General features: G+C 32.6%; 7 protein-coding genes and 1 long non-coding RNA gene across 13 annotated transcripts in view; 7 read left to right on the forward strand and 1 right to left on the reverse strand.

Moving 5' to 3' along the window:
• The first annotated feature begins 1,947 nt into the window (after window positions 1-1,947).
• Window positions 1,948-9,805, forward strand: LOC111318357 (peptidyl-prolyl cis-trans isomerase CYP23-like). Of its 2 annotated transcripts, none has more exons than XM_022921161.2 (8): window positions 1,948-2,125; window positions 2,438-2,551; window positions 2,656-2,804; window positions 2,912-2,984; window positions 3,092-3,181; window positions 3,458-3,497; window positions 9,259-9,341; window positions 9,421-9,673. In XM_022921161.2, the coding sequence occupies exons 1-8, from the start codon at window positions 2,027-2,029 to the stop codon at window positions 9,436-9,438; spliced, it is 666 nt and encodes a 221-aa protein (XP_022776896.2). In that variant the 5' UTR covers window positions 1,948-2,026; the 3' UTR covers window positions 9,439-9,673. The 2 variants fall into 2 exon arrangements, with proteins under 2 accessions (XP_022776896.2, XP_022776895.2); XM_022921160.2 differs by having other exon boundaries at window positions 1,949-2,125; window positions 9,432-9,805.
• An 8,804-nt stretch (window positions 9,806-18,609) lies between these two features.
• On the forward strand, window positions 18,610-19,943 carry LOC111317625 (transcription factor PRE6-like). The gene is made up of 2 exons (XM_022920060.2): window positions 18,610-19,193; window positions 19,523-19,943. The coding sequence occupies exons 1-2, from the start codon at window positions 19,053-19,055 to the stop codon at window positions 19,673-19,675; spliced, it is 294 nt and encodes a 97-aa protein (XP_022775795.2). The 5' UTR covers window positions 18,610-19,052; the 3' UTR covers window positions 19,676-19,943.
• Window positions 19,944-22,700: 2,757 nt separating this feature from the next.
• LOC111318359 (RNA-binding (RRM/RBD/RNP motifs) family protein) lies at window positions 22,701-25,572 on the forward strand. Of its 2 annotated transcripts, none has more exons than XM_022921166.2 (5): window positions 22,701-22,858; window positions 23,058-23,177; window positions 23,366-23,441; window positions 24,665-24,775; window positions 24,894-25,572. In XM_022921166.2, the coding sequence occupies exons 2-5, from the start codon at window positions 23,062-23,064 to the stop codon at window positions 25,323-25,325; spliced, it is 735 nt and encodes a 244-aa protein (XP_022776901.1). In that variant the 5' UTR covers window positions 22,701-22,858; window positions 23,058-23,061; the 3' UTR covers window positions 25,326-25,572. The 2 variants fall into 2 exon arrangements, with proteins under 2 accessions (XP_022776901.1, XP_022776902.1); XM_022921167.2 differs by having other exon boundaries at window positions 22,787-22,811.
• A 1,332-nt stretch (window positions 25,573-26,904) lies between these two features.
• LOC111318358 (sucrose transport protein SUC3-like) lies at window positions 26,905-33,279 on the forward strand. Its single transcript, XM_022921164.2, has 16 exons — window positions 26,905-27,627; window positions 28,356-28,421; window positions 28,980-29,078; window positions 29,188-29,252; window positions 29,345-29,429; window positions 29,516-29,549; window positions 29,708-29,807; window positions 29,929-30,004; window positions 30,488-30,853; window positions 31,082-31,225; window positions 31,390-31,623; window positions 31,717-31,780; window positions 31,858-31,901; window positions 32,205-32,479; window positions 32,722-32,754; window positions 33,001-33,279. Exons 1-14 carry the CDS (start codon window positions 27,331-27,333, stop codon window positions 32,370-32,372), a joined length of 1,842 nt encoding a protein of 613 aa, XP_022776899.2. The 5' UTR covers window positions 26,905-27,330; the 3' UTR covers window positions 32,373-32,479; window positions 32,722-32,754; window positions 33,001-33,279.
• A 5,406-nt stretch (window positions 33,280-38,685) lies between these two features.
• On the forward strand, window positions 38,686-41,345 carry LOC111317626 (homeobox-leucine zipper protein ATHB-13-like). The gene is made up of 3 exons (XM_022920061.2): window positions 38,686-39,418; window positions 39,526-39,902; window positions 40,455-41,345. Exons 1-3 carry the CDS (start codon window positions 39,289-39,291, stop codon window positions 40,815-40,817), a joined length of 870 nt encoding a protein of 289 aa, XP_022775796.1. The 5' UTR covers window positions 38,686-39,288; the 3' UTR covers window positions 40,818-41,345.
• Window positions 41,346-43,815: 2,470 nt separating this feature from the next.
• On the forward strand, window positions 43,816-44,668 carry LOC111317628 (uncharacterized). Its single transcript, XM_022920062.2, has one exon. It carries the CDS (start codon window positions 43,906-43,908, stop codon window positions 44,515-44,517), a length of 612 nt encoding a protein of 203 aa, XP_022775797.2. The 5' UTR covers window positions 43,816-43,905; the 3' UTR covers window positions 44,518-44,668.
• A 20,031-nt stretch (window positions 44,669-64,699) lies between these two features.
• The window catches only part of LOC111318360 (transcription factor MYB124-like), a 6,556-nt gene continuing 1,104 nt past the window's right edge, over window positions 64,700-70,151 (forward strand). Inside the window, exons 1-12 of one of the 4 annotated variants that reach the window (XM_022921168.2) lie at window positions 64,700-65,424; window positions 65,517-65,563; window positions 65,664-65,720; window positions 65,870-65,942; window positions 66,286-66,341; window positions 66,457-66,636; window positions 66,725-66,909; window positions 67,110-67,258; window positions 67,496-67,638; window positions 67,725-67,933; window positions 68,046-68,191; window positions 69,646-70,151. The exon at window positions 69,646-70,151 is cut by the window's right edge and continues 297 nt beyond it. In XM_022921168.2, coding sequence (XP_022776903.2) covers window positions 65,332-65,424; window positions 65,517-65,563; window positions 65,664-65,720; window positions 65,870-65,942; window positions 66,286-66,341; window positions 66,457-66,636; window positions 66,725-66,909; window positions 67,110-67,258; window positions 67,496-67,638; window positions 67,725-67,933; window positions 68,046-68,191; window positions 69,646-69,756 — 1,449 coding nt within the window. In that variant the 5' untranslated portion in view covers window positions 64,700-65,331 and the 3' untranslated portion in view covers window positions 69,757-70,151. The remainder of the gene's footprint in view (window positions 65,425-65,516; window positions 65,564-65,663; window positions 65,721-65,869; window positions 65,943-66,285; window positions 66,342-66,456; window positions 66,637-66,724; window positions 66,910-67,109; window positions 67,259-67,495; window positions 67,639-67,724; window positions 67,934-68,045; window positions 68,192-69,645) is intronic. The other 3 variants (XM_022921169.2, XM_089756623.1, XM_089756621.1) reach the window with 3 other exon arrangements.
• On the reverse strand, window positions 66,520-68,906 carry LOC149520215 (uncharacterized). The gene is made up of 3 exons (XR_016334824.1): window positions 68,423-68,906; window positions 68,058-68,324; window positions 66,520-66,979 (listed from the first exon to the last, which is right to left on the reverse strand). It is a non-coding gene; the product is annotated as an uncharacterized LOC149520215 (long non-coding RNA).

A 70,151-nucleotide genomic window follows, 5' to 3' on the forward strand; every position in this document is an offset into this window, starting at 1 on the left:
GGTCCAGGTCCATTATATATGAAATTAAAACATTAATTTATATTATTATTACCTTTTGTCTGGGGACCAAGAATTTCCCATTGGAGAATCAGGTTCTCTAAGGAAAAAAAAGAAAAAAAAAAACCGCAAAAACTCCTCAGATGATTGACATCGAATTGGGGCATGCATGCATACATGTTTTCATTTACAGGGTTTTATCAGTTGCAATGAAAATGGAATAAATGCTGCCTTTGCCTGTCATAAATGGATTTATCCCCCAAAGCAATTGCACCCATCACTTTGTTGTCAATCTTTCTCCTCTAATCTTCTTTTAGAAGCAATGTTTGGTCATGGGATGTTTGTTCTAGCTGTTCTTTTGGTAGAATCTGTGATGATTATTGCTGCAATTGTACGATCTTTCTTATTAGTTTGGAATAGTACCTACGTTTACATGAGATGAGATGATGCCGGTGTGTTTCAATCTTTCATAACCTTACCAAATAATTTAATTAGCAAATGGAAACTCGAGATTACCTATATACAGCAACTGATGACATAACCAACTTTTATAACTAGTCGAGGAACTCTTGGTTTCTATAACTCAATCATGGGTGATTGGCCAGTGGTTGGTGTGTGTGTGTCCCATATCTTAAAGTGCTAATTGTTAAAGGGTCATCCCTAATCTAAGCCATGCACTTAGTTTATATATTGAAAAACCAATTTATTATATATAAACATATCTCTTTGCCAACTTTCTTAATTAAATTGTGAAATTTAAAGCTAGTTTTACTAGAAAAAAAAGTTAGGTTAGAAGTTTGAATTTTATACAAAAAATTATGAAATTTAAAAAAAAAATTCTCCATTGGAGAGATAATAATCATTAGGTGAAATCTAAGTTATATTGATGTGAATTTTGTTATTAGTCAATGAAGATGATTGGAATTAATGATCAATATGGTCCCAAAATTGTACTCAAATCAATAAGCCAATTAATAAGCATTATTATACCTTATAAATGTTGATGTTAGGATAATAATTACTTATCATAAATTTCGCTTTTTTTTTTCAAAAAAAATGTCGCAACCTAAAAATAAAATAATTATATGAACTAAATAAATTACGAGTTTCACACAAAAACATGCTTTTAAAAATTTTCTTTATTTTTATATATACAAATATGAAATTCACCGTAAAAAAAAAAATGTATTTTCATTTCAGTTGAAAATGCTAAATGTTGGTTTATACTTTACACACTTGATTGACAAATGAATTTGAACATAAATTCCACAAATTTTAAGGTGAATCATTTATGCCCAACAAAGTTTTAATGGTGTTGAAAATAAATATGGTCTTAAAATTTTGGCAACAGCCACAACATTATTGAATTGTTTGTTTCACAATAATATATATTTCAAAAGTAAAAACCCATGTTAATTAGGAGGGCCAGTGGGCCACTTTCACTCATTGACTATAAGATTGGATTTGCCCTATAAAGGCCAGTGATCAAAGGCTCAACCATGGGCCAATTGGTGAAACCAAAGTGGGGCCCGTTGCCTACAATTTTATAAAAGCACATATATCTATATTTTAATTAATTTATTTTTATTTTAAAAAGTGTATTCATAACTTTAACATTAAGAAAAATGAATTGTATGATATAATAATAAGTACTGCTTATAAAGGCAAATTAAAAATAATTAAAATATTTTTTCAAAAAAAAAATTTACATTTAATATATTATTTTCACTAAATTCAATAAAAGACAAACACACTAATTACAATTTTTTTTTCCTTAGACTTCACTTTAATCACTGCCATTAACAATCCATAAAAATTTCACATAATAAATTAATAATGATGGAATTGGGCCTTATTGGGCCCTTGTTGGATCTTTATACCAAAAGCATATTGGGCTATCCATCAGCCTGAAACTCAACCCAATATAATGAAAACAAATGGTACTTTTTCCATTGAAGTAGGAAGGTTTGGAGTTGAGAAACATAGTTTTAGATCAGGTGCCAAAAAAAAAAAAAATCCAAGGGAACAGATGAAGATCTTTTGTTCGGTTTGTTTAGCATTTGTAATTACTAATGTTGGTGCCTTGTCTGAAGAGCCCCAGCTAAGCTCTGCTCGTGTTGTTTTCCAGGTTCTTTCTATTTCTCTTTTGACTTCAATTTCAGTTATCTTTTTTTTCTTTTCAATTCACTGCTAATTCTCCTATTTAATTTCAATAATAGCTGAATGCTTGTCTTTTTTGGGTTCTGGGACTTGGGTAATTTTTTTTTAATTTTCCATTTCTTGACTTGTTTTACTATATGTTAGATGTTACATGTTGTGAATTATGGAATAAATTGCTTTTTTTTTTTTTTTTTTGTGGGTAATGGTAGTAGCTAAAAGGTTTTGAATTCTATGAGTTTGTTTAATTTTTTTTTATAAAGCATTTTTTGTTGTAATGCAGACAAATTATGGAGACATTGAATTTGGATTCTTTCCAAGTATTGCACCCAAAACTGTTGATCACATTTTCAAGCTTGTGCGTCTTGGTTGCTATAACACGAATCACTTCTTCAGGGTACGTGTAGGAACGGAGAAAAGAATGTATTCTGGTTGCTAAATTAGTTGATGAATGTGATTTTGGGATGTGGGTAAGAACTATTTTTCTGAACTTTGTTGCAGGTTGATAGGGGCTTTGTTGCCCAAGTGGCAGATGTTGCAGGTGGAAGATCAGCTCCCATGAATGAGGAGCAAAGAAAGGAAGCTGAAAAGACAATTGTTGGTGAATTTAGTGATGTAAAACATGTGAGAGGCATTCTTTCTATGGGGAGGTAAAAACACCTTATTATTTTGTGAGTATGTTTAATTTAATTTTGCACAAAGTTCCTTTTTTTTTTTTTTATGTATATATATGGCACCATGTTTTGCTTTGGTGTAGATATTCTGATCCAGACAGTGCGCAATCCTCATTTTCAATACTTCTTGGAGATGCCCCTCATCTTGATGGGCAGGTATTCTTGTCACACTTGCTGAGCATCGTTGCAAATGATTATAATGATTATTTCAGAATCTTTTATGGCAAGATAGTGTACATAATTGATTCTGTTTATCTTTTCAGTATGCGATATTTGGTAAAGTCACTAAAGGTGACGAGACTTTGAGAAAGCTTGAGGAACTTCCTACACGTCGTGAGGGGATCTTTGTAATGGTATAAATCTGATACTATTTCTGTTTTTCTCTGTGATGCAAAGAAAATTTAGGATGCGTTTTTGCTTTAAGAATTGTTATCGTGGTGGATGCACTGTAATAACCTTTGACATCATGATTTATGTCCTCGCTTAACTGTTGACACTTCTCAAGGTGGTTCAGTTTCCCTGATGTAGGTATTCAGAATACAAGGGTTATTCAATTGGTGACTGGTTTTAATCTATGTAACTTCTTTCTACACTATGAATACTAATTAATGTTTATTTACTTATTCCAGCCTGTGGAGCGCATCACAATTCTGTCATCCTACTATTATGGTGAGAATTAAGCAGCCTCTTATGGCATTTTGTTTTAGGAGTGCATTTCCTATACTGAAGTCGAGGATGCATTCATATTTTTAGTCAGTGCTTCAACATTTCTTATATCTAATTCTATACTGTCACCTGAACTATTCCAGAGACAAAAAGTTCGATCACTATATTGCCTTAAAAAATATGAGTACTTGAGCCTTCCAGGATATTGTCAAGCAGGAGATACGGTATTTTTATTGGGGAGTTTTTCAAAGATGTGAAATTAGTAATTGTGCCATACAGCATTGACAAAATATTCGGTAAAAAGGACACATAATGACTGCATGTAGTGACTTTCTGTGTTTCCTTGATGTCACGTGCACTTAGTATACAACAAAATCACTGAGCTCAGTCTGGTTTTCCCCCAGTATACATTTGGATGATGTATGAAACCTATCATTTACACTATCCAGTTGTCGCACCAGGAAAGGAACCAAATATTATCAGTTTATAAAAACATATTGTATCATAAGATAAACCATTACGGATCTTCAAACAACACCATTTGTGCATCCGTTGATCCTTTTATCATCTAAATAAAAATCAATCACATCATACTTCTGGAAAACCCATATTTGCTTGCTAGTTTCTGAGATTGGTTCTTGTGGAAATCTAATCTTTATTATTACTTGATTAGTTGACTTTATCTATTTTAGTTAAGTCTTTTTAGAATAAGAAGTGATTTGGGTAATTACGCCAAATCCATTATGTATTTTCCTATTATGTGTAAAGAGTAAATTACTCATTTGATTAGTTGTTTTAATGCATGAAAATCTTGAGTTTTAAACTTACAGAAGACTTTAAGTGTGTTATTAAATTTCTTCCAAATATGTGTGAATTTTAGGATTTGGATTCGAGAAAGATGATTGGCAAAGCTAAGATGTGTGCAGGACTCTATATCCTAAAAACTAATGATTCTGAAAGACAATATCAAAAGATCTCTTGTGTGGCTTCATCCTTTAGTAATAATAAAGATGGTACTATCATGTTGTGGCACTATCGGTTAAGTCATACAAATTTTTTGCACCTCAAAAGATTGTTCCTTCATTATTCAATTAAAATTCTAACAACTTTCAGTGTGAAGTCTGCCAATTATTCAGGCATACTTGTATCACATATCCTAATCAGCCTTACAAACTATCCCATTCTTTTTCAATGATGCACAATAACATTTGGGGTCCTTCCAGAATAAATAACATTATTGACTTCAGATGGTTTGTCACATTTATTGATGATTACACCAGGGTTACTTGGGTATTCTTTATGAAGGAAAAATCAGAAGTGGGCTAGCTATTTCAAAACTTCAACAATATAATCCAAACTCAATTCAAAACCAAAATCTAAGTGTTGAGAACCGACAATGAGAAAGAATACTACAATTCAATTCTTGGATCATATCTAATGAAGCAAAGTATAATTCATCAAAGCTCATGTGTCGACACTTTTCAATAGAATGTCGTTGTTGAAAGAAAGAGTTGACATTTGTTGGAAGTTGCAAGGTCCCTCATGATGGTTATCCATGTACCTAAGCATTTTTGAGGTGAGGTTGTTCTTACTGCTACAAATCTTATAAACAGAATGCCTTCTCGAGTCCTGAAATTTCAAAGCCCTTGCCAATCCCTTCTCAGTTCTTATTCCCTCCTTCAAATTATCTTGTCTATTCCCATTAAAGTGTTTGGATGCACTGCATTTGTTCTTACCAGCCAATAAAACCAAAGCAAATTAGATCTCAAATCCATCAAATGTATATTTCTTGGATATTCTGTAAATAAAAAAGGATACAAGTGTTACTCGCTAGTAAAAAAAAAATTCTACCATTTCATGAATGTTACTTTTTTTTAAAATTAACTTTACTTTCCCAAAACTGTCATTCATGGGGAGAATCCAATCATACGGGAATATTTGCTTTGGGAATATCCTATTACTGAACCACCAAACACTTCTCAAACTCCCTTTCATGTTCAAAACATCCAACCAGATCCTCCAACTCCCTTTTAAGTCCAAAACATCCAACCAGATCCTCAAAGCTCGAAATGCACACAAGGGAAAACAAACAAAGAATTGATTGACTATTCAAGAAGAGAAAAAAACTCAAAAGGATATAGGAGAATGTACACCTTCAAAGCAAATCCAAGAATTTGAACCTATTCCAGAGATACTTGAAACCAACACAGGTAATACTCTTATTGAATCTGATTCAATTGAATCTTTTGGTGATCTTGATCAGTTGATTGCTTTGATGAAAGGTGTGAGATCATGTACTCAACACCCAATTTGTAATGTGGTTTCTTATGAAGGTTTATCACTTAGTAATTAGGCTTTTGTTACCACACTAAACAATATGTAGAGTTTCGATAATATTCATGAAGCATTCATGTAACCAAAATGGAAGATGGCTGCTTTGGAAGAAATCAAGGCCTTAGAAAAGAGCAAAACATGGGAGATTTTAGAATTACCCAAAGGGAAAATCTAGTTGGGTGCAAATGGATTTTTATTGTCAAGCACAATGCAGGTGGAAGTATTAACAGATTGAAAACTCGCCTTGTTGCAAAAGGATTTACTCAATCTTATATTGTTGATTATGAGGAGACATTTGCTTCGGTTGCTAAACTTAATTGTTATTATCATTGGTAGCAAATTTAGATTGACCACTCTACCAACTAGATGTCAAAAATGCATTTCTTAATGGTGACCTAGAAGAAGAAGTTTACATGAAAATCCCTCAAGGATTCAAAAACCAGGACAATTCTAGCAAGGTATGTAAGCTTCAAAAGTCTTTATATGGTTTCAAACAATCCCCATGTGCATGGTTTGATAGACTAACAAAAGTGGTAAAGAAGTATGGTTTTTCACAATGCTAAATTGATCACATCATGTTTTTCAAACATTCACTTGAAGGAAAAATAGCCATTCTTATAGTCTATGTGGATGACATTATTTTTACTAGAGACTATGTGGAAGAAATGAGCAACCTCAAGAACCTCCTAGCTAAAGAATTTGAAATCAAAGATTTGGGACGCCTCAAATATTTTTTTGGCATGGAGGTAGCTTGCTTAAGGAATGGCATCTTTATTTCACAGCGTAAGTATGTCCTAGACTTACTAAGAAACTGGAATGCTTGGATGCAAACCTGTTGACACCCCTATGGACACAGTGAATGAGGTAGGAATGGAAGAAGGAAGTCCAGCAACAGATAAGGGCAGATATTAAAGACTTGTTGGGAAACTCATCTACCTCTCTCATATAAGACCTGATATCGGTTTTTAAGTTAGCATGGTAAGCAGATTCATGAACAACCCAATCGAAGAACACTTGAGGGCTGTGTATTGAATCTTACAGTACCTAAAGAAGAGTCCTATCAAAAGGTTATTTTTTAAGAAGACATCACGCCGAAATGTTGAAATTTACACTGATGCTGATTGGGCTGGATTCGTTATTGACCAAAGATCAACTTCTGGTTATTGTACTTATGTGTGGAGAAATTTGGTTACTTGGTGAAGTAAGAAGCAATTTGTGGTGGCTAGAAGTAGCGCGGAAGCTCTGTTTAGAGCTATGTCTCATGGCATATGTGAGGAAATTTGGCTGAAAAGATTGTTAGGGGAGTTAAAGGTCTTTGTAGAAGAATCCATGAAGATATTTTGCGACAACAAAGCTACCATAAGTATAGCAAAGAATCCTGTTGATCATGATAGGACTAAACATGTAGAGATTGATCATCACTTCATTAAAAAGAAGATAGAGGAAGGAATTGTTAAATTAGTTTATACTCCCACATGCCTCCAAATTGCAGACATAATCACTAAGGCTCTCTCTCGGAACAACTTCGAGAATTTGAAGTCTAAGTTGGGCATGATTGACATCTACCACTAAGCTTGAGGGGGAGTGTGGAAATCTAATCTTAATTATTACTTGATTGGTTGACTTTATCTATTTTAGTTAAGTCTTTTTAGAATAAGAAGTGATTTGGGTAATTATATCAAATTCATTAGATATTTTCCTATTATGTGTAGAGAGTAAATTACTCATTTGATTAGCTATTTTAATGCATGAAAATCTTGGGTTTTAAGACTAAGAATATTCAGTTTTTAGCCTATATATTTTCATACAATTCTAGAATTATAATAAAAAAAAAAAAAGAGAATAAAATAATTTTATTCTAGAGATTTCTTCAGTTTTGAAGAAATGGAGGAAGTATAGCAATATGATAATTGCAAGAAATAGAACATGTTCTTGCTTTATTAGAACAACATTTTAAAATGCTAAGGAACAAAATTTTGGGTGATCTGTGATGAGTAAAGAGATAAATTCTGATGACATCAACATGGTTCTGGGGAAGGATGAGGCTGGAGAGAAATTTGAAAAAGGTCTAATAGTGTAGTGGAGTTTTATGTTAGAAGTTGAAGCAATCTAGAACTTCCTTGGACAAGGGCTAGGGCTCTGACTGATATAATTGGATGGTCTAAAGAATGGTTTTACCCCTCATCTATATAGAATTAAACACAAACACACGCACACACACACATGCATAATACTTTTCCTTTTCATCTTCTTACAAAAACTTTTGCTCCATTCAAAAATTTGGAGATACATATGATGCATTTTAATATTACATTTCGTATCTTGTTTTCAAAGTAGTAGTCCCTGGGATCCAAGAAGCTATGCCTAGGTGAATCATTATCATTATATAGTAACTATGTTTACCTAGCTACAGCTAGAAAAATCATGACACAGGAAATTGCTTAACCTAGTTGATTCAATGCATGTGCATCTAACATGTGAAACATTCATTTTCAAACTTCTAACATGCGAAATGTTCATTTTCAAACTTGACTAAGTGATTTCTAAAGGTAAACTTTAATACCTGGATCAAACCAATCAACTTGCAGGTTGTAAACACATTTGATATACTTGCTTGGCATGCATTCTCATCTTTGTCCTTTTATTTGTTCCTCAACTGAACAATTTAGTATATATAACTCCAAGGTTCTGATGACATGTAGTGTTAGTATATGGTTTAGTATGAGTATATAGGAATGACAACCCAATCGCTATTTGTTGGGATGTAATGTTCTTACCCTATCCTTTTGGGTACCTTACAGCTCATTTATGACTTCAGCTAAATGCTAGGGCCATGAATGATTTTTTCTCATTTGTTTATATGTGTCATATTATGCATGTGTGTGGCTTTTTTTTTTGGAAGGGGGCAAGGTTGTACAAAGAGCGGCACTGCATTTGCACATAGATATGTCACACCTTCTTGAACGCAAAATTTTATGAGTCTTACCCAATAATATAGGGTTGCAATTCCTGATCAGAAATTTTATAAAAGGGGTAGCTCAATGCATGAGGCTTCGGCATTGTTGGATCTGGGGTTTCCAGATGTACTCAGCCTTACTTTTGGAGGATGTTTTGCAACTTGAGCCTGTGACTTCTAGGTCTCAATGCAGTAACCTTACTTTTGTACCAAAAGCTCACTCTCCTTGTCAAAAATTGTGGCCTGTGTAATAATTTCTGAAGGTTAATAGCATCATGCATGTCTGCTTGCTGAGCTGGAAGTTAAAATTATTATTATTTATAACTAATCAAGAACTGTACCACATGCCAATGGAGAATGTTGCTAACAATTTAATATAGCCTACTATTTTGACATGAAAATGGGAATATACCAGTAATTTTGAAATTATGTATTACTCATTGTAAATCTTGCTGTCATTCTGATTGATTTTAGATACTGAGTTGGAGAGCTGCGAGAAAGAGAGGGGTATCTTGAAGCGAAGGCTTGCTGCATCTGCTGTTGAAATTGAAAGACAGGTGACTAGAAGTCCTGATTAACCTGTAATTATAATTGGTACCTTTTTGTTTTTCTCATGGTTAGCTTGGACTAATCCAGTGCCATTGCAGCGAATGAAATGCTTCCCTTAAATTTCTAAGCAACAGCTGCATCAGTTAAGGAGGTCCATTTTTCTCATAGGTTGTTATGTTGTATAAAGTCGGAGACAGCATTGCAGATGCGAATTCTGGTAGAAAAATGGTGACAAACAAGTGTTCTATACTTTGTACCTAGCCTGTTCCAAAAGAAGCATGATAAACGAACAAAAGAAAGTGTATCTTGACTATAATAATTTCTGTTCTTTTGCTTATAATTTCTTCTTGTTCTGAGGAAATGGCTTTGTGGTAGTGGTGGTTGTTGACCAAGTGAATTCTGTCACCTTCTGGTACTAATAATGTTTGACTCACAAACTGAATTTAGTGGCAGTAACCTTATTGATACTTGATGATGGTGGCCAAAAAAAAAAAAAAAAAAATCAATTTGATGGGTATTCATAAAAATATATATAAAAATTCTGTGTCTTGTGTTATTGCATATAACATTGAAACGTTTCAATCTTTTGCAAAAACCATGTAGGACCAGCCACTTGCATGCAGAAATCTCTCTTACCATTCCAGACAAGGTGCTGACATAAATTAATGCAGAACTACCAATTGATGTGGGTTGACGATTCATGTTTAGACAGAAGCATAATCTCTTGTATAAACAGCAAGGTTTATCACCACAGTTGTTTACATAGAGTTTTACTGTCACCCCAACACGTAATTACTGAACAATTAGAGGCAAAGAAGATCAAAAGAAGATTGAACGAGGAAGAAACAAAACAGATGAAATTTTTTAGTGATGCAAATATAACATGCCAAGATCAACATTGACTTTTGAAATGTGGATGGGCCGGCAACAATATGGGGATTCATATAATAATCACATGTATGATTGACTCAGCTATAATTTTCAGACAGTGACTCGCCATCAGTCCATCTATTAACCGTTTCTGTTGTCTTTCTGCACTTTCATTTGTGCCACATTTCTATCAGCACAACTGTCTCAAAAACATTCAATTGTCCTTTTTTTTAAGCTTTAAATTAATTCACTAAAAAACATTACATGTGCTGCCTCCTGCTGTTTTTGAAAAACCAAACTTAACTTTTCACTTCATTGACAAATTTGGATTCCCTTGTCCTCATTAGAACATGCATCCTTTCCCATTATTAATTCATTCTTCATAAGGTTTCTAGGATCATTGTTATCAGCTGATAAACTTTGCTAAAGCAAAATTGCTGTAAAACCCGAAAGAAATGGCGTTTCTTATAAAACCAAGGTTACTGACTTATCATGAAACAGGTTTCAGTTTGTTGTCTTGTCATAGAAAAACAACTGAGGGGCAAGAGGCATAAGAAACCAGTTTTGCCGTCAACAGCAGTTTGGTCTGTTCATACTTGATAAAATATTGAACTTTTAATTTCAGTTAGTAAAATTCAATTTCCAGACAGTCTCAAACACTAAAAAGAACAAAAAAAAAAAACCAATGTGTCGACATTTGGGTTGCTGCAGTCTTAGGATGCATCACTTTAATGCTTCAAGATGGATGTCTCAAACAAGGCAGAGGGAAACATCCCACATGGTTGAATTGCAAAAACAATGGCACAAGGTTTGATTCGGAAGATCAATTTTGGACCACATCTATAGTTTCTTCTCTTATTGCATGGCAAATTGGGTTCCTTCTACTTGGCAAGGGTCAATTTCAAGGGATTGACTATTATCAGACAACAAAGCTAACAGCCACATGAATATGGAGCACAAACATTCACATTTTAATGTCTGGTTATCCTTTTCGATCGGTCCAAATACATCATGGGCAATTGTAATAATGTTGCTGATCAAAGTTTCAAAGTCATGGAAAAGTAAATAAATAAACAAAATAAAAGAAAAACAATGGAACTAGATAAGAAAAGAGCCAAAGCATAAACAGAAGCATCGGATACCATATTTCTCTAATTAATTTCATGGTTCTTGAGCAACATTGTACTCAATTAATCATTGTTTCGGACTGTTACTGTATTAAAATTTGGATAACTCAATTAATCATGGCAACGTTAAGTTTTTTGGATAAAGAGAAAAGAGGAGTCTAAGAAAATTAGGAAAAGAGAATTTATAAGGGTTGGGATCGATCCCTAGCCTAATTACGAGAACCCAACTCTCTTAATCACTTAGGCTAACTAGAAAATAAACCAATAAAACAAAAAAAGATTAGGAAAATATATAGAGAATAAAGGAACGGAGGCAGCTGCTTGTCCGGGGTTTGAACTACATCAATTGGTCAGCCTTTTAGGCAGCAAATGGCCAGTCTCGTGGCTTGCCATGCTATTTATTGACAACATTGGCCAACCTAAATTTGTCACGAATGACTGCCTCTCAAGCCATTAGTATTACTCATTCAGGTCATATATCCATGAATGAAATCTCAAATTTTACTTTGTAATAATTCTGAACTGAATTACTTAAATGTTGCTTTGTTCTAGCTAGGCTAGATATAAGTTCAGTGAGAGAAGCTGGCCAGAAATACTAAATATTGGTGATGAGATACGAGATTTGCTTTAATAATAATAATAATAATATGATTTTTGCAAGATTGTTGGAGTACGAAATTGTGAGAAACCTCATTCATCAGTTTTTGCTTAACTTGTTGTTCAATCAATTATTAATAATAATTTGATTTTATTTAATTAATTAATGCAATCACTTTTAAAATGTGACATTTCATAAATCTAAAATTCAAAACTTAACACTTAAGTTTCTTATTATCGTGTTGCAATTTCTTTTGTTTAAAGGAAAAAAAAAAAACTTGACTTCATCAACTTCACTATTTGTTGTTGTTATCAAAGGCAAGCACATGATCTATATGTAATATATGAGTTTTAATATGGATACTTGAAAGAAAAAAAGTGTATCCCTATAAAAAGAACGGGGTTCGGTTTCGCTTGTATTGAAGAATTTGGTATATGAAGCAAAGAAAATGTGAAGGGAAAATCTTTTTTTTTTTTTTTTCCTGAAACTGCTCTTAATTTCTTGATACCAAACATAGTTAGTTGGTGGGAAGTAGGAAGTGATAGGCCAAGACCTGTAATTCAATGGTAGATAGTATTAATTGTGTATATAATTATATATGTTTGCAACCAAATTCTATGTTCTCACAGGAAACCTGACAAGCAATTGGCTAGATATCCTATCATTTTTATCAAATCATTGATCAATAAGTCTCTTTCTTTAGATCAAAATCATGTTCCAGAAAATTACAAGAATAAGATAAAACTTCTTCTACTTGTCTTTTTTTAAAGGAACTAGTTGCATGCCTCTTGTAGCTATGGAAGAGGGTTTGGCTCAAATAATTTGGCCATGAGAAAATTAATTATCTTATATATAACTATAATGTTTAAAATTTCTTTCTGCAGCTGTTTTGTTTTACCAATCATATTTAAGATTTATATTATATATATAAAATTCAAATATATTTAACTGTAGTAATATTGGTCATCCAAGGTTCAAAAGATTACGCACAACATATTGGAACATAAATATAACGTGTAGTTGAAATCGGTTCCTATCAGCTTAAGCTTCAAGGATAATTGATAACCTAATTTAACATAGTATTTGAGCCTTCAAGTTTGAATCCTGGCAACCCAAGTCTCCCTTTTAATATTGTTTTTCACCTAGTATCCTGTTATTCATCAGACTGTCCCTTGCTTCTTTAATTTTTCTAGAATTTGCCCTTTTTTTTTTATATATTTAAGTTCATGAACAAACTCATTAATTATTTTTTCGGTTTGAAAAGGTGCGTTGGATTCATCACGGGTAAAATAAATAGTTGCATTCCTACAAAATGTTTGACATTAATTAACTCGAATAAGTATACAGAAAACCTTATATTAATTTGACATTTTCACATTTAAAGATCTCATAATAAGCTATCATGGAAGATGGGATCGTACAGTTTACAGCTCTCTTCTTCTAAATCCCTGACATGCTTTCGTGTACAATTATGGAATCTAAGCCAACTCTTGATCTTGATGAGGAATCACGTTCAATTTGCAAGTAGATCAAATTAAATATTGCCCCGTAAACCCTGATGATCAATTATTAACACTCAAAGATCTTTGAGGAATCTAATAAATTAACAATATAATTCATTGTTAACTGGCAGATTGTTTTTGTTGTAAAATACATTCCCAGCCACACCCAAATCACCTAAAATTAATGTTGATATATATATAAAACACATATAGGACACATGATATTGTCAGCAGAAATTGAAAAATTAAGATAGCTGAAGCTGAGGTCATGTGACACAAAAGATTTGTGGGTTATTGCTTTAATACAATTTTTTTAATAGTACTTGCAGAAAAAAAAAATGGACTTAAAATTAACATGAAATACATTCAACCATTTTAAAACATATGAAAACAGATCTAGCCAAACTTTTTGTCCAGTGATCATTTATTTGTTTTGATAATAAAAAACTTTCATTAACTTTAATAATTTACTATTTCCATTTTAATTAATTTATTTCTTTGCATTAAACTCTTATCTATTAGATATCATTACTCAAAAGAAAAAAAATGTTTAGTACATTATTGGACCTAAAAAATGAAATCCATCCAGCCACTTTCAATTAGTAATAATTTTTTTTACTATAATTTTTTTAATTTATCTAATTTAATTGCATCCCTAATTCTACCAACTCTATTGCCATTTCATATTGTGTCTATAAGTTGCAAGAATGAATTAAGATAAAGACAACTTAAACTTATCCTTCCACTTTTTGGCCTAATTATTAAGAATTTTTAAGGAAGGCATGTGGGTATGGGTTCTAACCTCGTCAATCTCCTTTCTTTTTATAAGGACTTTGCTCTCCTATAAAACAAAAAAAAAAAAAAGACAATTTAGAAACTTGACTTAACCTATCTGTTTAAGAATATTGAAAACTAATTAAGGCTGAATCTTTTCTCCTATCGTTAAGATTTCCATAAATGTTGATGTTGATTTTGTTCTTTAACGTTATTGACAGCATATTTAATTTGGATCGATAACTAATGAGTTGAAAAGTATAAACAATAATGTTTAAGGGGCCGGTGATCGATCTCTTTCACTAATTAATTAAATCAAAATTGGAAATTATTAGTACGATTGAATTCAACAAGCTACAGTGATCCTGAGTACTATTTGAGCTGCAAGATTTGGTTTGGAAAGCTGGGTTTCCTTCCTCGATGGTTGCCTTGTTGTATGCCGATTATGATGCAGAAAAAGACCCAAAATTTGTGCTCAATGTGTTTCAGGTTTTGAGAGTTTGTAACATTTTTCAATGGATGCACATGGAGAACTACAACTACTCCCCACCAAAAAAAAAAAAAAAAAACGGCTAACAAAGGGAAGAAGAGGCAATGATTGATTAAAAAAAGCAGTAGTCGATCGGTGATCTTTTTGATATTTACTTGCATAAAACAGTTTGCAAATCTGTATTTGTGTCGTGTAACGTAGCTAGCTTTTCCTAATTGAGACTTTCAAATGTGTTGTAACATGCATGAAGTTTTAGAGGTCACATGATACATGGGAGGTGAAATATCATCATTTCCCAAAACTTTAGATATATATATATATACGTTCCAATCATTGACCCAAGCAACAAAATTTTGACGACGTTGATTGAGGAAATTGCCATAAATAGCATTGATTAAAGATTTTACCAAAGTTTTTTTTAGTATAAACAAAATTGTAATTTAAAAATTTAAAAATTAAATTTATTAAATATCATATCTTAAAAATGATTACATAAATCATCATTTGAATTAAATTTTAAATTCTTTTAAGTTTTTAATTATGACGTAAATGGCACGGTGTTTACTTTTGTTAACTCTTGAGCTTAAGTTGCTAATTGCTATAATTTATAATTAAATCATTTGAAAATTTAGATCCAATTAAGTTGTTTTGTGATAGGTAGGATCATGTTTCATGGTTCACGGCTCATCACTAGGTGCAACGACTCTGTCCACTAACTCTAAAAGCTTTTACCTGCAGGAATCTAGCCGGAAAAAGTTATAGTAGACATTCAACTTGTTTTAGGTTCGAACCATTTGAATTTAATCTAATTGAGTAAGCTTATTTATATTTATATTATATTATATTTATTTATTTATTTATTATTATTATTTATTAATATATATTTTTACCTATTTATCTATTAACATATTTTATTATTTATCTATTAATATATATATTTTTTGATTTTATCTTTTTCTTTATCAATTTTTGGCTGAGAGATCAGAAAAAATTGAAATGAATTCTGCCGTGAATATGAGACTAGAGGAGTTTGGATTGGATTTAAAGACTTGAATCCAAATCTCAGATGAAGTTAGGATTGATCAGAAACTCTTCTAATCAATTCTTATAAATATATCCATAAATCACACAGAAAGGAGAAACAGAAAGAAAGGAAAAACAAAAAAAGGTGTTAGAAAGGTTACGAGCAATCTTAGGAATTTTAGAAAAATTTTGAGAGTTTTTAGCAATTTTTTTTCTAGGTAATTTTTGAAAATTTCAGATTCCAGTAGAATTTTTCGACTAACTTTAAATTTTTCAATGATTTTTTTGGCACCGGTTGAATTTTTTGGCCAGTTACCTAATTTTCGGTGTACCATTTTCAAAAAATCGATCAACTTTTCGACGAACTTTTGACGAACAGCCCAGATTTCAACGATATTTTTCAAAATTCGACGATATTCAACCGATATTCTTGTGATTCTTTTAGAGAGAAGGAGGAGAAAAAGGGAGAAAAGAGAGAGAGAGGAAAGGAAACAATTTGCGAAAAAACAGAGGTGAGAATTTTTTATACCCAGCTAAAACGACGTTGTTTTGGTATTAATAAAACCCAGAGGATCAGCACGTTTCTATTAGGGCGACCCGACCAGCAATGCAACCCGCTTTCGACCCAAGTTCAGTCATCAAGCCGAGCCGAATTGCTTGAGCCGCACCAAGTCGAGTTGTTTTTTGTCTCTCAAGCCGAGTCAATTTTTTCAGTCGAGCCGAGCCGCCTTAAGATTTTTTTTCTATTTTATTATTATTATTGTTATTATTATTTTCTAAATTAAAATTATTTGGTATTCTTTATTTTATTTTTATTTTTATTTTTATACATTTTTTTTTATTTTCCTTAAAATTAAAGTTTCAAAAAAAATATTTTTAAGGGAAAGTTGAAAGTATCAATTTTCTTGAAAATAAAAAAGGGTTTTAAAAAATATTTTTAGGAAAAATTGAAAGGATCAATTTTTCTTGAAAATAAAAAAGTTAAAAAAAATATTTTTAGGGAAAAGTTGAAAGTGTCAATTTTTCTTGGAAGTAAAATTTCTAAAATAAATTTTTCAAAAAGTATTTTGACGAAAAGTTAAAAGTATTAATTTTTCTTAAAATTAAAATTAAAAAAAATATTTTGAGGAAAAGTAGGAAGTATCAATTTTTCTTAAAAATAAAAATTATCAAGAAAAACATTTCAAGAAAAAGTTGAAAGTATCAATTTTTTTTGTACAAAAGCAATGAATTTTTTTTTATAAAAAGAAAAGATTTATATCAAGAGTTGAATCATTATTCTTTTTTATTTTATTATTTTTTTCTTTCTTTTCTTGAATTTTTTTAATATTAAATAATCTGACGATGGAGTTTCTACAAATAAAACAATAGTTTTCTTACATACTCTTGAGGTAAGAGAATTTTTTAAATTTTTTACCAAAAGTATTGGAGTTAATTAAGAATAATTTTTAATAATTAATTATTTAGTAAAATTTTTAAAGCTTATCGGATAACACAAAATCAAACTGGTACCATCTTTCGATGAACGTTGTGAGGGTAATATAACCTTCCTCACACATAACTGAACTCCTGAACCCTATTTTGGTTAGTAGACCCGAACTTATTCTTTTAGGGACCCTTAAGCTTAAGTGTTTCTTGAAATGATAGATTTCTTAAGTGGTTAATCGCACATAAATAAAAAAGATTGGTGACGATTTCTTAAAGTCAATGTCTAACGATAAATCTCCGGATCTAGACGTTATGATAGGTACAACAAATGATATATCACATGTGGACAGGAAACACCCTCTTCTTTTACTACTAAAATATACTATCTAGATGTACTATTATATATATTTACTCAAATTTCTATATTGAATAAAAGTACATATTATATATGATGCCCTAAATAAGTAAAAACTAGGAAATTAATTTGCCGGGAAATTTGATATGCCCAAAAAAGTGTGTTCTAAGGATTGCTTTCACCATTTCAAATGCTTACTTCATTTCAAGAAAATTTTTAAACATATAAAAAATAAATACGAGAGGAAAGAAAATGTTGTTAAGGAATCAGGTTGGGTGCAGAACACAGAGTTACGAGACGACAAGTGCCATATCGTGAGCATGATTATGGAAGAGAAGATTATGAACGGAGGATACTAAAATCTACTGGTCAACAATGTCTCCCTTTCTCCTCTTTCTCTCTCTGTGTCTCTCTCTAGGTATGGTTGGCCAAAGTGAAAAAAAAAATAAAAAAAGAGGAGTTTTGGCTTGTTGGGCGTTTTTGTTTTTGAAATAATAAAATTAAAAAAATGTTGAGAACTTTTTTTTGTAAGAAAAAATTCAGAGATAGATAGATTATTCAATTTTTCAAGTTAAGACAAGATGTACCGTACCTAGCAGTCTAAGATTGGAGTAGATAGGTTATTCAGTTCTTTAAGTAAGGACAAGATGTATCGTACCTAACAGTCTAAGATAAGGATAGATAGGTTATTCAATCTCTCAAGTTAGGGCAAGATGTACTATATCTAACAGTCTAAGATAGGGGTAGATAGGTTGTTCAATCTCTCAGGTTAAAGTAAGAGGTACCGTATCTAACAGTCTAAAATAAGTAGCTGCAAGTTGTACATTCGAGATGATTCCAATAAATGACCACCGACTGGACTCGAATCCAAGATCTCTTAATCGAGGAAGACGAACTTAACCAATTGAACCAATAACTTATTGGTAAATGTTGAGAACATTGAACTATATACGGTGATATTTCAAGGTATTTGGCCAAAAAACATTTTATGGGTGTATAATTCAAATGACAGGTAGTAATAAGATAACGTGGGATTGCGTGCTAAAAACTGACAGAAGGGAGGCCCGCCATCGTGATTATCGAGCACATTTGCCCTTAATCCACTTGCCTATTTACCCCAGTTTGGGGACACTCGGAGAAGGACAGTATGGCGTATCGCTCTTCTGCTTGTTCTTCTTGATTCCTCTCCCCTTTTCTTCTTGTACATGCACGCGGCGCATATCATACACATTAAAAAACGACTTAGGAGGAGAAGCCTATTTAATAAGCAGCATAGCCCACTGATTTCTTCCATGCAATTGTCTCTTGTAATTCACTGCCAAAGCATTTCACTTCTCTAAAGCTTTCTTGCTCTTCTCTTTGTTTTTCTCACCTTATAATCCCATTTTTCTTAGGTTTTCTTGTCTGACAAAACCACATCCCATTTGTCTTTCATTAAGAGTTTCATCATCACTTTGTTTTCCTTCTCTCTCTCTCTCCCTCTATCCTTAAACTTTCATTTTGTTTCCTGACACAAATATATATACTAGTAGTTAGTAGATTTTTCAACACAATGTCAAGCAGAAGATCACGTTCCAGGCAATCAGGTGTTTCCAGGATCACTGATGATCAGATCACCGATGATCAGATCACCGATCTTGTTTCCAAGTTGCAACAGCTTATCCCTGAGCTTCGTGGAAGGCGCTCCGACAAGGTACCAAACAGTGGTCTTTTTACATTTCTCTCCTTCTCCAAAGTCCCAAACTCTCTCTTTCCTTTGTGTGGCCTTCGTTCACTTTTGTAGATAAAGTCATATTCACATTCTCATTTATTTTCATGTGGTGCATCTCACAACAAGTTGAGGTGTGGGACTCAATCTGTTCCCTTTCAGCATGCATCATGTTTAGCTATCACACTCAAATGTATCAACAATTAAAAACACAACTTTAATTTGATGTTTCTTTAAACTTAAATAAAACCCCATAATTATTCTTAAAAACTCATGTTGTTTTATTAATCTTTTTCCCTCTAATTTCTCTTCAGGTGTCGGCTTCCAAGATCTTACAGGAGACTTGCAACTGTATTAGAAGCTTACACAGAGAAGTGGACGACCTAAGCGACCGGTTATCAGAGCTATTAGCTTCGACAGACACCGATAGCGAGCAAGCAGCCATTATCAGGAGTTTACTTATGTAATAATCCAGCCTTTGTCATTCTCTCACGTTTTCCATATATATCTAGGGTTTGGTGATCTCATCACAAGTTGTATGGTAGTAATGCAGAACAAGGGTTAAACAAGGGGCAGTTAACCATGTTATACAATCCTTGTCATCAAGAGACTGGTATATTGACCAAGTCTATCATAATATATTTATAAAATAAAAAAAGACTTCTAGTGTTTTAAAAAAATATTTTGATTTCATGAGTCTACGATTACTAATGAAAATCACTGCCTTCTTGTCTACATTCCTATATTTTAATATTATCTCTGTTTATTGATGGTGACGGTTCTCAAGAATATAAAACGAATATGGCAAAATTTCAAAGTATAGAGGAAGGCGAGCCATGGCTATATTTTTATATATATAAATGTGTATATTTCTGTTAATGACATTGGTTGAGATTAAGAAAAGAGAGATTCACGTTTTAGGAGTGGACCCATAAAGGTCAACCTCAAAAGCTGATGACAATGGCTGACACGTGATTTACTCATTGCAGAAAATTCTCTTCAGAGTGTCACATTTGATTTGTTTTTTTTTTTCCCGAATGGGTTTGAACCGTGAATTCGTGATTCTCGTTTTTGAACGTATTAACTTAGAGAAATTAAAGTCATAAAAAAAAAAGAAATGGTTTTAAGTCTGTTGCGACGACTTTCATTAGATTTGCCTTCGGCCGTCATTTTGTGCTCATTGCCGACTAGCAGATGATCAACGCAGCCGTCGAGATTACGTAATATGGCGTGTTTCAGGCATAAGCGTGCACTAGCTAGGCTTTGATAATCGTCATTAATCCTGCATGCAATTAGGAGAGTAGAAAAACTAGTAAAAGCAAAGAGATGAAAAGAAAGAAAATTCTTTACTTTTATGATTCTATCGTCCTATTGTGGATGGAAGATGTGTTGCATTATTGTGGAGGGCAAGCAAATTAAACCCCGTTTTTTTTTTCTTAAACTATATTATCTAGAGAAATTGGAGCTTTCTTCTTCTTTTTTCTTTTGCATGAAGGCAAAAACAAATAGACGTACGTGATAAAGATATAAATCTACTATAGTAAAGTCCCATTGAGGAAAGAAGCAGAAAAAATATATAAATTTTAATTGTAAAATCTTTTTGTAGCTAATATAACCTAGATGCGTTAAAAGAACATGGTAAGATTTGAGACAACCGACATTATAGCTGTACGATTCGACAGAATTAATTTTGGTTGATTTCTTCGGTGCAAATTGGATAGCAAACCAATTTTGGTATATCAGTTTTGTGTCCAAACCCGGTTGAATATTCCTCCAGCAAATGTATTTTCTACTTTAAAGGAAAATCAACTTTATTGGTGATCCTGGTTCACACTAATTAAAAGCAAACTTTTTTTTTCCTGACCCTATGTTGAATTAGTTGATATATTGTTAAATTTAATATTTAAAAATTACGAATTTGAGAAAATTTATATACGTAATATTCTCTTTAGTTAAATATATCGTATGATGATAAGAGAGTTTAAAGATAGATTAAAAATTAAAAAAGATTTTTTTTTTTTGTAGTGAGGCTCTCATTAATACATGTATTGAAAGATTTCGAGTGAAATCATTTATCGCTTCGATTCAAACAAAAAAATAAATTTTGCAAAAAAATAAAAAAGGTCAATTTATTGAAAACTAACGGATGAAAAGATAATAAAAGGGCTTTTACTTTTTCCTTTTTTATATGATTTGTTTGATCCTTGATGCTTGCTAACTTTGATTATACATTTACATTTTTTATTTGAGAAACAAAATTCGAATATTATTTTTTTTGTAGAGATTATGCACCAATCTATGTGCGTAAACATTATTTGGGTTATTTGTTCCTCACATTTTACTTTATATTTTAAAATTTTTTTTACTTAAAATTATTAAAATTTAAAATTTGATAATTTAAATTAAAATTTTAATATTTTACCTAAAAATTATTTTATTTTTAATTTATGTCAAGTGGTTAGCGATAGCAACGGGTTGAGTGAAGATGAGTTTTTACTCATCTCAAATTCGACTCGATTTTATATTCATAATGTCTGATTCGATCCGATATTATATAAAATCATATTCGATTCGATCTGAAATTAATAAAATATTATTTTTAAAAATATAAACATATAATTAAAAAAAATTATAAATATAAAATTAAATAAATAATTAAAAAATAATTATATATATTGGGTTGGGATGAATTTACCTGATCTTGAAAATTTTTTTTACTGTTTTCCGACCTTTTCTGACCTGAAATCTGATTTTTAATTAAAAAAATTTGATCCTAAAAAAAAAGATTATATCGGAATATGCTAAACACGGATATGTTACCATCCGTACAAGTGGCTGAGGTCAAAAATAAAAATTGAGGCTCTAGCTAGGCCCAAAAGATAATGTGGATTCTCTTACTCACCTATTTCATTTTGTGTGATTGACCACTTGCTCTTTTAGCCGAAAGGCCGAAAATTTCCCCTTTTTGGGTTGTGGACGATGAGCTACATTATTTAGTTTAAAACAATATTTTGAACTTTGAACGGTGCCAGAGTTTTGGGGCTGGGTCAAGGTGAACGGTGTAGACCCCTTTTGTGGGTATTTAAAAAAAAAAAACACATATTGAAAATTAAAATATATATCAACCTTTCTTTGAAATAACAAAATTAAAAAATGTCGAAGTGATTATTTAATATGATAAAGATTGTAAATTTAAATTCAATTTTCTTTATCAATACTCTTTATTACGAGTGATCAATAAGTTCTGATTAAGAATAAATAAAAAAAGATTAATTCAAAAAATGTAAAAAAAAAATTACTAACAATTTTTTTTCATAATAAAAGAGAGGGTTATTTGAAGTATAAAAGAATCAAATTTTATAATATCAAATTACTAAAATAAAAAAATAATCTATAGATTAAGACAAAATTGAATGCTTAAATTTGAGATTAATAAACGGAATAAAAAAAAAGATTTCTATTATTCAATTTATACGGATCAAAAATACCCAAACTCGATCAGAAAATCAAAACGGGCCAAATAACCGCCTTTCAAGGTTAAAGTGACCAACAAACCGGTTTCTTTAATTTGCAGTAAAACCCCAGTCCACGCGCTTCCTCCAGGTGTTCTTCCCGTTTCTCCCTCTTCGTTCAATCTCTGATCTAATCAGGTTCATGTTTTCCCTCAATTATTTCAAAAATCAATCATCAAATTATTATTATTTTTTTTTGCGCGTGATGAGTTATTAATTGATTCTTCCATACTCCTTGAATTTTCTGTCAATTTAATTTCTGTTCGTGCTCATTATTCTTGAATTTTTTTTCCATGAAAATTCTATTTAAGCTCAATATCCGTTATCCTTTGTCTAGGAAAATGAGTGGTTTTGGATATACAGTGGAAGTGACTGGCTTGTCTCCCAAAGCTACGGAGAAAGATGTTTATGATTTCTTCGCCTTCTCTGGTACGATTGAACATGTCGAAATTGTCAGGTACTTTGAAATTTGAATTTAACAAAATTTCTTCTAATTTCGATTAGATTTTCATTTTGTCAAAATTTTTATTTTTTTCTCGGTTAATTCTTGAAATTGATCCTTTGTATTTACTTCTTCTTGGAGGTAGTCACGTGGAAAAATATTTACTTTGTTTTATACTTTTTTATTTTTTTGGATCAAAGCAGGTCGGGTGACTATGCTAGTACTGCCTATGTGACATTCAAAAATGCTTATTCTCAAGAGACGGCCGTCTTGCTTAGTGTATGTGATCCCAATATTTCATTCGAAAGTTTAAATTGATATTTAGGATCTTGTCGTTGGATAGCTGTTTTTGGTACGAGGGGCATGGATTTAAATAGCGTCTGTGACATGGTCTAGCCACCGCTATTTATCAGTAGCGTTGCCCTCCACCACCATTATTCACCACAATGAAAGTGTGAATTATCATTCATATAAAATAACAGTATATCGTGTCTGCAAAGAGCGCTATAGCAGAAAGTTGCGACTGTAACGGGATGCTATAACTGATATTTATGCTTTTTTTTTAATATATTTATGAATTTTATATCATATTGATTCTGACTTATAACTAAACTATGTGAAAAATATTTTAGCCTATAAACGTAAGATTAAAATATCATAAATAAATATTATATATTAATCTATTCTTTTGCTTCATTATGAAAATTTAAAAAAATTCACAATCGCAATGGATCCAATTACTGTTATCTTATCTGTTATGTTTACAATCACGATAAATACGACATAATTGAAAATGCGACCGCATATTTTAAATCTCTAATGAGGGGAACTTGATCTTTTTGTGCCTAGCTGTTTTTGTTTAATTCTTTATGCGTTTTGAATACCATTGAATTGATTATGCAGTACTACAACAGGAATGGATTGAGGGGAATATATATGTGCATCTTGTGGCAGACGTGTTCATGTCATCACTTTCATTGAACTTGTAGTCTTAGTTACAAAAATTTTAAGTTAAATAGCAAATGAAGAATAAGTGAAGACAATCGATTACGAGAAGTGTTCTACTTTGGTTCATTTGTAGGAATATGACCTTGAACCAAGATGCAGAACATGTCCTTTCATGTTTTGAGGAAATAAGATATGGAGGTTCATATTGGAGTGATACAAATATATATACATTTTTTTTCTGTGTTTTGTTGTTAAAACTGATGATTAGCTTGTTGATGTAACTTCTGCATTTTTGTCTCTTTATCTCTCTCTTTCTTTTGTTATATCAAACTTTTGGCATCGGACGTCAGGATGTACGTAAATTGACTTTTGAGTGAAATATATTTCGTTGCTCTATTTAGTTTCATTCCTTTGTTTTCTTTGTTTAATGGTTTCATCGTGTTACTATTTATATTCAGGATAATTTCGAATCTTAGTTTGTGAATGGTGGTTCTCCCTTGATAATTCTATAATCATGTTTGTATTATTGCTCTTTGAAAATTTTATCATTGTAGGGTGCGACACTTCTTGATCAACGTATATGTATAGCTAGCTGGGGCCAATGTGAGGAGGAGCTTCTTTTTTGGAACCTTTCAAGAAGCCATGAATATGAAACAAGTTCAAGTGTATGTGACTTTCTTTTTTTTTTTTTTTTTGTGCCTATGAATTGATCCTTTGTGTTAATTTTGCTTCAGTTATTGTGTTCCGTCTTCACTTTTTCTTTTTCTTTTTCACCTTTTGTAGCAACCACCGCTGAGAAGCCGATTAGTATCTCATGCTGGAGAAGCTGTTTCATTCGCTCAGGATGTTGTCAAAGCCATGTTGGCCAAGGGATATGTATTAGGCAAAGATGCTTTAAGCAAGGCCAAAGCCTTTGATGAATCTCATCAAGTTTCAGCAACTGCCGCAGCTAAAGTTGCTGAACTAAGTGAGAGGACTGGCCTCACGGACAAAATTTGTGCCGGTGTTGATGCTGTGAGATCAGTGGACGAGAGGTACCATGTCTCAGAGAACACCAAATCAGCCATTTCTGCTGCAGGAAGAACAGCCGCGGCTGCTGCAAACACTGTGGTCAGCAGCAGCTACTTTTCCAAGGGCGCTCTCTGGGTTTCAGGCGCATTAGATCGAGCAGCTAAAGCTGCAGCTGAACTCGGTAATCGTAATGTTCATCAGTAATGTTTTGGTACTTGAAAAGTTCCTTGTGTTGTGCATGAGCGCCTTATAGCGTATACGTAGTTAGCAATTTGATGCTTGTATACGGGGAAGAGTTGAGTTGCTTCTTTCCTTTCAAGGCACCTATACTTGTGATTTAGCTGGAAATGGTAGTGAAGTCCAAATCTACATGTTTAGAGTGCTCGAATTTGGCTTCCTTGGCAATTAATTAATTACTACTAAATCAAAATCTAGTACAGTAATGTTTTTCTCTTTTTTGTAAGAAAAATGTTTGTTTTATCTTTTATGTAAGTCAACAATCTTGTAAAAAAAAAAGTATTTTTTATGATGACTTAAACAAACATTTAAAAATTTCTTCAGATGCATACTGGTGAGATGTAGAAGATTATGGATTTGAAAAGACTTAAATGCGTAATTACTTAAATTGGTGGATTATGAATAAATTAAAAATTAAAAAAATTAGTATTGATTCAATTAGGATTGTACCAGTGTAATGGGTCGAGACTCAAGCTTTGAATTCGTGCGATTTCAGGATCCGGGCATTCACCTTTCCGACGTCTCAGATCAACTTTCTTGTCACGGTTCACGGTTCGCACTCTTGTGAGGTAGTGTCCACTCTGGCCTCCTCTGACCTCATGGTTTTATCTTACAAAAGACGCCTCACAAGACGAAAGTGGTGTGAATCCTTATATACCTCAGTGATCCTTCTATTATGTTCGTTATGGGATTCAAGACTTTTCCTTAAGTCCGTGACATTCTCCTGCATCCAACCTCGTGACACCTTCGTCACGGAGGCTGGCCACTCTGCTTACCTCCCTTGAGGTGCTTGGCGTAGATCGAACGGTTTAGGGCTGGCTCTGATACCACTTGTCACGAGTCGAGATTAAGCTCCGAATTCACGCTGCTTCGAGACCCAAGCATTCATCCTTCCGACGTCTCAGGTCAGCCTTCCTGTCATGGTTCACACCCTTGTGAAGTATTGTCCGCTTTGGTCTCCCTGACCTTACGGTTCTGTCTTACAAAAGGCGTCTCACAAGACGGAGATGGTGTGAACCTTTTTATACCGCAGTGACCCTCCTATTATGTTCGATGTGAGATTCAGGACTTTCTTTAAGTCCGTAACATTCTCCTGCACCCAATCTCGTGACGCCTTCGTCACGGAGGCTGTCCACCCTGCTTACCTCTTTTGAGGTGCTTGGCGTGGATCGAACGGTTTAAGGTTGACTTTGATACCACTTGTCACAGGTCGAGACTCAAGCTCCGAACCCGTACGGTTCACATCCTTGTGAGGTATTATCCGTTCTGACCTTACGGTTTTATCCTACAAAAGACGCCTCACAAGACGAAAGTGGTGTGAACCCTTATATATCCCAGTAACCTTTCTATTATGTTCGATGTGAAATTCAAGACTCTTGCTTAAGTTCGTCACACCTGCTTCTAAGATTTAGCGTAAATGCGTTCGGAAGCGAGATTTGCTCATTTGTGCACGTGTCTGTCAATGATTGGCTGTTTTTATTTAATACCCTCCTCTGGTCTGTGAACTTGACTCCATCATTCCCTTGTCGGCGGGCGTGGTCTTTTCCCTTGTCCGAAAAGCATGCCTTAAATCACAAAGTCGTTTAAACCAACGGTCCTGATCCATCCCTTTCCCCAATTAATCAACGCCCCTGATTCAACACTTTTCTTTGTTGCTCCTTGATCTCAACTTTTGTCCCACGACTGACACGTCACAATCACTGGTTAAAAACAAGAAAACAAACTCTACACCTTAAGATCTTGATCCAGATGCGACGTAGCCAATCACAAAGCGAGAGACCGTCAGTCGTTCTAATCTTTGCAAAGCTCCTTCACTCTCCTCCACACTTGCCCTAGCAAGCAGATACAAATTAAAACAAAGAAAAGAGAAAATTTTCATTTTATATTCAAATTTTTTAATAAGAAGGGTTTAATCGAGTTAACTCGTGGAGGATAAATAATCGGCGACTGAGTCAAAGAGGCCACGGCAGGAATGAGTGATTCGGATTCGATCAGGGTTCCATACAGGAACTTAAAGAAGGAATTCGAGGTTGAAATGATCGACGATCCTCATCGTCGGGTCGATCTGAATTTGTCTCCTAACTCTCCTTCAACTTCTTCCTCGAATCCTTCGTCGAGGATTCCCAATGGAAACTCTAACTTGTCGTCGCCGATCCATGTCAGATCTAAGGATTGTAGCTTGATGACTCTGGTTCCTAGTTGTACGGTCGCCGCCGGGGTGCAGTTTGGTTGGGCTTTGCAACTATCGCTCTTGACTCCTTACATTCAGGTGTTTAACGGAAAGAATTAGGTTATTAACTATGAATCTTGTGCAATTTGAATTTGATGCAATGTGTTTGAGTTCTGATTAGTTTTATTATTAGATGACAGTTATTTTGCTTTTTTATGTAATTTTTAGGAAATAAAAAAAATAGCTGGGTGTACTTTTTGTAGGCATTCGTGAATCGAATGAGTTAGAGAATAGACACTGCAATACTTTTCATTATTGTTTAGTCATTAGTTTACTTAATTCTCATGGAATTTAGAAAGAATTTTGTGCGTAATTACAAGTTGGAAAAGAGAAATCATTTTGTTGAAAGAGAAATTTTATTTATTACCCTTTTGTAGAAATTCTTCTAATAATTTGTAGAAATACTTATCATCTTTAACGTTATCGTACAAGATGGCCATAAGTTGAAGAAAAAGATAAATTAAATATTTGAAATAGGAAGGGTAATGTTCACTATTAACTACATAGCCAATATTTTTTGCATGTTGATTGTTGGCATGCATGTGAAACAGAGAAGAATAGGATTGACATTTTGTGAAGAACATTTTTTGGATAATAATATAATTCTCAAAATCTTTTGTCAAATTCGTGTTCATGTAATAGTATCTCTTCTTTTTTTTTTTTTTGTTAGCCTCAGCCATGATTTCTTTTCCACTGCTTTGTGCTTCTCTTGAGCTTATGATGCTTTCCCTTTTGTTTGACTGTGTGTATTTGGTTGATTCGTGCAGACACTTGGAATAGAGCATGCTTTTTCTTCATTTATTTGGCTCTGTGGTCCAATAACTGGTCTTGTGGTAGGTGATGGGAACCATAATACATATAATTTTACATTATTGCCATTTTTATTATTAGGGAATCGTTATGGGTGTAACATGATATTTTATTGTGGTAACTTGATAAATCTGATAAAACAGCTTGTGGTGCATTTTAAACTAACTAAGAAAAGGGATGGGTGCCTTGGGCGCACTTTTATGTATCCTAGGTCCTTATAGAAGGGGGAGGATGGGGGTACTAAGAATATTTGTTTGATTGCTGAATAGTGAACTACTTTATTTATTCAAATTTTCATTTTCATCCCCCAGGGTTCTTGTGGTACTTTTATCCCACTGTAGGCAGTTGATCTGCTTCATGGTCTCTCTCTCTCTCTCTCTCTCTCTCTCTCTCTCTCTCTCTCTCTCTCTCACCCATGTGTGTGTGCGCGAATTAGGAGGCTGGCTATATTTTTGATTAAAAGCCTGGCTATAGATGTGATGCTGCTTTAATAGATGTAAATAACCACAGTTAAAAGAAATCAGAGAAATAATGCCCATCTATATTTGTGATTTATTGAGTTGGCTTACATTTGATGTTAGGTTCAACCTTGTGTTGGTATTTGGAGTGATAAATGCACTTCAAAATTTGGAAGGAGACGGCCTTTTATCCTTGTTGGATCGCTCATGATCTCTGTTGCTGTAAGCATTGAAGAAGATTGTTTTACCTATTAAATAAAATTAAATAATTCATTCTTATATGCTATGTTTTCTGTGTTTTATATCTGCTAAACTAAGTTTTGTAATTTAGGTGATAATAATTGGGTTTTCTGCTGACGTGGGATACATATTAGGCGATACAAATGAGCACTGCAGGTTTCCTTTTCTTCCTTTTGATTCCTTCTCTTATCTTATTGCAAACCCCCCTGCCCCCTCAAAAAAATGACCAAATAATATATGCAATGCAGTACATTTAAAGGTACACGAACTAGGGCAGCTTTTGTCTTTGTTATTGGGTTCTGGATGTTGGATCTTGCTAACAATACAGTGCAGGTAAGCCTTACATGTCAATGATTTCTTTGTTCCAGTTTGCCTTTCCATTTGCATGTGAGCTAATAATAGAACTTTTATTTTCTTAGGGACCAGCTCGTGCCCTTTTGGCTGATCTATCAGGTGAACTCCCATCTTTCTTAAGCAAAATGGAAAAAGTTCTAGTCTATACATAGTATCATTATGATGTTTAAGTTTGATGCCTCTCATTTACGAGGTCCTATAATACTACACATGTTTGAATACTGTGCATGACAAGATGCTGTATGGCTATGTTTTAGGTCCTGACCAACACAATTCTGCAAATGCTATATTTTGCTTTTGGATGGCTGTTGGAAACATCTTGGGATTTTCAGCTGGTGCTAGTGGGAGTTGGCACAGGTTAAATTTTTTTCATGTGTTTTTATTTTGATGAAACAAACAATTATGGATACTCAGTGATTTTTTTCATCGTTTACTGCTTTTAGATATTGATCTAATTCTACAAATTATTTTGACACAGATGGTTTCCTTTCTTGAAAAGTAGAGCTTGCTGTGAAGCCTGTGCCAATCTTAAAGCAACATTTCTTGTTGCTGTTGTAAGTAGCATTATCCATTGAAGTTTCACACTGATAAAGCTTTCTAGGATGTTAAAACTGAAATTCATCTCCTAAATGTTACTTTAGTACATTTGATTTGTCAATTTATGTTTTGAATTATGGTATGTCGCTTTGGCATGCTTACTGATTCTTTGAAATTGTTGATCTGATATGCCATTTGCTTTGCATATGTTGTGGACCATTTGTTGCATTTACCATTATCCTGATTATTCATGAGTTATGAAAATAATTTTCTTTGTTGTTAGGCCAAATATTCTCATGAGTTTACCTAGAAATAGTTATTTCTGCTACTGCAACGATGTAGAGATACAGTATAGCTTCTCCATGCTTTGAGTGGCTTTTCAGTAGCTAGTTCCTGTGTTTGAATGCCGGTTTTGTGCATTTTCTCGTCACACATGTTTTCTAACACTTTATTTGATGCCATCCCATATATGATCGAAAAATTGTTTGGCATTTGTGCAGGTCTTTCTCTTATTTTGTACTGTTGTGACTATATGTTTTGCTAAGGAGGTTCCACTTCCATTGCCAGCAAATCAGCCAACTCACCTATTGGATTCTGCTCCTTTGTTGGATGATTCCACACAAAATGGCTTTCAACACTCAAAATCAAAAGCTGATGTGTCCATTATTGCCAATGCAAATAGGAATGATGCTGAAAATGGATATGAACGAGTGTCAAACTCCAAGCATGCTGACTCAAAAGATACAAATGTTCAAAATGAAGTTTTCAGTGATGGGCCTGGAGCAGTACTGGTCAACTTATTGACCAGTGTAAGGCATTTACCGCCTGCAATGCACTCAGTGCTTATTGTTATGGCTCTCAGTTGGGTAAGTCTCAACATTTTGTTTTCTATAATTTGATTCTTTGAAATTGGCCTTGAGCCAGTTATCTGTTGATTGATAGTAGATGCTTAAGGATTGTTAACATTTTCATCTGAAGGTTGGCTACAATTTCACAACCCTTTCTCTTCCTCCAATGAGAAATAAGAAAAGGAGGAAAAGCAAAGTAATCATTTATTATTATTGATTTTATGTCTATTTGGGTCTTATTTGCAGCTTTCCTGGTTTCCATTCTTTTTATTTGATACGGATTGGATGGGAAGAGAAGTATATCATGGAGATCCAAAAGGGAATGCTTCTGAAATAAAATTGTACGATCAAGGTGTCAGAGAAGGTGCATTTGGTTTGCTATTAAATTCTGTAAGAACTAAAAGTTGATCACCTGTTGTTAGTCTTTCCTAGATTTTCTTTTCTCTCCATCGTTTGAAGTTAATGTAATGATGTTATTCATTGAGGGCTGTTGATGATTAAGTTTCTTTTTTATTCATTTCAATAGTTGTTATATATCAGTATTTTTCATGTAGGTTGTTCTGGGCATTAGTTCTTTCTTTATTGAACCGATGTGTCAACGGATGGGGTCAAGACTTGTTTGGGCAATGAGCAACTATACTGTGTTTGCCTGTATGGCTGTCACAGCTATCATTAGTTTGGTATCTGTCAGAGAATATTTTCAAGGGGTCGAACATGTAATTGGAGGGAGTGCAGCAATCAGGATTGTTGCCTTGGTTATATTTGCTCTTCTTGGCTTTCCTCTAGCTGTATGTATCAAACGATTTGCAGTAAATTTCTATATCATTTTTGTTTTAAAAAATGTTGTATTTTTTGCACATTAATTTGTTTTGTTCTTGCAGATTACCTATAGTGTTCCATTTTCTGTTACAGCAGAGTTGACCGCTGGTTCTGGTGGTGGCCAAGGTTTATTTCTCCATTATCTTCTGCCTTTATATGCTTGCTGAATTTGGAAAATTGTAACAATTTACATGTCTGTGCAGGATTGGCAATTGGTGTTTTGAACCTTGCAATTGTTATTCCACAGGTACAAAATTTTATATGTTGTAGTATTTAATTTTACTTTTTATTATTTCAGAATGTTTCTTACAACTTCAGAAGTTGGTTTTTCCTTTCATAGCTCATATGGTCTACCTATTTGAGCTTCAAATATCTAAGTATTTTGGGTGCCTTGTATTTCCAAAAGTTTGTATTTTGGTTACCTTTTAGGCATATAAAATAAAATGTTGATTGTATTATAAATTGAATAAAGAACTGGTACCTTTTGTGCTTTCTCTATTTAGTCCAATTTAGTTAAAGCTGATTTTTAATGTATTATTGGTTTCTTCAGATGATTATATCTCTTGGTGCGGGTCCATGGGATGCCCTATTTGGTGGAGGAAATATACCAGCCTTTATTTTGGCTTCTTTCTCTGCACTGGCTGCGGGGGTTATTGCAACTCTCAGGTTGCCTGATTTTTCAAGTTCCTACAAGTCATCTGGTTTTCATTTTGGTTAAGGACCAAAATGGCCTTAATAAGGTGAAAACCACTCTATATTTGATGCTTGGCAACCATTGAAATGCTGACATTTGCTTTCAGAGGAAGGCTCTTCCATGATTCATAGGTATAATTTTCATACTAAAAGATTTGCATGTTACATATCCATATTCATTCATTTTTTTTCCCCACTTCGTGGGTGCATGTACTTTATGTAGAGTGTAAGTTGCTAATTATTATTATATTGAAAAGAATATACATGCACAGGGTGATTAGTGTCTTATTTACTTCGAAAGCTCTACTTGTATTATTTCTCACATTATAAAGGATTGAAATCTCAGTACTTGCAACCCTTTCCCTTATTCTCAGGTTGTGGCCTCACATGTACAAAAAGGAAAAAAGGTTATTTCCTTTGTTCTCATTGCTGTGGTCATTTCAATTTTATAGAATTGTAGCTGATAAACTGTTCATTGGAAGCATATGTCATTTATGATGTGGATGATTTAGGAGTATTCATATATAGCTTGTTTGGTACTATGCCAGGTGGCCCTGGATTCTTGACCACTTGTGTAGTCATGACGTTACTCTCTTGAGCATTTGTTTGTTTTATAGCTTAGATGTAGCTCTTCTTTCTGTCTAAGTGTGCAGCATACAGCAGCTATTTTGGGCTTGGCATTTCTGGATGGCATGTGATGATATGCAGACTGAAATTGGAACTCTGGCTTGATTATGTAAAGGTTGAATGTCTCCTTCCTGACTGCCACTTAACTCTGACACGGTTTCTAAACACGACCTTAGACATTGTTTGGTGCACTTCTCAACGGATACCCTTTTTAATTACTTTTCTTTATTGTCTCATTGGCCTTAACACCTTTGGTTCTGAGGATACACTCATATATATATATTAATTATATAATTTCCTTGTAATTATATTTTTCCAATAAATGGTAAATATCTTGTGCAGGATTCTTATGAGAACCAATAAACCATACTGTATGCTCTTCCACACACTTCTTTTAAATGGATGAACTATATCCTGTCTGGATTGCTTACTAGAAAATAATTTTAGAGCTTGATAGAGGATGATTGTGCCTTTGAATTTGTATGTGCATTTGCTCTTTATATGCATCACTTCCAAACAGATTTGGGGGTTATTTATGTGTATTAGCCACTACACAGTAGGAAGAAGGTTTTGGTGAAACTCTCATTGATTTCTGGAAAATAGAAAGAAATAGATTTCTAAAGGTTACCAGATTGAATCTGGTTAAAGAATGCACCATTCGGGCTGGGGCCACTGACCCTTTTTATTTTTCGAGAATTGTATAATCATGTCCAAGAATATGCTTCACTCGGCATCCAAGTCTTATTTCTGTGATTCAACTGTTTGTGAATGCAAAGTCTGGTGCCATTGCCATGCCATGTGAATGCCGAATTCTCAGAAAAGCTATTCATTCTTCCCATACCCTAGACCTTTTAGAAGTTTTTACAAACTACACGTTTTAAACCAATTGGCTGGCTTCAGCTTTAGAATTGAGTGGGTTGGATACTAGATTTCATGTTAAGGGAAGCATGACATTAAAATAGATGTGATGCAAGCAAGGGTATAATAAATCGAGTTTAAACTGATGCAACATTAGACTCGAGCTTGAATTCAATTTCAAATTCGAGGTTTGAAATTCAGTTTGAGTTAAATTGAATTTTATTTTGGTTGAAGCTTCACTCAAAATAAAAATTGAGTTATTTGAGTTTGCTCGATTAAGTTCGATTAATATGTAAATATATTTTTATATTTGATAGAAATTCGATTAATTAGATTTTATTTTAAGCTCAAGCTTGAGTTTGAGATATTTTATTAATTAAAATATATTAAAATATAAAAATTTATTACACTTAAGTTATTTAAATTGGATATAAAAATATTTAAATTCAGTTCGATCAATAAGTTAAGTTAATTGAGCTTGATATTATAATAATTAAGTTAAATTTGAGTTGAATTTGAATAATTTAAAAATATTAATTTATTAGTTATATTTTTAGATGCGAGCTGTCTCTTATCATAGCTTTTTTCTAAATATTCTCCACTCCATTCACCATCACTATGCAATTTGTTTATAGAACGTGTGGAATAGAACAGCTACAGAATTATATAAGCCATGTCAATGCACTGAATTAAGAAACATAATGAGAAAACCAAATTTATCAAAAAGAAAAAAAAGGGTTTTGTCTGAATCATACAACTCTATTTCTCATTTTGAAATATATTTTCTTCGTTTCAATAACTATGTAAATACCATTGTTTCTCAGATTATTATCTACACAAATATATATAACACGTTGCTCTGATTTGTGGCGAATCCGAGAAGTATGCTGTTTAATGGACGGATGTGAATGGTGGGCCATATTTCATGAAAAAAAAATGTTCAGCATGGGCGCATGCCTACGAGGAAAAGAATTAAACAATAAAAACAGTAACTGGACCAGTGGCTGACAAATCACTATCAAATTGCATTTTTTTCCTCCCTTTTGGCCCAAAAAATTGAGCAGAAACATAAAAATAAAATCACCCGAAAACAGAACAGAGAGAGCAGGTGACGTCAAGCAAAGATTAGCACATGGGATTGCAAGCTGAATCAACCCCTTCCATTAGAGAACAAGGATGGCATGTTGAGTGGGAGATTCAGCCCTTCTGTTTTATTTATTTTGGTAAACTTTATAGTATTTTTTTCTTAAGTGTATAATTTTTTTTTATTTTATGTTGGTTAGAGATCTTAAGATTATGATTTTGAGAAGATTTAGACTTGTAATTTTTTTTTAATTAAGTAGATAGGGATGAAAAAGTTAAAAGATGAACTAAAAATTAAAAAAAAAAAAAAGAAAGAAGAAATGGAGATATAACAGGTTGAGAACATGAATCCACTCCCATTGAAATGGGGTAGGCTTCAGCTTCAACTAATAAAGTCATGTGAAGGCAGTGAAAGTAGCTTTGTCTTTGCCCATTTTTTTTCTTTTTTAAAAGCAGTATTTAGGACCCCCCAATGGAACCCACCATCACCAATATTAAGATTGGTGGGGTCCTAACTATGCCATTTCCCCAATCCCTCTCTTCTTTATATACATTCCAGCTGTTGAATAAAAGCAGCTAATCATTTTTCCAATCAAAACATTTTCAAGGCAAATATCATATTAAAAACTTCCCCTAAGCTGCCTCCCTAATGCCTCTTTCTCCTTCTCCCATGCATGCACTTTTATATTCCTATTTGCATCACCAAAATCTATGGCCTAATCCCTTTTTGATCTTTTGTATATTTTCAAAAGCTTATATAGAAGAAAATAAATGTTACAAACATATAATCAAGTGAACCAACTAGCATATGTATAGTTGGAGAAAATTAAATTATATAAAATGTTGATTTCTAATGCATCGAAAGAAAATATTATTTAATATAATAATAATATTAAAGAATATCCTAATAATATTTGTTAACAAGATCTTTATATAAAATTAGATCAAATTCATATTTAGACCCTTGGCTTCAAAACTTTTGCCTTAATTATCTTTTTAATTCAAATAAGGCATATATATGTATTTATATAACTGGTAATGTATGATTTATTATATTACCAATAGTTGTGTGTTTGATGATAAAACATTGAACTTTTAATTTTGTTTAATGCAAGAACTTTTTTTTTTTTTAATTATCTGGGATGACAACTTCAAATATATATAAAAAAATTACTTTGAATATGATGTTACTAGGGTTTAAGGGATGTTTTTATATGTGTACTATATGTGGGGGCATTATTAACTGAAAAAGAAGAAGGGAAACTGGTGTGATTGATGACATTAGCTTTTTCTCAAATGTCAAGATCAAACCTCCAATTCTAACCTTCAATACTAAACGGAAATTTGCCAGCCCCGTTGCATCATTTATGAATTTTGTGGCAGTTGTACGTTTGTGGCTAAGTTTACCTCTTTTGGGGCCATATGTCGGATACTTAATTCCTTTCATGGGTCCTATCTGTCCATTTTTCTTTCCTTTGCTGTCACAAACTATCAAAGGGAAAAAAAGGGGATTGAACAATTTGAACATACAAAAAAAAAAAAAAAAACAGTGAAAACTTGAATAGATTCAGCCCCTGAGCCTGAATAGAATGACAATGTTTCAATATTCTGCATGCAGGAGGTAAAATTTTGTGTAAGTCCTTTTACAGGTTAACTTTAGATCTTTACATCTTACTGCAATTAACAATGCAGAAAATTAGAATGGTACTCTCAGGCCAGATTTTTAGGTCCTTATCAGCTAGTAAACATTGTAGCATTTCTCTTCTAGCACTGGTAGATTCTGTTTTGTGTTAGAAAAGGTCAAGAATTTGTGGGTTTTTGGCCCTTGCAGAAGCACAATTTTTTTTTTTTCACTTTCTGTTCATAACCCATTATTGGTGTGGTACTGTGGTCAAAGGAGAAATTCACAGTAAGTGTGTTTTCTGACTTGGATCAATATATTTTTATCACCCTTTTCATTGTCCTTTTACAAACTTTGGTAAATATATGTAGTTACCAGAACAAGGTTTTTTTATACCTCCTCATTTATGTTTAACTACTTGTATCAATATCTTGTATAAAAAAATATATTAGATTCTTCAAAGTAGATTGGTATGTAGTATATTTCAGCTGTCATGTCTTTATAAGTTCAACACTTCAATCCATGTTTGAGTAACATATATAGTATAAAAGTTTCTCTCTTTTCTTTTGAACCATTAGTCATAATCATGTGTAATTTCATCCAATAATACAAACATCTTAATTCACAATCAATGACTATTTTCTTTTCATACGCAAACAATGAACATTCAGACTTTTTTTGGTTAATTTGTGCGTAAGAGAGAGAAGAGGTGAATAGTTCATGATCATGGTAGGATCCATAAAGAGAAGCTAAGTGAAAGAATATTATAAAGACACTTAACAGTATCTTCAAATGTAGTCCACAGTGCAATAAGGTTAAAAAAAATGATCAAAGAGACCATTCTAGCAGCTGCTATAGTCATAAGATTTTTGAACGATGGTGGACAATCTTGTGACTGTATGAAAACAACGTATTTGACTTTTTTTGGTAGCTTATAAACATTCATACTATTGATGATCAGTAGTAACTGATGAGGGTAATTAAAAAGAAATTCCAGCAGATTTGGATGGAAAAAAGCTTAAAAAGTTGGTTTCTAAAAGGGATGACCCGCCTCCTAATTATCCAAATCCAACCCTCCTGAAACAAAAAATGATACATGGAAGCATCTATGTCTAATCAGATAATCTGAACAAATTTGTTAAGTGGGAAGTTCAGAGATTTCATATTGATCATTGCAGAATCTTGCTTTAGCATGGGATTTATGGGAAAGTTTTTTTCTTTTTTATTTTGTAAATTAAACTGAATGGAAATTGAAAGAGAGAGAGAAGATGATGCGGATAGGACATGAAATGAGTGACCCATGCATGAAGTATTGAAGGGGAGGGGGGTGTGTCAGAAGAGAGAGGAGCAGTGGGATAGAGATGGACAAATGGGACTCAAAGACAAAAAAAAGACCAGCACTTGTAGGGTTCCTAACAACAGGAGTTTTGCTTGGGCTTTTCAAACCCCTCTCTTTTTTCTTTCTTTCAAATACAGAAGAGCCATTTGCATCAGAGGACTGAAACTGATGAAAGGATAATGGATGGGAAAGAGGCTTGGTCCTAATGCACGATACCTGTTGGTGGGTTAGGTAGCAACCCCTGCCCCCCCTCATTGGACCCATCCCTAGATTCCTGCCTCTTCTCTCTCTTTCTTACCCCTCAGGCCCTCATATGTAAATCCCCTTTAGACTCTAAAAGATACATCCAACTCATTTCCCTTTCTTCTCAAGTAACCCTTCTTTTTCTTCACATAACTAAAACAACATAAAATATCACAAAGTTTCTTTTTCTAAGAAACCCTAAACACTTTCCACCCATATGAACACTCTGATTTTTTTAATTTGTTTAAACAAACAAAATCAGATTTCTTTAGGAATAAACTAGTATTTTTTTCCTCTCTCAAAGTCACCCACTTCACATTAATTAAAGGGGAATATATATTAAAATATGAAATATACAGTACTGTCTATAGATCGTCATAGCTATGGAATCAAGCTTCTTCAAAAATGCTTTGCTTCCCATCCTGAAAGACAAATGTCTTTATCAAGAAAACACCACTATTTGTCTCTTAAGTGTGGAAAAAGACTAATAAAATGAAAATGACCTCAAATAATTGTACTTGGATTGAAATCACTCCTTGAAATTGTATTCAGAGTCACCGCATTATCAGGTTCAGTTAGTAGCCTTTTCATTTTTTTTTCGCACATTCAATTTTCTAGCTATATGCCCTTATATTTCTTTTCTCATTTTTGTCCTGAACATGCAAATGCGTGCATCAACAATTATTTAAGCAAATTTTCATGAATTTTTGTTTATTGTTAATCAATTTTAAAAGGGAAAAAAGACAGCTTTTCCTTCTCCATTAGCCACCTTTTTTGTTTTAATGAAATAAAACACTCATATAAAGAGAAGTGGAACTATAGTCTATAGAGTCATCTTACATGCATATCTCTCTTTCTCTCTCCCTCTCTCAGAATAGATAGATAGATAGTATGAAAGAAAAAATGGTTTGTTCCTAGAAGTTGATAAGGTATATAAGCTATCCATTTTACACAAATCTCTGCATCACCTTCCAATTCAAGAAATTCTAGTTTTCCTTTTAGTATGATATATCAAATCTCTCTTTTGCTTTTAATACATTAAACTCTGTGTCCACTCCGAGGATCTGCTTCATATCCTTCTTTCCTTGACGAACATCATGACAGTCATCAGATTATGAATAGCGTTTTCTTAATACTATTGGAGGCTTATTAAAACCAGCCTGTTGGGTCATGTCTTGCAATGGGATGGCTTTTTTCCCTGCAAATTTCATGCTCCCAACTCCTCACGAGGACGATCATCATCACCCCCCCACTTCTATCAATCAAATGCTTCCTTCATGCACGCCCCAAGACTTCCATGGTATATCTCTCTCTCTCTCTCTCTCTCATGGAGAAAAGGGTTTATCATTTTATAATCTTGTATATGAAGGATTTTGATTTCTTTTCTTGGGGGGGAGGGGGGCATAGGTGTCGCATCATTTCTAGGGAAGAGATCAATGTCATTTTCAGGGATAGATGTATGTGAAGAAGCAAATGGGGAGGATGATTTATCAGATGATGGTTCACAGGCAGGAGAAAAGAAAAGGAGGCTTAACATGGAACAGGTAAAGACTCTAGAGAAGAACTTTGAGTTGGGTAACAAGCTTGAACCTGAGAGAAAAATGCAGCTGGCTAGAGCCCTTGGTTTGCAACCAAGGCAGATTGCTATTTGGTTTCAAAACAGAAGAGCTAGGTGGAAAACCAAGCAACTAGAGAAAGACTATGATCTCCTTAAGAGACAGTACGAAGCAATCAAAGCAGATAATGATGCACTTCAAGCTCAGAACCAAAGGCTTCACGCAGAGGTAATCTTATAATTAATGAAAAATAAATAAATTAATACAAATACTTCTTTAATATATTTATTTTCCTTTCTGCTTTTCTTGTTCTTATATCAAGTCTTTCTTATATGTTAAGAAAAGCTTTAATGTTTCTATTTCATTAATCGAGTGTGTGTTGAATAATTGAGTTTGAAGACTATGATCGTCTACTCTATTATTCACGCTTTATTGACTTTCTATGGAATCGTGACTTTCAGAACCTCATTTCAGACTCTACTTTCTTGAATCAATGGTTTTCAATCATCAACCTCCTTTTTTATTTCATGTTTTACTTTTCATGGGTTGATCAATCATAGTTTGAAGGTCAGGTAATCATGACATGAGTTAGAAATCTCTCTTACAAGTTGCAATAAACCTGGGATATAGTTTTTTTTTTGTTGGTGGACAATGATCTCATTGTTTTATCAAATTATCAATTCAAACACTTAAAATCGACACTAAGGGAATAAGTTGTTTCCTAGTACTTGTCTAACATGCTTAATCTTTGATTGGATAAATTAGTTGTTATGGTTGCAGATAATGGCGCTGAAAAACAGAGAACCAACTGAATCTATCAACCTCAATAAAGAAACTGAAGGATCTTGTAGTAACAGAAGTGAAAACAGCTCAGATGTCAAGTTGGATATCTCAAGAACACCAGCAATTGACAGCCCGTTACCTACTCATCCAACAAGCAGAACCTTTTTCCCAACATCCATTAGGCCACCAAGTGGTGGGTTTGCACAACTATTCCAAGCCGCATCATCAAGGACTGATAATCACCTTCAATGCCAAAAGGTGGATCAAATGGTTAAAGAAGAAAGCCTCAGCAACATGTTCTGCACCATTGAGGATCAAACGGGGTTTTGGCCATGGCTTGAGCAACAACATTTCAATTGATAATTTGAAACTCATCGATCAAGGTGTCAAATTTGGAATAGTCCCTCATTTCCGCAAGTTACAAAAAAGTTTCAGATCAAGAGGGTAACTAATCATCATATCAAGAATTTAATTATATATTATATCAATGTTTTGGTACCTAGAGAGAGTGGTGTATAAAGTAGAATTATATCATCATCAAGTGAAAACTTTTCATCAGGAGGGGCTGAAGAGATGATTATGGAGCAATAAAAATGTGTCTTTGGGTTATATATATCAGTTTTCCTAGGCTTAGAGAGAGAGATGTTTGCTAGGCTTGATCACGCGAGAAGAATTTCCAAGCAATTTGCTAGTGATGACTAGTTGGTTTGCTCTAGCTAGCATGGACGATGAAAAAAATAAAAAGGGGATTCTCTTGCTACATATATTTTATTATTCTTTTTTTTACTTGCTTTGGAATCATGTGTTTTGTACTGTTGAAGAAAAACAAAAAAAGCTTGAGAGTTGCATTTAAGAGAGTCCATTGTCATGATTTTTTTGCTGATTTCATCATTCAGTACAAAACGGTTAACGCCAATGGTGAACAAAATCTACAGTAAGTGATTAAACTATTCTAACCTTTTTTCTTTGTAAAAATTGAGAAAAAAAGAGAGAGTATCCAACGCACATTCCAAGAGGAGAAAATGACAAACAGATGCCAGAGCAGAAGAAAACAAGGAGAGTTGGAAATGGTCATTCTCGTGAAGGGGACGTTTGGCAAACTTGTGCTGACAAACAGGGAATGGTATCCAAAAGCCAATGTAATGTACTAACCTTTTGGCACTAGGCAGAGTCTTACTACATTACTGCACCCTCCTTTTTTGATCAGTCTTTGATTGCAGGAAAAAAAAAAATCATGTGACCCACTGTCACCCACTCCCTAGCATCCAACACAGTCCTCTTTTTGCCCCCACTTTCATGAATCTTCCTCTTCTCAATCTCTTTTTCTTTCTCTTCTTCTCTTCTACTTCTACTCCTTTCCACTTCTTTTCAATGACAGATACAAAGTAATTGTCAATTGCATGATCTATTCTTTTAGCATGATATATATATATATATATGTTTCTGTTCATCCAAAGCTTGTTCATGTGTTTGGCACCTAATTATCTCATCGTCTGGTAGATAACCTATGATCCTATCATTCAATCATAAGCACCGTACGAATATTTTTATGAAAGAAATCACAGTTTAAAAATAAAAAAATATATTTTAACAATAATTATATATATAAATTAATTAAATTAAATTTTAAATTCAAACTTCACACATCTTTGTAAATCATCGTAATTTAAATTTATCATTTTCAAGTACAATATCTAATTCAATGAAGCGAGAAAGTGATTTAAAGAAATTCTTTCTTATTATTTTTGCTTGATTTAGACAAATTACTTTGTCTATACGCGAAACATCATCTTCGTACGTGTACATATGGATAAGATAAAGTTTCAAAATTATAGTCGTTGCTTTTGGTTTGTGAATTCGAGCCATTTTTATAATTTAGTACCGAATATGATGGATGATCTACATGTCATGTCAGTGCAGTAAGATTAAACAAATAATTTTGAATCCCTTGGCCACAATGTGTAACACATGGAAACAAGAAGCAACAAGGGTTTGATTTGAATTGAATTGGAGACATTGAAAAATGAACAACGTTGTTTCTTCCTTGCTAGGCCACCTTTACATAGGATTCTTTCCTTTAAAAGTAATTAAGTTCTAAAATATATAAAATAATCAATAAAGCAGATTAGCCAGTAATTAATCAATGTAATTACTTTTGGTGGACTAGGATTAATCTTTAAATAGATTTAAACTTGGATTCTCTATTCTCCAAGAACCCCAATTGGATTCAAACATATGTGATCAAATCTGCATATCTTGATATGCAAGATTAAAGATGTAATTAAAGTAATCGCGCCGTAATAGTTTACTTTTAAATTTTGTGAAATTATACTTTTTTTTATTGGATCATGTGAAGAGATTTGAGAAAATCTCTTGGCAACATGGCTGGAAACCTTGGCATTTTATTAATTAAAAATGTTTAGTGCCAAAAAAATTTTAAGAAATTGCTAGTTGAGATAGAGATTGTTTAGTGGCCATGTGCATGCTGGTTTAATTCCTTTGAGTAATATGGGATTTTAAAATTAAGGACAGAAGAAGAGGATTCCCAGTATGTCTAAAAAAAATTGATGAACATAACATGTAAGCAGCAATATCACAAATGATATAATGAATTAAAATAATTAATTATTGCATTTCTTAATTAATGGTTTGTAACATGAATCTGGGTTGTGTCAACGGCTAATAACAATATTTTAAGGAGCAACCTTTGAGTTAATCAATTGAAACAACTAGACCAAGAAAGTTGTCTACCTATACCTCAATTCATACACAACTATCAAATTTTTTTATTTATTAAAATTTTTTTTTTTTTAATCCAAGCTCGAGGTTGATCTCATGTTTCATCATTTAATCTCATTTTTACATAAAATTTAATTTAACTAACTAATTAAACAATTGATTTCGGTCACATTTTTTTTTTTTTATCTTCGGAGAAGCTCACCAGCAATTTCTTCTTTTAATTTTATATTATGGTTTTAAAAAAAAAAAATATTAATTATGTATCGTTTTGGCAGGAAAGGGATAAATCTTAAGTGAACCTAGAATCAGTATTAGTGGCAGTGATTAATTATAGGCTAACATTTTTTTTGTTATTAGTGTTATTTACACTATCATACATTGCAGTCGCTTATTTCAACCATTAAAGAGCCGAGCTAGCCAGGCCACAAGCCCGCGGCTGAAAACCGGAGCCTGGCGTTGCAATGAGGCTCAGATAATCCAACGTGCTGTCGCTGGTGGTCTATTGTCAGCCCAGTTATGTTATTTAAATATGGGTCTACATTTGGCCCAAAATCATCATTCAATAAAAAATAAAAGAAGGGAAATAAAATGAAGATCAACCGGTGAGTATTGTCATTCCACGTGGCAAACACATGACCATCGACAGCTTAACTTATCTGCCTCTCATTTCCCTCTCCTTTCCTCTCTTTCGAACGGATAAACCTTGATCATGGCCTCCACTTCTCTTCTTTCACCGGCCTCCACCGCAACAACCGCCACTTCCATCACCCACAAGTCCCTCCACTTCTCCTCCAAGCTTCCCTTCCCTAATCTCCCCTTCAAACCCATTTCTACAAACAACAGAATCTCCACCAAGCTCCACGTGTCCTCCCCAACTAACCGACCCGCCACTACCGGCAGTTCTCCCTCCAAACCATCCTCCAAAAACCCCAAAGAAGAAGTCATCTTCTTCGATGGTGGAGCCCATTACGGTGACCTCTTAGCTAATCTGCTTCTGGGTTTCACTCTCCTGTGGCTGCCTTTGACTCTAGCTGCAGTTTCAAGAGCCTTTTTCCTGAGGTACAGGTTCACCAACCTGCGGGTGACGGTAATTTCAGGACTGACGGGTCAGGATAGGAGTGACTTCTCTTACAAGGTGATTAAGGACGTACAAGTGGTGCCTCGTTTCATAGGTGAGTGGGGTGATGTTATCATTACCTTGAAAGATGGGACAAAAGTTGATCTTAGGAGTGTGCCTAGGTTTAGAGAGATTGCAAAGTACTGTCTCTCTATGGCTGAGAAACCTGCTGTTTTGAAAGAAACTGGACCTAAAGGGTTTTAAGTCAAGCCCCCTTTTTTCTTGGGAAGGTGTGTAAATTTTGTGCTTTGTTTTGATTTTGATAGAATGTTGGTGTCTCACATTTTATTGTTTTATTTCTCATCATAATGGAAATTGAAGCTAAATTGTATCAATTTCATTTTTGATTTGGTTACATATATGTGTGTGCAATGGAAATAGATCCTCATGAATAGCTCTGAGTTAATGCTCCAATTTTCCAGATTTCCCTGGATATGACATTTTGCTGCAACAGTTTACCGATGTGCATACTAAAAACTTACCACATGTTATCCATCCAAAAGTAATTTATTGTTTCTTTAGAGCAACAATATTACAATAGTGATCGGTCAAAATGTAAAAATGTGGTTAACGCTTTTCGTCTGTGAAAATTTTTATTTGATGAAGCTCGCTGTTGTATAAATGAAGAAGAAAGCTTCAGGAAGCCGGTCTTAATTTGACATGATATTGAGGATGGGGATTCTGAATATTTGTTACTTTAGATGCTCTTAATGGTCTATAAGAATCTTCATCTTCATGATCATCAGAAACTCAGAGGATTGTCACTGAAGTTGGTAGCAGGATTCTCAGTATTTCAAAGTTCCAAATGAATTATACTATGGCTTGTTTCTTTCAAAATGTGGGTTGTTCTGAATTCATGTCAGGACGTGATTTCAAGCTTGCATGTATTTTGAATCAATTTGAGTTGAGCTTGATTGGATTTCGGACAAGTCACTCGGATCATTCAAACCAATCAACTTTTATTATATCTACGGGGAAGAAAATTTAAAAGTATACGTAGGAGAACATCCACCAAGAAAATTTACGTCAATTGTGCGAGCTACTACAGTAATTGTGAAAATAGAAAATAATCTTGGTGAAATAATTTGGATCAGCACTCCCCACATCCCCAACCCAGGAAGAAAAAATGTTATTATTAGAGTAACTAGCATTGTTTCTTCTTTTTAGCTCATTTTGGGTTTATAATTTTACCCACCATAGAATAGAATTATGTCGATATCCAGTGTTTTGAAATTAAGCATGGATCTTGCTGACCCCCAAAATATTGCAGTCCCTTCACTAAAATTTGACAAAAATGCTCCAGCTCCACCAAAAACTTGACCAGCCCAGCCAACAAAATGGAATCCTGTGGATATCACTTTTATGAGAGGAGAATGGCGACAAGCATTACTATCGGTAATGTTTCTCAATTGTTGATGGGTCACAGCAACATAAATTAAGGCTCTGAAAATTGCAGTTATTTATTTGATTACTTTAACAACAATTAGGCCTTTGTTTTTCAAATAAAAGGTAATTTTGTGCCATTATCAAGAGACACCCTTCCCTTTTGTATGTCATTATGGACTCTAGCAATGACCCCACACTGAGTTTACAGCACTTTTTTTTTAATTTTTTTACTTCTAATCAACCTTTAACTTACCATAATTAACTTGTTAACCTTGAATTTATAACATTTTAACATGCTAAATCAAGAAGGTCAAACTGTTGACTTGACTTGGGCTCAAGAAGTCCAAAGCCCAAAGAGAAAAGGGAGAAGATAGGCCCGGGGATGTACTGGTATTGAATCCAAAGGGAGCAGCAAAAGTAAAGTAGTTTTAAGGATGAGACGTGATTAGACCAATGCTGGCCCATATGCATCTCAGAGAAACAAAAAGGAGCCCAAGGACACTGTTATCATGACAAGTGACACATGGGGTTCAACCATGGCTCCATTCCAGTTAAGCTTCAGAGCCAGATATTGAATGAAATCTCATTATTTCAAGCAGGGGAGACAGTGCAGGAAAAAGGTGGCCTTCAAAACAAGCTCTCCCCAACTTGTGTCTGTCGTTGAGTGGTGAAAGGGGTCTCCATAAGGCTTTGCAAGTGTATCATTAATTTGACAGACGTGAACTTCAGTTAAAAACTTTGAAAGGCCCAATCAAAACATCCTTGCTGTTTCAATGATACATATATGTGGCATGGAACTAATGGGATTTACTCATTAGAATCTGACAGATGATGTGAAAAAAAGGTTCACTGTGAAAAAAGTAAGCAATCATGTAAGAGTAAGACAATTAATTTTTCCTCTTCCTTGAGAGACCGTCAGCAAGCTCAAAGAGTAAGCATGCCTGTACAAGCATCTTAAAATAATATTAAAATTCTACAAAAATTTCTATTCTTCTATAATCTGTCACTAGGTTGATAACAATTGCAAATGTACAAATCAAAGCTTTAGAGCTAGATGGCATAAATGTACAGCATTTGGGGGACACACTTTGATCAATTGTAGCTTGGAAGAGAGCTTCCTAGGAGTTTCTCATCACAATCATGAGATTTTTGGAAGGGGTTATTATTTCATTACTGCTAGCTACAGCATCAACCAACTTAATTATATATTTCCTGTCAACATTTTATATACATAAACAATAGTATGGCAAAATAAATTTTTTAGTGTATGCATGGGATAATAAAAACGTTGGGATGGTATTGGATTTGGATTGCTGCTTCAAAGGGTTGCCATTCTTTGGTTATATGCTCCAAAATGCATGCCTAGTCCCACACTTTGGTTATCAAATGTAGTGATCCCTACTTCACTCGGGCAGAGTTAAAGAAAAGGAAGAAAATGGCCCAACCTCTCAAGGCATATAAAAGTAAAGGAGAGAAACTGTGAAGCTGGGGTTATCAATTCATTACCCCCGGGGGGGGGGGGGGGAGAGAGAGAGAGAGAGAGAGAGAGAGAGAGAGAGAGGAGTATACTTTTTGACCAAGTTTCAGCACTCACCAAACTTCTTTTTCAGTTACTATTTGTTTATATATTCAGGAGGGAAAAAGCAGAAACAAAGATGGCAGAAGAAGAATATTGGCTTGAGGGTTGAGGGGGAGGGATCAGAATTCAGAAAGAGGAATCAAAAGGGGTGTCATGTCATAGTTTTAATATAGAGTAGGGGCTTGCACAGTTGCACTCTGCTGTGTTGTTGTGTGTTAGGTGAGCTATTCTATAAACACATCTTTATTGAAAGTAGCTAAAGAGTGAGGCCCCATTTCAGAGTGACAGAATGTAAATTCATCTTCAATTCCCCCTTTGCCAGATCCCACTTTTTGCAGGTTTCTGCTACAAAATCAATATATATAAATACATAAATCCTTTTGTGAAAAAAAAAAAAACTGAAAATTTTCCCTTTTTGGGTAGTCTCAATAGAGTTACCAACTAATCAATGTAACAGTACAAAGATTTTATATGATTGGGAGATTGACTCTTAGCTCTTTCAAGATAATAGACTAAACATTTATGTCCCTTCAGGCTTCAAATTGGAACCAATCTGTTTTTCTTTTTCTTTTCTTTTATGAAATTACATGTATCATTAATAATTATAATCATAATCAAATAACCTTTAAATATATATTAAGAAGAAATAAACGATCGAATCAAACCAACTATTAACAAATCAACAATATAATGGGACAAAACTCACACTTGATGTGATTTGAATACGGGACTCTTAGCTCTTTCAAGATAGTAATAGACTAAACATTTATGTCCGTTCAAATTGGAACTTATCTTAATAGCAATGAGAATTCTAGATGAGGATATAACTATACCGGCGGGAAAATGGAGCAAGGTCCCATATTAGGGACATGATTTGAATTATCAATTGACTAATATTAAATGAGAATCCTATCCTTAATGATAAAATCTTTTATGGGACCATAAATTGAATCAGATTTAACCAATTCTTGTGATTTATTTTAGCTTGTGGACATGGAAATAGGTATAGTTCATTATCATATTCAGACATAAGTTGATCAGTCTAACAACCTACGGAATGTGATCATTCATTAATGTTTTTGCAATATGTGGTATGTTAGACAATACTAGAGAGATCATTAATTTTATTATGCAGTAGTGGGAAAGAGAGCCATCAAGCAATTAGTTTTTCATGTAAGATTTCACTTGTAGACACCCTAATCTGTCAAAGGGTTTATATTTGATTTTTGTTAAAAAATATAAAAATTAATTAAAAAAATGAAAAAGTTGAAAAAACAAAAAAAAAAAAGTGATTGAATTTATGAAGGACTAAGTTGAGGAGTTTAAACTGAATTGAGTTTAGAGTTAAAAGTAAAAAAAGATGGAAATCCCGTCTGGTTTAGGGCTATCAAATTGAAGCCCTATAAATAAGGCCAAAAAACACATAGGAAAATGGACAGAAAACAGAGAGAGAAAAGCATAAAGCAAAAAAATTTGAGAGTTTTTTTGTGTTAAAAAAAAAGGATTTTTCTAGAAATTTTTCTGGAAGTTTCAAATTTCGATTGAATTTTTCGACGTCGGTTGAATTTTTCGATGACTTTTTCGATGTCGGTTGAATTTTTCGACTAGTTTTTCAGTTTTCGATATCACATCTCCAGAAACCGTTGAACTTTCTGTTGAACTTTCAACGAAAAACTCAGATTTTGATAAGATTTTTCAGAATTCGATAGAATTCAACCGATGTTCTTGAGGTTTAGAGAGAGAAAGAGAAAAAAGAAAGGGGGAAGGAGAGATCTAAAGCAAAAAGAAAGAATTTGACCTTTTATAGGGTCCTGAAACGACATCGTTTTAGAGTTAAGTGATTTTTTAGGATCCATGCATTTTCATTCGGATAACCCGACCTAAGTGTTGACCCGCGTTTCAACTCGTTACCCAAACGTTGTTACTGAGCCGAGCCGTGCACCCCGAGTCGCGCTTTTCAACCTCCTCCTGTGTCTCAAGCCTAACCGTTTTAGCCGTTAAGTCAAGCCACTCCAAGATTTTTTTTATATATTTTGTTTTTTTTTTTGTTTTATCTATTAATATGATGATGATGATTATTATTATTATTATTTTGCCAATTTATCTATGAATTAAATTAAAATCATTTATTCAAATATTCTTTAATTTTTAATGATCTTTTTAAAATAAAAATTTTAAAAAAATATTTTTGAGAAAAAGTTGAAAGTATCAATTTTTCTTGAAAATAAAATTTATAAAAAATATTTTTGAGGAAAAGTTGAAAGTATCAATTTTCCTTGAAAATAAGATTTCTAAAAAATATTTTTTGGGGAAAGTTGAAAGTATCAATTTTCCTTAAAAATAAGATTTCTAAAAAATATTTTTTGAAGAAAAGTTGAAAATATCAATTTTTCTTGAAAATAAAAATTTCTAAAAAATATTTTTGAGAAAAAGTTGAAAGTATCAATTTTCTTGAAAATAAAAGTTCTAAAAAAATATTTCTAATTTTTTTAAAAAAATCAAATATATGTTTTTTGAGAAAAAGTTGAAAGTATTAATTTTTCTTTTAAAAAAATCTTAAAATGCTGTAAGGAAAAGTTGAAAGTATCAATTTTTTTTTGTATAAAAACATGAGTTTTTTTCTTATAAAACAAAAAAAAAATCTATATCAAAAGTTGAATTCATTTTGGAAAATTTTTAATGTTTAATAATCTGACGATGGAGCCTCTGCAAGTGAAACAATAGTTTTCTTATATACTTTTAAGGTGAGAAATTTTTTTTAATTTTCAGTCAAAAGCATTGAAGTCAATTAAAGATAATTTTTAATAATTAAATATTCAGTAAAATTTTTTAGGCTTAATAGATAACACTAAATTGAGTTGGTATCATCTTTCAATAGGTGTTGTGAGGGTGCTATAACCTTCTTCACTCGTAACTGAACTTTCGAACCTTATTCTGGTTAATAAACCTGAACCTATTCTTTTAGGAACCATTAGTTAAGCTTAGGTGTTCTTTAAAAGGATATATTCTTTAGGTGGCTAATCACACATAAATAAAAAAGATTGTTGGCGACTCTTCAAGTTAATGTCTAGCAATAGGTCATCGGATCTAGACGTTATGACAGTTTGGCGACTCTGCTGGGGATAGCCAAGAGTCAGGCTAGTAAATAAATTCGTGTTATCCAAAAAGCTTAATAAAATTGAATTCTTTGTAAGGATTTTTTCTTTTTCTTTCTTTTTCATTCATTTTATTTATTTATGTTGCAAACTATGTCATTCATATGCATATGCATAACATGATCTCTATACCTGAGTTTCATCCCTTTAGGAGGGAGTAAAGTACCTATGCTTTCGTGAGGTTCTAATGCCTCCGTAGTGGCTAGCAAAATACTCTCATTTAAATTGAATCTTTTTCGTTGGTAGCTTGTGATAGGTGAGGTTTGGATTACCTTACTAATCTGTGATAGATGATGATGTAAGAAATAATTTAAAAACCTTTAGTGGTCAAAATCGTCTAACCCAGTATATAGTATACACTTAAGAGGTCAACTCTAAGATAGAGCCCTTCCTACCCAATGATAAATATACTCTGAAACTAGGACACAAAAAGGAACAAGTTGTGTTTATCTAACAATTTTGATTATCTAACTTTGTGCATCATTTTCATATGTTGTTTGTCTGATTTTGTGCATCTGTATCATTTCATTCTATGCATCATTTTCATACTCATGTTTTAACATTATCATTTACGTCATTTTCATATAGGGAATACTTATCACATTTCATACCTACATCCATGAAAATACACATTTCATTTATGCATCAACATATCATGCATAAGGCATAACATTTTTATCATAATTATGGTGCTCAAGGTTCAAAGATAGTTCCACCAAGCAAAAACCCCATCACCAATACAAGTTAAGGGTTCAAGTTAGATAGTTGAAATAAAAAAATTCCAATCGCCTCGAGTGGATAGAGAAAGCTCAAGAGAAGCTTAAAGGAAAATTAAACAGGATTCTAGAGGCCTTGAACAAGTTAAACAAAAGAAAAGGTATAAAAAAAGTATTAGCCAACAAGACCATTCATCACAAGAGGTGGATGACCTACTGCACCCTCATGATTTTGGGCCATATCAAGCCTAACTTGCACAAGGTCCACCATTATAACAGTTTATATATCTAGTAGGGTACATATACTCTGATATGCCATCAATTTCAAATCCACCACAGTACCAAAGTTACATAAATTTTGTCTTTATTGAAAAGGTAGTAGAACCAATACCAATCCCTAATTTAGATGATCCAGAGAATAAAGAAAAATTAAAGCCCAAGGATAAAAAGACTTTAGAAGCCTCAAAAGCTGAACAAAAAATGAACTTGTTAGAGGAAAGGTTACGGGTCATAGAGGGCACTGGTTTTTATGGTTCAGTGGATGCTGTTAGACTTTGTTTAGTCTCAGATGTGGTTATTTCTCTAAATTCAAAGTTTTAAAATTTAAAAAATATGATAGAACGAAGTGTCCGAAGATTCACATTACCATATACTATTAGAAAATGACAGCCCATGCTAATAATAAGAAACTGTTGATGCATGTATTTCAAAACAATCTTATTGGCTCTGCTACTAGATGATATGTCCAACTGGATAGAATTCGCATTCGATCATAGAGTGATATGACCCATGATTTTATTAGTCAGTATCGACATATCATCGATTTAACCTCAGATCACCTTTCTTTATAGAAAATGCCTCGAGAGTTAAAATAAATTAAGAAGTAAGATATCAATAAAGATCTTTCACTTGATTGCATAGGGACATAATTTTGGAGAATGATGATAATGCTGGTTGTAAGTTTCTTGTCATTTTAGTATTTCTTTCATAATATGTTAGAATTTCTTTTAGGCAATAAGATTTCATCTGTTATCATTTTAATAAAGGCAAGTTAATGCATTTTATTACATTTTCTCTTTCACTCAACCATTATTCTATGCTCTGTTACCTTTTATAACTTTTTTTCCTATTCTTAAATTTTAAATGATGAATGTTTAGACATGATAACAATAATTTTAGGATTTAATTTTGAGAACTCATTCACATTGATATAAAGAGACTATTTAAGCAAATGAAGCCAGCTACTAGCAGATGTGAAATTAATATATCTTAAAGATGTGCAGTCTTTTATACAAATTCATGAGTTATTTTTGCTCAATAGATGATGTTCAAGGAAAGTATTCACATTTGAGATGAAAAATAACCATTTTTTCTTTTACCATTTAAAAAATCATTCATTGCTACCCCTTTGAACCTGCTATAATTTTTTTTCTTAAAAGAACCATTTCCAATGATCACCTTTCACACTGAAAGATAATTTTTAAAAAAGAAAAGAGCCTAAAGATAAAAAAAATCTAAAAAAAAAAGAGAAAAAAGAAAAAGAAGTGAGCAAAGAAAAATGTCATATCTGATTTGGGACAAAGTAATGTTAATCTTTTTATGAGGAGTGAGGTAAATGTGAAAAAAGAAAAAGTAGTGAAATAATAGGGCAAAATGCCAAGTTGCATCAAGTAATGATCATTTGGTTTTGAACCCTTTTAATACATGTTTTGAGCATATTATATCCATTTCTTTCATAACCCTTTACCATGGCCTACATTACAACCTTTAAAAGTCTATTTAGATCAAATGTGAATGCTCGAATTGAATGATCATATGTTGGGCTAAGGCATGCTCATTATAGAATAACAGAATCATGCTTGGTTGCTCTAAAGATTGATGTGAAAGATGGGTGAACGAATGAAGGAAGGAAAAAATAAAGAAAAAAATAAAGAGAAAAATGGAAAAAAAAGAAAAAGAATACTCAAATTGAAAATATGAAAAGGCGATTTGGGTAGAAAAATTTTTGAGCTAAAAGTTTGATAACCAATTCACATGGATGAAAGATGAAAGATATATAAAAATCTCTTGAAGCTGGGGCAAAGTTCAATAAGCTTAAAGTTAGTAAAATGAGTTTTTGAAAAAGAATCATGGATTAATGTTTAGAATTATCTGAATATTCATTGTTTGATATATGATTCCCCAATGACATGCATCAAATTTATTTCTTTCCCCATTTGTTTTGATACCAAACTCGTTTCTCATTGATTACCTTTTTTTTAATTCACATTGTGTTCTTGCATCCCTAGAATGAATCAAAAAATGTGTGAATGCATTATATTTGTCTTGATTTGGAATGATGATGAATGAGTGACAATATGCATAAAAGAATCTTGCATTCTTTTAAAAAGATATCCAAGATGATAAGAGAAAAATAAAGAGATGGTAGGAACTTAAAAAATGGATGATTTGAGAAAAGTGGTATGAGCAGGTGATGAATATGGGGATGAATTAATCGACATAACCTATCAATGATGATCGAATGATGAAAATAATATGGATCAATGGATAAAGTTTATTTTAAAATGATTAGGGCTGAGAAACCTATGAGTGGTGACCTAGTGATAGATGACGAAATTTGTTTTGAAATGGCTAATGCTGAAACACCTATGAGTAATGACTCAGTGATGGTGGACGAAACTTATTCTGGAATCTATTAGTGCTGAGAAGCCTCCAAATGGTGATCAATTGATGATCAGTTAATGAAACTTGTTCCAAAGTATTGAGAAACTGAACAAAGAGAAAATGTGAGATGGTGGAGTCTTGAGAATCATATTACCACGTTTTGATTAGAATTTCATGACATTGACATCCACATTACATGTATTACATTTGCCTTATTGTTTGGAGATTGTTTAAAATTTTAGTTTGGATATGTATTTGCATAAGCCAGTAAGCATTTGAATTATGACTTAGAATGTGGCATTATGAGAATCTAGGTTGTTGCATTTACATAATTGATCATGACATTCATTCATACAAAATTTTGAGTCACCTAAAAAAAATTGTGAACTTTTTTTATGAGAGTCTTTGAATTTCAAATGAAAATCTTTAAACTTCAAAAAAAAGTCTTTGAGTTTTAAGTTTCAAATTGAGAATCTTTGAGATATAAAACTTTGAGATTTATTGAATGAGAACCTTTGAACCTGAATGAAAAGCTTTGAACTTTTGGATGTGAATCTCCAAAGTTCAAACAAAATAGTTTAAACTTTTTGGATGTGAATATCCAATATTTAAATAAGAGTCTTTAAATGATGCATACGAGCCTGGCAATTTGCAAATGGAAATCCTGAGATCTTGCAGATTTGAACTGAAACTTTGATATTCAAATTTCAGTGAATTCTTGTGAAATTAAAAGGTTCTTGCGAATCTAAACTTTTAATTTTTGAGCTCAAATTGTGAATCTTGAAGTTTTCATCAGACACGATCTATGACTCCTCTAGACATGATTGTTGAGGAGCAATTTATTTTTTTCAAAGTTCTGGTGCCTCTGTTTAAAAGAGCAATTTATTTTTTAAAGTTGTGGTTGCTCTGTTTAAAGGAGCAATTTATTTTCCAAAGTTGTGGTTGCCTTTATTTAGAGGAGCATTTATTTTTTCAAAGTCGTGGTGCTTTTGTTTAGAAGAGCAATTTATTTTTCAAAGTTGTGGTGCTTCTGTTTAAAAGAGTGATTTACTTTCCAAAGTTATAGTGCCTCTATTTAGATGAGCAATTTATTTTCAAAAGTTATTAAGCCTCTGTTTAGAGGAGCTTAATTTATTTTTTCAAAAAAAAAAGAAAAAAATAAAACAAAAAAAATTATGTCAAGTTGATTGGGTTGTCTACGTTTTTGCATAATTTTAGTTTTACAGAAAATATGCAAAGAGAGACAGTTATAGATACCCTAAATGTCCATGGGTCATATTTGGTTTTTGTTAAAAAATATAAAAATTAATTAAAAAATGAAAAAGGTTGAAAAAATGGGAAAAGTGGTTAAATTTGGAAAGAACTGAGTCGAAGAGTTTAAATTGAATTAGGGTTTGGAGTTAAAAGTTAGAAAGGATAGAAATCCCATCTGGTTTAGGCCTCTCAAATTGAAGCCCTATAAATAAGGCCAGAAAACACACAGAAAAATGGATAGAAATAAAAAAAAAAAATAGAGAGAGAAAAGCAAAAAGCAAAAAAAATTTGAGAGTTTTTTTTGTGTAAAAAAAATAATTTTTTTGGAAATTTTTCTGAAAATTTCAGATTTCGATTGAATTTTTTTACACAGGTTGAATTTTTCGATGACTTTTTTGGAGTCGATTAAATTTTTTGGCCAGTTACCCAGTTTTTGGCAACACATCTCTAGAAACCGTTGAACTTTTTAATGAACTTTCAACGAAAAATCTAGATTTTGATCAAATTTTTATAATATGGTGAAATTCAACTGGTGTTCTTGGAGTTTAGAGAGAGAATGAAAGAAAAAAAAGGTAGATAGAGAAAGAGAAGGAGAAATTGAAGTAGAAAGAAGGAATTTGACCTTTTATAGGGCCCTAAAACGACGTCGTTTTGGAGTTAAGTGATTTCTTATGATTTGCGCGTTTTTATTGGGATGACCTAACCCGAGCATTGACCTGCGTTTCAACCCGCTTCCCAGACTCTATTGTTGAGTCGAGCCGAGCCGAGCCGAGCCATGCACCCCAAGCCATGCTTTCCAACCTCTTTCTGTGTCTCAAGCCGAGCCGTTTCAAGGTTTTTTTTTATATATTTTATTTTTTTATCCATTAATATGATTATTATTTTTTTGTCAATTTATCTATGAATTAAATTAAAAATCATTTATTCAAATATTCTTTAATTTTTAATGATCTCTTTAAAATAAAAATTTTAAAAAAATATTTTTGAGAAAAAGTTGAAAGTATCGATTTTCCTTGAAAATAAAAATTTCTAAAAAATATTTTCAAAGGAAAAGTTGATTCGCGCGTTTTTATTTGGACAACCTGACTCGAGCACTGACCTGCGTTTCAACCCGCTTCCCAGATGCTGTTGCTGAGTCAAGCCGAGCTAAGCCGTGCACCCCAAGCCGTGCTTTCCAACCTCCTCCTGTGTCTCAAGCCGAGTCGCTTCAAGATTTTTTTTATATATATATATTTTTTATCTATTAATATGATTATTATTTTTTTTGCCAATTTATCTATGAATTAAATTAAAAATTATTTATTCAAATATTCTTTAATTTTTAATGATCTCTTTAAAATAAAAATTAAAAAAAAATATTTTTGAGAAAAAGTTGAAAGTATCAATTTTCCTTAAAAATAAAATTGTGAGAAAAAGTTGAAAGTATCAATTTTTCTCAAAAATAAAATTGTTAAAATTTTTTTTTGAGGAAAAGTTGAAAGTATCAATTTTCCTTGAAAATAAAAATTTCTAAAAAATATTTTTGAAGAAAAAGTTGAAAGTATCAATTTTTCTTGAAAATAAGATTTCTAAAAAATATTTTTTGAGGAAAAATTAAAAATATCAATTTTTCTTAAAAATAAAAATTTTTAAAAAATATTTTTGAGGAAAAGTTGAAAGTATCAATTTTTCTTGAAAATAAATTTTTTTAAAAAATATTTTCAATTAAAAAAAAAATAAATATATATTTTTGAGGAAAAGTTGAAAGTATTAATTTTTCTTTTAAAAAAAATCTTAAAATGTTTTAAGAAAAAGTTGAAAGTATCAAATTTTCTTATATAAAAGCATGAGTTTTTTTCTTATAAAATAAAAAAAAAATCTATATCAAAAGTTGAATTCATTTTGAAAAATTTTTAATGTTAAATAATCTAACAATGGAGCATCTGCAAGTGAAATAATAGTTTTTTTGTATACTCTTAAGGTGAGAGAATTTTTTTAATTTTCTGTCAAAGGTATTGGAGTCAATTAAAGATAATTTTCAATAATTAAATATTCGGTAAAATTTTTTAGGCTTAATGGATAACATGAAATTGAGCTGGTACCATCTTTCGATGGGCGTTGTGAGGGTGCTATAACTTTTCTCACTCATAACCGAACTTTCGAACCCTGTTATAGTTAATAGACCCAAATCTATTCTTTTAAAGACCTTTAGTTAAGTTTAGATGTTCATTGAAATGATAGATTCTTTAGGTAATCAATCACACATAAATAAAAAAGATTAGTGATGACTCCTCAAGTCAATATTTAGCCACAGATCCTTGGATCTAGACGATATGACACCACTGAGTATTGTGCATGATTAATTCAAATGCTCATTTTGACCACCCTTAATTCAGGTATAGTTTTGCTGCAAGATAACATTGTCCCATTTTCATTTCATCATTTTGCTTTTCAATGAAAGAATAACTATACTCAATTAATCAAATGAAATTCAAATTGAACACATAGATTTTAAAACTTTCAAATAAGGTCTGGTCAGCAAGACATTGAAGGCTGCAGGAAAAGTAAAATTTGGAGTGATCAATGAAGCTTTTCCTGGTCCTAATTATACGAAATTGAAAGGGGAAAATATGCAAGATTGATGATAAAATATGGGAATTTAGTCATGGCTAAAAGGGATACAGCAATAAGAAGCAAGTGATAGGAATATAAAAGGAGGATAGGTGAAGACTGAAGAAGGGCATAGGATTCCCAAAACCTTTTCCTTTAACAAGAGCGTGGTTTGTAGAAAAGATGGGGAGAGAAAGGGAGTGAGGTGAAGTGAAGATCCGGCCTAGTCTTGAAAAGGTGGCTCAAATATCAAAAAAAGGTGCCCACAAAAATGTAGGAATCCCAAGCAAAGGGAGTCCCAACAAGCGCATAAAGCTAAATATGGATAAAAATAGTGTTCATATGCTCCAAATTTTGTTCCACACGTGGGGCCTTTTTCTTTCTCCTGTTTCTATTTCTTACATGGGATCAAAGAATATTTTCTCCCTCTCAAAAATATGGTTCAACAAGAACAAGATTTGTCATTTCACATAAAAGGAAAAGAAAGGGAAACTAATAAAAAATAAAAACAAAAAAGAACAAGATTGTACCTTGACTATGTTACATTTTAATCCATGCTTCATTTTAATTTGAAGAATATATTGACCAACAAAGCTGATATTCAATGCACTTTTATTAAGCCAATTGATCCATTCCATTGGTCAAATATGATTGCATTTGTTTTAATGAAAAACATGATTGCTGCTTGTTTTGTATATATTATAGGTAAAATTTGCAGACTAGGTGTTTACATAGCAGAATTTTTCTAAAGGTTTCCTTAACCATTTTATCAAATGGGGGAATGATCATAACCTAGAGAAGATCATGGGAGAATAAAGAATGGACAAAAATAAAAAAGAAAAACCAAATAATGAAATGAGATTGATATTCTAATCTATATATATATATACATATATTCACTATATAAGTTGGTAACATGAAATGTTTTTATTTGAAATTGGTTGGGATTAAAATTTGATCGCTTTGTTTACTTGAAAGTGATAATAATTGGATATTGGGGTAACATGAAAAACACAATAACTTAATTAATAAGTGTTAAATAAAAAATTTAATTTAATTAATTCATATAATTATTTTAAAAAAATCATATCTAGTAGATCAAAATTTTAATTCTCATCACTTATAATATTTTTTCTTATCTCATATTACAACTTTCTTTGTATAAAAAAATAATGAACGCTATATATATCTCTAACAATGATAATTAAAATTAAGAGAAAAATGGTAGAAAGTGGTTTGTACTCTTCGTCTAGGTCAGTTGCTCAATTAATCGACATACAGCTAGCTTTAATTTGTAGGATAAAACACAATGTCTTTTTCCAGCCTTCTTTTTCGACCTTCTTGTCTACTTTTTGCTTAAGTCTTAACTTTGATTAATATTCATCAAGTGACGAAAACAAATAATGAAAGGGGGGAGCGCTAAACAAATCCCAAATTGGGACCCTTGAAAAGAAAAAGTGGAGATTAATTTTAGTGAATAGCTCATAATCAATTGTTATATTATGGGACAATGCACAAACAACAAGACAAATTAATGTGTACTTAGCAAAAAAAATATTAAACACAACTTTGCATTGTATTCTATTCAAAAAGGTAACTCGTCTGCTAAAGTTGTCCCCATAGACAAATTGCTTTTCTTTCCGAAAAATAATGAGACCGGGCAACAAAGGGAGAAAAAAATTAATATATAATATTGGTCATATCTGTTGTTTGAATATCTTAATTTTTAAAACAAAATTATTTTTTAATCTTTAAAACTGTCAAGTATTTAACCCTAATCATTGAAGCGAATACAGTTATTCAAAAACTATTTTTTTATTGAGATAAAGAAATTCGAACTTAAAATTTTTGAGTAAATAACTTGTGCTGATCATTAAATCCAATGCTTAAGAAAAATATAGCATATTCAATTACTAATTGAATTGGAACTAATTCGGATAAAAAATATCACCGGCCAAGTTTCAATTAAAGAGATTCTAGACCTTTTTTTTTTTCTTCCTTTAACTTTTAAATTCTGTGTCTCTTTAATTTTCTTTTCAGCTATGCCCTTTAAAAAAAATTGAAACTAAAAGATCGATCATGGACCCTTTCAATTGGAAAAATAGCTGGTAAAAGTATAACCTTTTCATCCATGTATAAGGCAAAAGAGGTATTAGGAGATATACCCAAATTTGATTAATGAAAAACATGACCCTAAAGTAAACCAAACTTATCAAACAATGTGGGCTCCTAATTAGAACTTTTGAAAATGTTTACGACTCATCAAAGCTTTATCTTTCTTTATTTTTCCACTTCGTTTAATTTGATGTTAACATAAATTATGGAGGTAGTGCTTGATCATAAATTTATCAATATCATCATTTAAAGATAGCGTACTTGATAATTTAGAAGTCAAAAACTAATTGATTAAGCAAATTAAAACCTGAGGCTTAAAGATAGGATACATACCTATTATATAATTATGAATCATCTTTAAGAGATGTCATGTAATATATATGAAATTTAATTTTCAATACTTGTAATTTTTTTTTTATCTTTATTTTATAATCTTTATAATTTGGAAAAAAAAATTAAAGCAAAGAACATGACATTTTAGGGTATAATTATATGATGACCTAGGTAGAGCACCTTGATTAAGCGGTTCTTAGCTTATTAACAGGCTAAGGCAAAGCAACAAAAAACATGTATGATAAGCTCATTGAATATTTTGTACTTAATCATTCTTAAATTTCCTTTATGTTGAGAAATGGGAGCTTGTAAAAGGCCCACGTGTTTTTTTTATTTAATTTTAGAGTAAAAAAAAAAAAAAAAAAGAAAGAAGAACAAAAGCAAAGGGAGCGGATGAGACACATGACTAGCAGCAATTGATTGGGTGTGCGCTCTACTGGGCATGATGAAGAGTTCATCAAAAGACGATCAAAACTAAGACCCACATCGGCCAGTGGCCACCTCCCGTCTCATCAAATATCGATCTCTTTGGGAACTTGGGCCTCTCCTACTACCTCCATCATCCTTTTGCATCTTGTTTAGATTTTCACTAAGGATTAGTGGAAATTATCATTACACGATCTTGAACTATATATCCTGGTAATGCTTTCGTATATCTCCCCCTTTGCCGAAAAAATAGTAATGCATGGTTTTGGAGATAGCATATTTCCCTAACTATAGTTTTTGCTTAAGACTAATATTTATTTTAATTTGTTAGAATTAACATTCGAAACTACGGTTATATGAGATTATAAACCAAAAATAATACTATCTTGTTCATGATCATGAATCTTCTTTAATTTCTTTTATGTTGTTAATTTTGTATTATTGTAGAGGAATCCACTATATATAGTTAGACCAGTCAAATTATTCCTGCAAAGTCGTTTCAAGGCTGGCCTGGCCATGGAAAATTTTATCAATCAGCCTTCTTTGTTAGGGACCCCTATTGCCTTTAGATGTGCCAATATCTTGAGACTACTAATAATTCCCCTATGGCCGATCGAGCTTTAATATACTAGTAATATCATCAAGTTGATATAACAAATTAATCTCTAGCATGACATAGTGGTTGGCCTTGGCCCTCCTGCCCGAATCCATCCCCATAAACCATGATTCGCTATCTCTCTCCTTTTTCTAGCTTAATCCATCAGCTGTTTCACGAACGTAGTAAAAAAATATGATGGCCTAGAGTTTGAACAACTAATATAGGTAGGAGAAGCTAGAAAGATGTTGAACCCGTAATGGACTTTTTTTAACACGTTTTCTGGGACCCTGTGGCAAGAAAAACTGGTAGCTGCTGGTCTAAAATTTATCTTTCACGAAAAACCATTTGTCAAAGTGATGAAAATATACATACATATATATATATATATATATTTTAGGGATAGGGGTCGAGCCAAGACAAGAGAAATGACTAAAGTTTAATGTTTCACTCTCAATCAAAAGCCGATTGAAAACTGACAAAATTGAGGCATAATGGGAGGAGAAAGAGGAGGGAGTTTTCTCCTTTTCTTCTTTTTGAAAATAAGAGGGGCTATGGGGCAGCTTGATGATGGTTTTATATTTTGGGTGTGTATGGTGTATATACATTGTGAGAGATTTTTTTTCTTTTGTTGTTGGTTTGAAAGCTTTTAAAAGATTATTTTAGAAAAAGAGGGTTTTAATAGTGTATAGCAAAATGAAACTTTTGCATAGGGTTCCACAGGGTTGGTCTTTTTCTGGGTCGTCTTGCTCTTTGATGGCTGCTTGTGGATGGGACAAATATCACCGACTCACCTCTCTCTATGTCCATTTCTGATATCTCTCCACTTCCACTTTTACATTACCATTTTCCAGATTCCCTCTCGATATAAAAGTTTTTCTTTCCTACATCTTTATCAGATTCCCTCCCCATATATAACTGTTCATGTATATATGATTTTTTTAATAATGTTATACAAGAATCATTAATTAATATATATAAACTTACATTTATTTTTGAAATTAAGTATATATATGACCATGGATCAATCATTTGAGTGAAAAATCAATTCCTATCAATCAAATGAAATGTAGTTTAATCTATTTATGTTTAATTTGTTAGATAATTTCATAAAAAAAAATTTCAGTCAAAACGAAAATTTATTAATAGAACAATCTCAATAGACTGATATAGCAATACAGGGTCCAATTTTTACTTTCATCAAAATTTTGCTACATAAAGTTTCAATATTTATTTTGATATTTGATAAGATGGAATGCATAATTCATGTGAGTAGACAAGATCAAGTCAAACTAGCCTTGTTCAATAGTGAAAACATATCAAAGTATTTCGTATTTATCCAAAGACCTTATGTCATTATTATTGTTATTATTATTATTATTTTTTTAAATGTTTCGTTTGTTTATGTGTCAAGAAAAACAAATCATTTTGTGGATTTCATAAATGTTAATCGCATCGCAGATTTAATAACGTGATTTTAACGTTGTAATTTTTTTTAGTTTTAATAAATTTTAATTTTTAAAAAATATTATTATTTTCTAACTTTGAAATGTGGTATCTTATACGTTATCCTTTTGCTTTAAACCGTCCACACATGTACGATGAACATAAACAAACGTAAGGGGAGTCCCTTGCTTGAATCAATACCTCTTTTTGGGCGGGAGATTTCGCTATCAAGAAAGAGACCAATGAAATTGCCATCTATAACGTTTCTCTGTCAATGATTTTAAAAGTTCGTTCCCCACCTCTTCTCGATCCACATGTAATGCAAATTCCTTGTCCAAGTGGCCTTCTAAAGCAAGTAAGTAAAACCGGTTCAGTTGATGTATAAGTGAAATCTAAACAACATTAACAAAGAGTGGTAGTTATAAGTTTGTAGGGTTTCAATAGGCTTTGAACTCCAGCAACTGGCCTAGGGTTCGGTACATTACATTGAGGATATGGTATTTTTTATTTGTATTTTGTAATTTTATTTTATATAATTTTGGATTTATTAATTCATTTAAAAAAGTTTCGTTTATCGATTTTGTGGATTTTATTAATAATAACAAGAGAGTGGCCGGCTAAAAGTAAGGCCCATGCGTTTTTTTTTTTTAAATCTTTTTAAAATTTTTGTCAACTTGATCAATTTAATAAAATTCAAATTTTAACGAATAGGATTGAAGATAGTTAGGTTTGGGTCACTTCATTGAGAAAGTTTCACGTCATGACTTTGATTTTGGTTGTGTTTCTTGTATATCTTTGGAACCGGAAGTCATGTTTTTCTAGTACAAAACTATTGTCGGTTACATATGGTTGAAACTATGCAATATATATATATATATATATGAAAAAAAAATAGTATTCCAAAGTTAATTTATGCATGATCATCCTGGTCTTTTTTGCTCAATTGATAAAATGAAGAAAAAATGCTTCTAGATGGATTATAGCAAATTCGCTTGAATGTTGATTTATTGAAACTTTATTGTACTTGTAATTTTCTATTAAAAGAATATGTATTAGCCAAAAATTTTGACTTTTAAAGGAAAATTTGATTTTAACATGCCCAATAATATTTGTAAAAAACTTTTAAATTCCTCTAAAGAGAAAATTGAAAAGCATGAATTTACTATTTAAATTAATTAATTTATACGGTTAATTTTAAAAGACGATATTTAATAAATTTAATTTTTAAATTTTAATATTTATAATTTTTTTATTTTTAAATTACGATATTTTTTATTAAAAAACACTAAAAATTATGATTTAAACATTTTTACCATGATATACAAATTAAGTTGCTTGTTTAATTAAATGATGTTGAATCTAGGCAATTGCTTGCAACATTTTATTTGGAATGTTGCCATGTTCTTCTTTATAAAAAGACAAAAAAATTTTGTGTTGTTTTTCTTCAAATCTTCCAAACATAAAGTAAAAGAGAAGTTTCCTATTTTGATTTACATATTGGCATTTTTCCCTCTAAAATCTAAATTATTTATATGCTTCACATGAATAAAAACAAAAGAGAAGTGGGAAAAATGAATGAAAGCAACAAACCCCATTTAAGTAAAAAAGCAAAAAATAAAAAAATGCCATTAATGCCCCCCCAAACTCTCTCTCACACACAAAAAAAAAGAAATTCAATTTTAAAAAATGATCCAACAAACAACATTACATTTTCCACTCCAAGAAAATGAAATTAAATGGAAAATCAAAAAATATGAGCTGTTTAAGAAGTGTGAAGGTTAGGTCACGAAGATGGTCAAGTTCCTTTAAAATCATCATTATTCAGAATAAAAAAAAAAGAAAATGGAAAATTTATTAAATTATAAAATGAAAAAATAATAAAAAAACAAAAATAAAAAATGGGGTTTGCATTAGGAGCACAGTGGATTTCTTCATTAAAAACACACCATCATGAAATTCAGCGTTATTTATTTATTTATGAATTTCTTTTATGAATTTTATTTTAATATTTTCAAACTCTCCTTCAAAACCGCGCACTAAGGCAAGAATCCGTTGATTTAAATTAATATTTTAAAAAATATTTTCCATTTTTTTTAATTTATATAAGAAAAGAAAACCTACAAAATCCAAACTCCTTGTAAGAAAGAGAAAATATTAGTAATTTCAAAAAGTTTCTTTCTTTGAAGGATAAACCGACCAAACAAAGACCCAAAATATAGTAATTCATTTCAGACAGATCGTATTCATATCACTCTTCCATTTTTTTTTTCTTTTCTTTCCAAAGTTTCATTCTTTTTCCCATTTTAGATCTACCCTTTTCGATTCTACGTATATACATGTAAATTCTGATCAGAAAGTCCAAGCTTTTAGTAGCATTTGAATGGTAGAGTGGTGGAGGCTTTGTGATTCCATTTTCTAAGTACAAACAGAAAAAAAAAAAAAAAGAAAGGTTAGAATCCGAGGAATGGAGTAGAAGAGGAGAGTGTATGGGGGACAAAACATAGAGTTATTGAGAGTAATAAGGATTCGGTTTGAACCCAACAGTGAGGTTTGTAAAGATAGAAGAGAAAAGAGAGGGAAGTGGAGGAAGGTTTGGTTCCTTTTTTCAGGGATTCAAGTGTAATTTTTTTTTATAAAGGGTCACAAAGGGGTTGGCTTTTTAGTATGCCACTTTGGTTTTAATAAAAGGGAAGGAGCGTCAAGGCCAGAGACTGACAGAGACATAGATTGAGAGAAATAAGAGAGTAGTGAAGTAAAAAAATGCAGGAAACAAAGAAGAAGAATGGTGGAGGAGGAGGTGGCAATGAAGATTCCAAGAAGAAGGAGCGTCATATAGTGACGTGGACTCAAGAGGTTTTCTTTTTTTAAAAAAATTTTTTTTCTTCTTTGTTTTCCTCTGTTTTATTGATTGATTGATTGATTCTTTGTTATGGGTGTTCTTGCAGGAAGATGATATACTTCGTCAACAAATCAGTTTACATGGAACTGAAAAGTGAGCCTTTTATTTCATTTGTTAAAAGTTTGTTTGCTATTTTTAATGATGAATGAAATTGAAGGAGTTTGATTGTTTGTGTTTTAATCTTTGATTGCAGCTGGGCGATCATTGCCTCTAAATTCAAGGATAAAACCACAAGACAGTGCAGAAGAAGGTTGGTGAAACCATGATGATGATAAAGCTTTCAAAAAGTTCTATTGATGATCTTCTATTTTTGATCCATTTGATTATTTATTCTTTCTTTGACTTTTTGTTACTGCTGCTTTAATCTAATCTAATGCATTTGTTATAATAAAAACACAGATGGTACACATACTTGAATTCTGATTTCAAGAAAGGAGGATGGTCACCAGAGGAAGATATGCTTTTATGTGAGGTAATTTTCATTCAAGCTAACTGGGGTCATAGTCAGACTGGTTTTTAAATAAAACTTCAAATCAATTTTTCAAAAACTTATATTTTCTGGTGAAATTTTTGGAGGAAATGTTACTTTCATTGATCAGTCGTACCAGGCTATTGCATGTCAGTGGTACAGTAGATGTTGAGTTTTCCAAACAGAAAAAAAAATTTAGAGGTAGGCCAGACCTTAAACTAATTGACACCAGTTTTTTGTCCTTCAAATGTAGGGCAAACAACAGCCACTTAATTTCAGTTTGGATAATTGTTATTGTAGATCATTGAATGTGGCTTCTGAGCTATTGACTTGAGGTGATTTGCAGGCTCAAAAAATATTTGGCAATCGATGGACAGAAATAGCAAAGGTGGTTTCAGGCAGGTAGATAAAAAAAATAAAAACTTTGTGGAAAAAGTTATCTCTTTTCTGCAATCATTTGCTTTTTTCATTTTCTGTTGTAGATTATCAAATTTTGCTGATTATGATTTTAATGCAGAACGGATAATGCTGTTAAAAATCGATTCTCCACACTATGCAAGAAGAGAGCCAAGTATGAAGCTTTGGTAAAAGAGAACAATACTTCATGTATAAACCCAAATAACAAAAGAATTTTACTCCAAGATGGGTTCAATACAGATGGAACAGCGGAATGTGTTGCTCCTGTTAAGAGAATGAGGTAGCATAAACCTACAAATGTATATACATAGTAATGATTAAGAATTATGTCACTTTACAAATCAAAATCTTTTCCTTTTCCAAATCAGGAGATCCCACATCTCTGATCTCTCTGAAACTTGCAACTTTGGAGATAGAGCTCATGGAGTATCTGGAACAATAATCAACCAGCACCTGAGACATCCATTCGCTGTTTTGGGTCAAAATCTTCATAATGTTCACAATGTGGTGGTGCAATCTCAAGTCAACAATGTTAAGGAGGTCTCTAATGATGGTAAATCCGCTTAAGCAACAAATTCTTGGCATTGGCACTTGCATTTCTCTTGCTCTTTCTCTTATTAGACCTGCAAAAAGAACTTTTTACAATAGCTAATCACTTTGCAGATCAGCCAACACTGTGCATACAGTCTTCTATTATTTCTGTTCCTTCTTCATAATATGACATTTACATTCTCTTTCTCCTTTATTCATTAGCAGCTCAGAATAATAGAACTCAAGGAACATTTCTCAAAAAGGATGATCCGAAGGTAACTGCTTTGATGCAGCAAGCAGAGCTACTCAGCTCACTTGCATTAAAAGTTAACACAGACAACACAGAACAGAGTCTGGAAAATGCTTGGAAGGTGAGAAGTAATTTTGTATTTTTTATATTTTTTGTGTTATCAATATCCAATACTATCAACATGGTAGCTTGCCAAATGGTAAACTGCTACTTCTTAAATACTGTGGCTAACAGTGTAACGCCCAATTCCACATTGGGAAATTGCGAGGATTTGCTATGGTAGATTGGGTGTGGGTCTCCACTAATAGTGCATCCTATGCATTGCGTGCTTCTAACCTTCATCCTATGTTATATTCAGGTTCTCCAAGATTTTCTGAATCAGAGTAAAGAAAATGACATCTTCAGATATACAATCTCTGATATTGATTTTCAACTTGAAGATTTCAAAGACTTGCTAGAGGATTTAAGGAGTAGTAATGAGGGAAATCGACCATCTTGGAGGTAACAGAAAAATCAGTGGACTTTTTTAAAATTTATACTTAATAAAGTTTCTTACTTAAAACTAACTGATGATTAATTTGTTCTAGGCAACCTGATCTATATGAGGCATCTCCAGCCAGTTCAGAATACAGTACAGGGTCAACACTGATGCCTCATCCGGCTGGGGAAAAAGGACAAGAAAACCAAGCCAAGATAGATGCACTGCACCGGGACATACTGTCAAGTCATATTGGAGAGCAGAATTGCCGGAATGAAGAGGAGAAAATGGCTCTTTCTAGTGCAAAGATAAATCATGGTAATGAACAGCTATATCTGGTATAAAGGCCTAGGAATGCCTTGTTTATGACAATAAAGTGGATAAATAAGATAAAATGATGTTTCTGATGAAATGTCTTATGTTAACGCAGTCGAGATAGTACCATCTTGTGATGATCAAAAAAACATTATGGTTGCTCCTAACTCATCAAGCGCAGAATTCAGTTCCCCAGTCCATGTTACCCCACTTTTCAGATCTCTAGCAGCAGGAATTCCCAGCCCGAAATTTTCAGAAAGTGTAAGTTATCTTTGAACTGTTGATTCTACCAACTATAGATCCATTTTACTAGAAGTGGGAGCTGTAGCAGATAATAGTATTTGCAGTAGCAGGTAGTAGCTCTTCTGCATCTTTCTTAACACCTAAATTCCATCTGCAGTCATAGTAGAGTTGTGAACTTATCAGTGTCTAGTTATTTAGTCTACCAAGAATAATACCAGCGTGGATTAATAGTTATGGATCTTTTTATACCAGCAATAAGAGCAGAATTTTGATTTACTTCACAGCCACTGTTAAGAGGTTGTTTGGACCATTGCTAGGACTTTGAACTTGTTAGTCAATAAGTGTTAGGAGCACTTGGGTAGTTGGCTTAACAGACTTTCAAGGCATTAGTAGCTTTAGTGGCTGGTGAGAATATAATCTGTGAAACTGATAATGATAAAGGTGCTACTACATTCTTCTCCAATAATCGTTGATCCCACTTTTCTAGATCTGCAAGTACTACTATCGAACAATATAGTTAGAAATTGGAATAGTACATATGAAGCCATTGGAAAGCGCATCATTAGGAGGCAACATAGTGCCTCATGATTTTCTATCCATTAACTGGACTCTGGTTCTGCCAGTTCTAACCAGTATATTAGACAGAATAAGCCGCCTGTGGTTGCCATGAGCTTTCCTTTATGCGAAAAGCTTTATTTCCTATTAAATGCAATCTAAATCCTCCACATCTATCCTGAAACAGTTTAAACTTTTATTAGAAGTTCATCAGCAGACTTGTTCAGCATCTAGAGTTGTCAATATCTGAAACAAAGAGCAAGTTTAAAGCCATATCACCTTAGTTGTTTTTCACTTTTGAGGAACTTTCAGAGATTAAGTTGTATCCAAGTGGCCAAAATTTTGAATCAGAGTTCAAATTAAAGTTCCTGCTATCACAAATAAGAACACTATCAATAAGAAAAGAAACAGCCAGGCAAATCAGAGAATAACATTTCCTCTCTAAATATAGTATACAGTTAAATTTCCAGAAACTACCATACCAAATGTTAACAAAGAAATTAAACAAAAAGTAGATTACAGAGTGAAAAAGGAAAAAAATGGTAGATTAGAACATAACAAGGGCTGCAAAATGCTTTATAAGCTTCTTTTTTTTTTTGTGTAGAACCCTAAGACTACACTCTCTCTACCCTCAAATATATTTTTGTTATAGGCTTTTACTTCATAAACTGTTTACCGCTCATAATTATTTCTCATTATTTGTAGTTAAACATTTTTTCTGCATTTAATAAAGGAAGCAACCACCAATTAACCATTGTGTATGTGAAGCTCAAAATAGAGTGCTGCCCTACCTTTGCTTGTATTGTTGTTTCCTTTTTGTAATCTAACATAGAAATGCAAGAATATTACACACATATAGGCACATTATCTCAAACTTTAATACGAAACTAACCACTAAGTTTTTGTTTCCTTTTCAGGAAAGGAACTTCCTACTTAAGACACTTGGAATGGAGTCCCCTTCACCTAATCCAGCAAATAATCTTTCACAACCACCACCTTGCAAACGAGTCCTCCTCCATAGTCTATAACAAACCTCTGATCATCTCTCATTCTGAAACCAACATTGGGCTATAGTCCATATATCTCATCATTTGTTCCCTTGTGCAACATAGCTCACGTTGAGCTTTCATCATTTATTTTTTGTCCTAGGATTGCAGCCATCTTAGCCTGGAATTTTACACAAGGGCATTTAATGATCTGCATTCCCACCTCCCCGCTTAGAATGTTTTGGTGCATTCTAGCTTCTCAGACACATCCAATAAGATGTCCTGAGTTCTATTAATTTTCTCCTCTAATTTCCTAGAGAGTACAACCTTAATACTCACATTAAAACCCGTTTGTGCTTTTTTGTGTGTCTCATTCTTTTGTTTGTCATCTCATCCGAGCGGTATCGGATTTTCGGCATCTCTTCTTCCATCCTTCT

The sequence above is a fragment of the Durio zibethinus genome, chromosome 2 (genome assembly GCF_047325235.1).
Source record: "Durio zibethinus cultivar Kanyao isolate XHJ-2024 chromosome 2, ASM4732523v1, whole genome shotgun sequence".
Classification (NCBI taxonomy): Eukaryota; Viridiplantae; Streptophyta; class Magnoliopsida; order Malvales; family Malvaceae; genus Durio; species Durio zibethinus.

What these genes read in the sequence shown, in the direction of transcription:
- LOC111318357 (XM_022921160.2), top strand. Translation starts at nt 2,027, where the DNA reads ATGAAGATCTTTTGTTCGGTTTGTTTAGCATTTGTAATTACTAATGTT. An exon ending in ACACGAATCACTTCTTCAGG is followed by an intron (nt 2,552 to 2,655) that starts GTACGTGTAGGA and finishes ACTTTGTTGCAG; the next exon opens with GTTGATAGGGGCTTTGTTGC. An exon ending in GGCATTCTTTCTATGGGGAG is followed by an intron (nt 2,805 to 2,911) that starts GTAAAAACACCT and finishes GCTTTGGTGTAG; the next exon opens with ATATTCTGATCCAGACAGTG.
- LOC111317625 (XM_022920060.2), top strand. Translation starts at nt 19,053, where the DNA reads ATGTCAAGCAGAAGATCACGTTCCAGGCAATCAGGTGTTTCCAGGATC. An exon ending in GTGGAAGGCGCTCCGACAAG is followed by an intron (nt 19,194 to 19,522) that starts GTACCAAACAGT and finishes ATTTCTCTTCAG; the next exon opens with GTGTCGGCTTCCAAGATCTT.
- LOC111318359 (XM_022921166.2), top strand. Translation starts at nt 23,062, where the DNA reads ATGAGTGGTTTTGGATATACAGTGGAAGTGACTGGCTTGTCTCCCAAA. An exon ending in GAACATGTCGAAATTGTCAG is followed by an intron (nt 23,178 to 23,365) that starts GTACTTTGAAAT and finishes GGATCAAAGCAG; the next exon opens with GTCGGGTGACTATGCTAGTA. An exon ending in AATATGAAACAAGTTCAAGT is followed by an intron (nt 24,776 to 24,893) that starts GTATGTGACTTT and finishes CACCTTTTGTAG; the next exon opens with CAACCACCGCTGAGAAGCCG.
- LOC111318358 (XM_022921164.2), top strand. Translation starts at nt 27,331, where the DNA reads ATGAGTGATTCGGATTCGATCAGGGTTCCATACAGGAACTTAAAGAAG. An exon ending in CCTTTTGGCTGATCTATCAG is followed by an intron (nt 29,550 to 29,707) that starts GTGAACTCCCAT and finishes GCTATGTTTTAG; the next exon opens with GTCCTGACCAACACAATTCT. An exon ending in TTCTTGGCTTTCCTCTAGCT is followed by an intron (nt 31,624 to 31,716) that starts GTATGTATCAAA and finishes TTGTTCTTGCAG; the next exon opens with ATTACCTATAGTGTTCCATT.
- LOC111317626 (XM_022920061.2), top strand. Translation starts at nt 39,289, where the DNA reads ATGTCTTGCAATGGGATGGCTTTTTTCCCTGCAAATTTCATGCTCCCA. An exon ending in CACGCCCCAAGACTTCCATG is followed by an intron (nt 39,419 to 39,525) that starts GTATATCTCTCT and finishes AGGGGGGCATAG; the next exon opens with GTGTCGCATCATTTCTAGGG. An exon ending in ACCAAAGGCTTCACGCAGAG is followed by an intron (nt 39,903 to 40,454) that starts GTAATCTTATAA and finishes TTATGGTTGCAG; the next exon opens with ATAATGGCGCTGAAAAACAG.
- LOC111317628 (XM_022920062.2), top strand. Translation starts at nt 43,906, where the DNA reads ATGGCCTCCACTTCTCTTCTTTCACCGGCCTCCACCGCAACAACCGCC.